General features: G+C 34.9%; 2 protein-coding genes, 1 non-coding gene and 4 pseudogenes across 3 annotated transcripts in view; 5 read left to right on the forward strand and 2 right to left on the reverse strand.

Moving 5' to 3' along the window:
• The window catches only part of LOC120201464 (probable ADP-ribosylation factor GTPase-activating protein AGD8), a 3,973-nt gene extending 3,961 nt beyond the window's left edge, over nt 1-12 (forward strand). Inside the window, exon 7 of the mRNA XM_039202071.1 lies at nt 1-12. This exon is cut by the window's left edge and continues 168 nt beyond it. The gene's annotated coding sequence lies outside the window, so the exon portion shown is untranslated.
• A 26,608-nt stretch (nt 13-26,620) lies between these two features.
• Nucleotides 26,621-26,694, forward strand: TRNAV-CAC. The gene has a single exon. It is a non-coding gene; the product is annotated as a tRNA-Val (tRNA).
• Nucleotides 26,695-28,750: 2,056 nt separating this feature from the next.
• LOC120201467 lies at nt 28,751-29,752 on the forward strand (annotated as a pseudogene).
• Nucleotides 29,753-32,698: 2,946 nt separating this feature from the next.
• LOC120201465 lies at nt 32,699-40,431 on the reverse strand (annotated as a pseudogene).
• Nucleotides 40,432-40,537: 106 nt separating this feature from the next.
• On the forward strand, nt 40,538-45,000 carry LOC120201466 (annotated as a pseudogene).
• Nucleotides 45,001-47,617: 2,617 nt separating this feature from the next.
• On the forward strand, nt 47,618-55,886 carry LOC120201469. Its single transcript, XM_039202073.1, has 5 exons — nt 47,618-47,736; nt 54,549-54,645; nt 54,755-55,121; nt 55,244-55,401; nt 55,544-55,886. The coding sequence occupies exons 2-5, from the start codon at nt 54,556-54,558 to the stop codon at nt 55,805-55,807; spliced, it is 879 nt and encodes a 292-aa protein (XP_039058004.1). The 5' UTR covers nt 47,618-47,736; nt 54,549-54,555; the 3' UTR covers nt 55,808-55,886.
• Nucleotides 55,887-55,964: 78 nt separating this feature from the next.
• On the reverse strand, nt 55,965-58,585 carry LOC120201468 (annotated as a pseudogene).
• Nucleotides 58,586-61,470: the final 2,885 nt, after the last annotated feature.

Consider the following 61,470-nt stretch of genomic DNA (forward strand, 5'->3'; position numbering starts at 1 on the left):
ATGCAAAGTGGTTTCATCATTTTTTTTTTTGCATTTTGCAATGACTTCTTTTTCGGGGGGTTTATTATAAATTTGGTTCACAGGGTCAAGTAAAAAAAAAACCCTCCAGACTAGTAAGGATGGTTTTCTTCATGCACTGGTTGGTGGTGTTGGGTTTTCATAGTATTATTATAAATATATCACTTTCACTTTATCCAAAAACCAAATTTGGACCTTACATAATCCAACTTCAAAGCTTCCGAAATGGCTTTTTATCTTTTCGAGGTAATGAATTCTATTAAAACAATAATATTATTTTTTCTAGTTATTATTTAAATTAAATTAAAATAAAAAACATTAAAATTCATTACGTCAAGGTGGCGAGTTTTATTAAAATAATATTTTTTAAATATATAGTTGTTTAGAAATATTTTAAAAGTAGTATTGGTAGTCGTTTAAAAATATTTGAAAAGTAGTTAATAGTAGTCGTTAAAACTCATAGGGTGCGTTTGGTTCATGGAATGTAAAATTACCAGTGGGAATAAAAGATTATCGAGAATAGGATTACTGGGAATGTTGTATTTTGTGTTTGGTTGGTTTAGCGGGAATGTAAGATTACCGTGTTTGGTTAAAGGAATAAAAGATTATTGGAATGTATATTTTATCAAATTGTCCTTATTATATATTTATTTTTTTAACAAGTTGGAAAATAATTATATATTTTCTTTAAAAATTTAAATTCATAAAATTTATATAATTTTTTTTACAAAATTGAAAATATAAAAAAGGTTTAATAAAATGGTAAAATTTTATTTTAACCCATGAACTTCATATAAAATTTTAATTATAGATTTTTTTGTAAATCTAAAATAGTTTAAGGATAAATTTGTAATTGAACTTTCGTAGAATTTTATTATTCAACGACAGAATAAGAATATTTTTGAAAGAAATATTTTTTTAAGGGCATTTTAGTCCAAAACGCTGGTAATCCAATATACCTAAGGAAAGGGAGGTAATGACATTCCGTTAATATACCCCAAAAATTCACTATTGGTAATGTAAGATTACCGGGAATAACATTCCCGGCCAACCAAACGGGAGAATATGTATTCAATTCCCATGAGAATCTTACATGTATTTTATTTTTCTTTGATAAATAAGACAGCAACCGTTGACGTTTTCCTAGAATTTTACGTAGACCTCTCTGAGATAAATGGTCTTTTTTGTGCAATTCCAAATGTGAATTAAGTCTTCGTATCTTATTGGTGAAACTAACTATTTGAAATTCAACGAACCCCCTGTTTTCTTCTTTTTTTTTCTTGAAAAATAACTGAGATGAATAATTTTTTACCATAAAACAAAATATTCTCTCCCTTTTTTTGAATGTGAATTTTACTGATCAGTAATAATAATACCAGTCATTTGATATACACAATGATTTTAAGTTCGTTATGAGCTTTCTAATTTGTTCAAAATTTGTTCAAATAAAATTAATCAATCCCGTTTTCAATTTGATTCGTACAGTGATACAAAAGAGTGATATATTTCTACAAAAGAGAAAATTTTAGAGTTCAAATAAGAGGATCTTAGTGATTCATTTGGCGATCTAATTAATATATATTGTAATATATTTGATATGTATGTCATTAAATTAGTATCATGTATCAGAATGAAATGTAAGACAATCCTTGTGCCCATCTATTTGTTTTCATAGACCCGGCACGGTACATACATAATATATGGGAAAATGTACCATTAACTAATTTTCAAACGCGGATACATATGTATCCTTACCATACTGAAACGACTGCCATTATTAGTATTAAACCAATAGCGATTCATACAAGCTAAATCTTCTAATCGATAATTGGGCCAAAGAAAGAACTTTAATTTAATTAGTTTCTTTTTATCACTATCAAGATGTTTGTTTTTAGTCAAAACTTGACCACAGTTTTTTACAGTATTTAAAAATACTGGATTTCTATGCATAGCATTTTTATCCCTTGAATTGAAAGAAATTAGAATTCGCAATTCTCGCCGGTGGTAAGGGGATAAAATATTTTCAGGAATAAACAAATCATAATGATTTTTGTCTTTATTTTCAGTCATTTTTTGATGTCTTGCAATAGATTCATCAAAATTCTTTTTATCAATATAGTTTTTTTCTTGGTATCTTTGATTAATTTGGTGTTTATCTTTATGAACCAACGAAATACTTATAGTTTGATATAGAATAAATTGGCCATCATTTTTTACCGACAGACGAACTGGCTCGATAATAAATATTCCTTTTTTCAGTAATTTTCTAAGAGTTAAATTCTTCTGAATCCGCAAAATATCCAGATTCATTTCTCCCCTTTGAATAGAGGATATAACAATTTCCTTTGGATTTATCAGTCTAAGCAGGAGACAATATACTTTGACATTATTGAGTATTCTTTGATTTAAAGAACCATCCCATCTCAATTGAAAACGCAAATACCTTTTTAGGAAAAAATCAAGCTCTGCTTCCGTGTTGCTCTTGTATTGCTTTTTCTTTCTACGTTTTTTTCTGTCTGATTTACCATAATCTTCTTCAACATCTTTTTCTTGGTTTGAGAGAACAGATTTAAAATTTCCTTGTTTTTGTGCATCTGATACAAGATCCCCTTCACCTATGAGTTCTTTTTCTTCTTGATTTCGATTCTCCAATCCAATCATTATTTTTTCGTTCGGTGCTATTTTTTCGTTCGGTGCTATAAGGGGTCCTTTTTTTTATTTTCAATAATATTTTTATTAATGTTCCCGTTTCCATTTAAATTTAAAAGAAGTAATTTTATTGGTATGATCCATGGTTTAACCTTATACGCATTGTATAGCAGCATATATTCTGGGAAGAACCAAAGCTCTAGATTCGATATAGGACGACTTAGTATTTCTTCATTCATTCCCATACAATCAAAAAGGAAGCCCTTTTGATTGGATGGGTTGTTTTCTTGATCTTGATAAATTGTGAAATAAAAAAGGTCCATTTTATCAATTATTTGATAATTATTAACCGTAGTCTTAATATTTTTGTTACTCTTGGTATTGATATCGACCCAGGACTCAATATCGGCCTTATTTCTAAGACAAAAATGAAGAATTCGCCAATTAAAAAACTTTCTATGCGGAAATTTCCCCATAGCATCTAAGATATCGTCTTCGCCTAGATAATTATGGATAGGGATATCCCTCAATGTATCAACCAATTTTCGTTTATCCGTGTTGTAATTATAAGAAATCTCTTCCCTCTTATTTACTTGGAATGGTGATCCATAAGCATACGAGTCCCTCTTATCTTGATAATTAATAGATTTATATGATAAAAAATCATATCCATAGTGTTTTTTCAAATTTGATTTTTTATATTTTTGTTCTTGATTCAGTTTATATTCTTGATTCAGTAATGAATTTGCTTGAAAATCATTTTTTTTTCGTAATGAATTAATCTTTCTTTTTCATCTGAATCCCATTTTGTTAAATCTTTATTTTGAGCCAGATAGCGTTGATTGGCTCCATTTCTCCATTGTGCTGGTACTAATCTAAGCCATCTACTTTGAACTAAATCGTATTGATAACGACTCCTTAACCAGTTTTTTCATTCATTCATTCCAAAATGCCAAAAGATTTTCTGTCTTAACCCATAATGATGTCTTAATCTGGAATGAGATACTCCCTGTTCTTCAAAATAATCTTTTATTTCATTTTTAAGAAAAAGAGATGTTCCATGATATTGAAGGATAGATTTTAATTTTAAAAAACTAATAACTTGGGTTTGGGATAATTTGTAAAATACATATGCTTGTGAGAAGGAGGATAAGTCACAAAAAGCTTTTTCATTTCTAATACTAACATTAGAAAGTGAAGAAAGTGAGTTTTTTATAGTTGAAATAAAATGAGTTGTATTTTAGTTGTTTTATTTATTCTTTCTTGATTTGTTTCATTATTGTGAATGAATTTCTCAATCATTTTTTTTGTTGATTCAGGAAAAAGTTGTGTATTGGTTCTTGGAATATTAATGATATATAGAAGAATATCTATGTATATCTTTTCAATGAAAATTTTTATAAAAAAATAGAATTTACGGATTAATCGAATATTTCTTCTTTTTAATATTTGCCAATTTTTTTTTGATGATTCTAATATTTTATCCCGATAACTTATTTTGTTAGAAATAATATTTATTTCTTGAGTTAGAAATTTGTTTTTCTTGTCTTTTATAATTCTAATTTTTTCTATTTGATTTTTGATTGTGTTTGTTCTCGTAGTATCCTTTATTTTTTTTTCTATTAATGAATAATTTGTTCGCTCCATAGATTGAATTTGAAGGGATGATTTGCGAATCATCTTATTACTGATTAGCGAATCCTTTTTAGTTTCGCCCAATTCATATATTTCTCTCAACCCAAAAAATGGAATTGGATTTATTTTTTAAAGTTCTTTTATTATTCCCTTTAGAAATAGAATACTTTGAGCGAACCCTTTTTTTGTTTCTTTTGAGACTTTTCGAAACAATTTTTTTTTTCTTTTAAAATTGTTAAAGCTATAAAACATTTCGTTTTCAATTTTTTATTTTTTTAGTTCTTTAAAAATAGGCTCAAAAAACGAACGCCGTTTTCGAGCAGAACCGAAAGGTAGTTCAGTTTCCATTCCCCAAACTGTTAAAAAGCAAAAATCATTCTTTTGACCTTTCTTTTTTTTTTCATTGGATCCTTATGAGAGGGTTGTAGTTTAACTCTATGCCAAGGTTTCAGGCAAAAAGGAAATAGGATCTTTATCTGAATACCGTATGTTAACCATTTTTTGGAAATTCGGTTTCGGATAATGGAACACCATTATAAGTGCATTTAACATGCATTTCGCGATTCCAATCCTTTAAATCCTCGGACCACTCAGGAAATTGAAATAATAACATACGGCAATGTTTTTAGCTATTATCAATGAATGTAATATAATAAATTTTCTAAGAATTGATTGGGTTATTAACGTGGAGCCCCTTATTATTTGAGCAACTACAATGCTGTCCCATCCCCCAACCAAACACACCTATAGAGTTATATGATAATCAAATCATGCATTTGTAGGAACAATATGTAGTCGTTAAGAGTTATTATTATTAATTCATTTATAATTTTTAAATTTCAGTTGGTTTAAAAAACCTTGATATCTCATTCATATTTTTTATTTTTAAATATTAAATAAGGATATATATATATAGTGATTTTTTAATATTGGTTGTTCAATTAAAAATTATTGCCAGAATATCAAATTATTATTATCAATAAATTTAATAAAAAAACTTATTTTTCTTTCTTAGATGTATACATACATACATACATACTCTTATTATAGTTGTAGACACTTGTTTTTGTCCAGGTTATTAGTCATTGTTTATTATTAATATTATTATTAATTATTAATGGTGTTTATTATTATTAGTCATTAATTATTTATTAATATTATTATCATTTAATATTACTATTTATTATTATTAGATAATATTACTAGTTATTCATATGATAATTAAATATTAAACTTTAAAACAAGGTTAATTTTAACTTTTTATTATTTGTGCAACCCAAGTATTACAAGGACCCAAACTACATACATCCAACTCATTTATAAATGAGACCCAACAATCCAACATAAGTTCATTCAGCAAGCCCACGTGAAGACCCAAAAACAATTAGGGTTTCCTTATTTTACCATCTAGCTGTGCACATGGAAGCCGTTGGATCTAACCAGATCTAACAATCTAGATTGAAGAATGACTAGGGTTTCACCCTAAACTTTTTACCTCAACAACCACCGACAGAAGTATCCTAACCATCCGATCGATTGCATGTAAGATGCACGTGTCCACTTGCTCTCATGCGTCTCATTAATCGCCAATGTCAGAATCATCATTGATTCGAACCAGAAATAAAAAAAGAAAAGAAAATTATAGCATTTTTAAAGAGATATTGTAACACCCTCAATTTCTATTTGTTTTTAAATTCAAATTTATTTAATTAATTAAGGGGCCAAATTAAAAGATTCTAAAGACCTTAGGCTAGTTTTGAAATTCTTATAAGTTTAGGGGACCCAAACTGGCATTTACCCCTCCTTTTCAGCCAAAGGAAAAATTTGGAAAAATTGAGATTTTTCTTAAATTTGTGGTTAAGGGGAATTAAACCCCTAACCATAAGAATGGTGTGTTGTGTCTTAACTATAAGGCTAAACTATCATTTAAAATGGATTTTAAATATCCAAAATCTATTTTCCTCACAATCAGACTCAAGCCAAATCCCTAAATTTCTAACCTTCCACCGCAATCCCTACCATTGTTTAAGCTTCGTCCGACAACCATGACGTACACTGCCAATAACAACATGATCATCATGACCTCACGACCAAAACCCTTTAACTCCTCACTGTAAAACATCGTTGTTCATCGTGAATCTGTCCTTGATCTCCAATCGGAGAACTACACTACTACCACATAATTTCTTTGATTTCGGCTAATTTAGTCACCGTTGCACTTCACTAGCATCATCCTTTCATTAATCTAAACAAAATCTGATCGGTTGATCTTCATCGTCTTCGTTTTTTTCATCGTCGTTGGTAACACCTCTGATATTTTCTCATTTATTTTAGTTGGTTTTTCGCTGGTTTACGAGTTGTTGTAGGCCGATTAAGGTAGATTAACGCATTGGGAGAAATCAGACGGTCACCGTTATTGATTCTGTCACCTCACGTGCCCTCACACACTGCCTTGGTGTGTGGGCTTCTCAACCGACCTGAATTGTTGAGAAATTGAGTCAACTCGTAATCGAGTTATATCAGACAGGTTTGAGTCTTAACTGAACCGTTGACTTTGAACAGTGTTAACTTTGACCAAAAAGTCAAAATTTTCAAAAAGTCATATTTTATGTTTTCGATATCCTGAGTCCAAACCAAATTCTAACTCGAAAGCCCCCGAATCGAATGTTAAACCCAAGCATGCATATGTATTTAATTAATTTACTTAAGTGCATTTATTTTAAGGTCAAGGACTTATTTATTATATTGATTTGTTGAAGGTACTCAAGACTCTCCAGACCGCTCATCAACTCAACCCAACTTCTCTCAATCCATTTGACCACGCGAGCTCGTGATTACTCGTGTATTTTTGTGAATCCTATAATTATTTATATTTAAATATTTCTTTAATAGTAACTTGAATTCATTATGATTTAGGTTCGAGTACTGTAGAACGTAGCGAGGTTGGTGATTAGTAGACCTTCCAAACTGATCCTTTTGAGTTGTGTTCCTTGTGTGCTATATAATTGTTTTATCTATTTTGAAAAGTGATGGGTTACTTGAATTGATTTATAAATGTTTTACCTGATCAATATCATGATTTCTCGATTTACTAGTCATGAACTATGTTTAACTGATACATGCTCTCTGTCATTTGTTTTTACTGGAAAATATAATATGCATGATTTATGGATCATGAAACTACTGTTACTACCTGAATTATTTTATTGGGATACTGTCTGGGTAGGATTCTAGATAATGGAGGTTCAACTCTGATCAAGCTGGCAAATCCTTACGGACCCAAGGGTAAGCCCTAAGGTACTCCTTTGGGTACACTCTAAGGTCCCAAGGTACTCTGATAACTCCGTAAAAGGCCACATTTTGGGACCTTTTCACTTAAGTTATTGAGTGTCTAATAGCTCATTTAGGAACATATAGATGCATTTAGAAGCATTTAGTTGCATGTGGTGGAATTCAGTTTGCAGCTGCATTTTATTTTTAAAGTGGTGTTGCTTTATGGGAAAGGTGCTTGTTTGATGATGTTCAGGAATTGAAAGCAAGGAGAAAAGGAAAGAAAATGTCGTGACATAAGGAGATTGTTGAGAAAAATGAAATTGCCAAGTTCGACTGGCATTTCAATAGCACTTAAAGTGCGAAATATTTTGAAGTCAGCTGTCTCCGACTTTCCGAGAGCTCTGCCTGAGAAATCTGCCTCGAAGATCCGCCTGGAGGGGTCGGCGCTGCTACAGCCGATCCTGCTGACCACGTCGCCTGCTCTGCAGATCCTGTTTGTCCTTGGGCGTCTGCAGCGGGATTATGTCGGGTACTCAGTCGGCAACCCAGACTTGATCATTGCTATGCTCTTCCCGATACCCATGTGATTTAAGTATGGTTTGGGGTTTTTTAGGAATTTTAACACCAAGTCATAGGGTTAATTTCCCCTATAAATAGAGGATAAAGCCACAATGTTAGAGACTTTGATTACACCCAGATTGAGCTTAAAAAGTTAGAGAGAGAATGTCTTATCTTTCTCCGTCAATCCTACTTGTCGTGGTATTTCTCCGTGATAAGCTTGAGGGAGTGGCATTCTAGACATCCGAGAGGAGCTAGTTCGATGGGGGCAGTTCGTGGTGGCCGAGGGAAGCTTCGGCAGTGCACGTCGAAGGCTTTTTCTCCTTCCCTTTGTTCTTTGCTTTAATATTTTATCACTTGGGTTATAAGGAATGGATAAAACTTGCTTTGTGCTTGTTTATTTTGAACCCCACCATGAACTAATCCTATTTGGTGGGAGTTCATTTTGGATGTTTAAGTTTCATTTCAATGAATGGTTATTTTTCTATGCTATAATCTGTTTTGTTTATGAAGCTTAGTGCCTTAAGGTTGTAGGAGCTACGAGAGTAGTCATTTCTTAGGAGATTCTTAGGGTTCGAGAGAATACCTAGGTAACACATCCTTAGTGTTCGAGAGAAACTAGGGAGGAACCACATAAACAAGGGGTTCTAGATAGTAACTAGGCCTAATCCACCTTAGAGATAAGGCTAGGATTTTATTCGACTAAAAAGAGTTGTGCATGAGCGATAGGTTAGATGTTAATACTGCCGCATAAAGGTATTACCGAGACATATCTTATTATCTAAACCAATAGGATCACTGCATGGGTTTACGCCAACCGGTTTTGTCAGGGTATCTTCAATTTGTCGAGTCCCTTACTAGAGATAGCATAGGGCACCTTAGTATACTCTGTCGGGCAGAAGAGACATAGAGATAAGATTGTTCGGAGAAGTAAACTTAGATTTTCCAGAGTGACTCCTATCACTCATTCCCATAGCAGCTTGTCGTGTGAGAAAGACAAAGTCCTATTAATTAACTCGTATATTTACAATTTATTTTGTCTTAACATTTCCATTTGTTTGCACTCAACACAATTCAATTTGCCACGACATATCCATCTGCTACCTTACTACCACCTTTCCATTTCTACAACATCCATCTTATTTTGCCACAGCATTATCAATTTCCATCTACAAGGCTTGGACTTGGGCAAAAATCACATGGAGATTTCGAGCTAGATTCTATGGATACGGTGTCCGCCTAACTTGCTGCTATCACCAATATGTTGAATAATTTGCAAAGGCCAAGTGAGGTGAGAGAAGTGAAGGCAACTAATTCAGCATGTTTATTATGCCATGACAATCACAATGAGAGCGAGTGTCCGACCAATCAGGAGTCCATCAACTATGTAGAGAACTACAATCGAGGTAACAACAACCCTTATTCTAATAATATTGGATGATGTCAGCGTTCAAACTTCTATTGGGAAAATCAAGGAACCAGCAGTGTTAGTCAGCCCACTAGGCAGCAGAACTTCAGTGACTCCCAGGGTTTTCAAACGAATATGCAATGGCATGATTCTAACGAGGGAGTACCATCTTCATCTAACACAAGCTCTTTGGAGGCCACGATGCAAGATTTTATCGCAACAACAAAGACCATGCTGCATGACCATGCAACCTCTATAAAAGGCCAAGAAGCTTTGCTTCAAAGTCACAACTCGTCTTTGAGGGCCTTGGAGGGTCAGGTTGGCCGAATTGCCACAACATTACATTTTTGCCCATATGGCAGTCTACCTAGTAATACTGAAGTCACTAAGGCTCAAGACATAGAGCATTATGGTATATTCACCTTAAGGAGTGACATCGAAATCTACAAAGATGCTAAGTTTGGGGGGAGACACTCGGAGAGCCCGGTAATGAGTTTGTGCACGAAGATCCGAAGGTTCAAGAAGATTTATATTTGCTGGACAACAACGATGAGGGTTCGAAGAGTGCAACCAATGAAGATAAGAAAAATTTTGCCACGGAAAAATAAAAGCTCCCATCAATAGGAGTTGATGACCAAAGGAAAGCTACATAATTTTACTGCAACAAATTTTTATGCAGTGATAATCACTTTGTTGAAAACATTTTGATATTTCGATATAACAAACTAAGTTTAAATGAATTTTAAGATTTTACAAATAATTTTCTAAAGTATATTCGATTCAAATATCAAATTATTACTCCAAGTCTTTCAAGATCATTTCAAACCTTATTAAATGTGTAAAATTTTGTTTTATACTTAAACTATTTTTGAAACATTTTTCACAAAGTATTTTGAACCAAAATTAAGCCTAAAATTAAATTTTCAAAGTGATGCATCGATGCACCAATCCATGCATCGATGCACCATGGAATTAATTGAACATCTAATGCATTTTATGCATCGATGCACTTAGTGCACTTGATGCATCGATGCACAAGACCATGCATCGATGCACTCAGGCTATTTCAAAACATTGAATGCATTTCATGCATCGATGCACTCTTAGTGCACCGATGCACTGAGAGTCCAACGGTCAAAATATTTGAATTTTACACTGATGCACCGATGCACCTAGGGTATGCATCGATGCACTGACGCTCCCAACTACTTTAATTAATTGTTTTCACACTTAAACGACTCTATTGACTCCACCTAATCATCCCCAACATTCAGAATCATTTGAAGGTGTATTTAAACAAGCTTATAAGCCATTAATCAATAACAAGAAACAACAATCAACAAAAATCAAGAGAGAATCAAAGAGAAAGCATCAAACCTCAAGTTTGAGCATTTCAAGCCTATTTTTCATTCAATATTCATTTTGCTTTCAAGAACACTACTTGTACTCAATTGTATTCATTTTTTAGTGTTCTTTTCTTTGTTCTAGAATTGTGCAAACATTCTACCTTGTGAGGATTTCCTTGTAAGTTTACAAATTTGTAATCTTCTCTTTGAGAAAGAGTGTTCTCAAGAATTGGGGTATATTCTTGAGGGAGTTGTAAGGTTATCTCTTTGGCCTCAAAAGAAAGAACAAATTAGTTAATTTGTTGGAAAATCCTTAGTGTGGATAGCTAAGGTATTGGACGTAGACTTTGGTTGAGAAAGTCAAACCACTCTAAATCGTTGTGCAATTTCTTTCAATTTTCTGCAAAAGCTTCCACCAATTTTTAAATTGCCAATTCACCCCTCTCTTGGCCGATTCCATCGATCGATTAACTCAACAATTGGTATCAGAGCCTAACTCATTTGAAGGTTTAATCACCTCTTGAGTCGATTCGGAAAGAGTTATATCGATAATCAAGTCATCAATGGCCTCCGCTTCAAACTTCGACTCTGGTCTCGATTCGATGCCCGTCAACAAGCCTCATTTCTTCAATGGGGCTAACTATGCCTATTGGAAAAATAGGATGATGTATTTCATTCAAGCTAGTGACATGGGAGCATGGAATGTTGTAGAAGACGAATATATCAAGCCTCTCACTCATCCAAGATTGTGGAGTGAAGAAGAGACAAGAATGTTCCAGCTCAACTCCAAAACCATCCATATCATATTTTGTGCTCTTGGACCAGATGAATATGGAAGAGTTTCATCTTGTACAACCGTCAAAGAAATATGGGATAAACTACAAGCCACTCATGAAGGCACCGACGAGGTAAAAGAATCTAAAATTAGTCTTATAACGCATAACTATGAAAATTTCAGGATGAAACCGGATGAAGATATCAAAGCTATGACGGATAGATTTTCAACGATTGTCAATGGTCTCAAATCATATGGAGAGATCATTCCAAACGTAAAGCTTGTGAGGAAGTTAGTTTACTCTCTTCCGAAATCATGGTAATCAAAGAAAACGACAATTATCGAGGCTAAGAACCTAAAATCCTTAACTCTTGAAGAGCTAATCGGTTCCCTCCCCACTCATGAAATGATGCTTGAAGATGAGGTGGACCTCGATAAGATTAACGAGACACCAAAGGAGAAGGAGAAGGAGGAGAAGAAAAACATTGGAGTTGCTCTCAAATCCACAAAGGATGAGACTGATTCGGATGAAGATGACGATGACGATGACGAAGAAATGGCATTATTTGCCAAACGATTCAGAAAATTGATGAGGCCCAACCGAGGAAGAAAATTCAAAAGCAATGAAGGCTTCAAAACTGAATCGAAGGAGAAAGACCCAGTCGTTTGCTACGAATGCAAAAAATCGGGGCATGTCAAATATGATTGCCCTCAATTGAAGAAGAAGGGTCAATCCAAGAAGAAACACAAGGCTCATGTAGCTACATGGAGTGATGAAAAAGGTTCTGATGAAGAAGGTTTCGATAAAGAGGAACAAGAAGTAGCTAACTTGTGTCTAATGGCCATCGAGGAAAATTCTCAGGTAACTTCTAACTCATTTGATTCAGATGAATTATCTTATGATGAGTTATTAGAAGATTATAATGGTTTGGCTTCGTATTATAAGACTATATTTTCAAAATATAAAAATGATATTTCAAAATTGAAAAATGAAAATAGTCTTATGTCCAAAACCAACAATGAGCTTGAAAGTAAGATTAAAGAATTGCAAATCAAAATTGATGATTTTGAAAAGAAAAATAATGATTTGCATAACTTACTTTCAAAAGTTCATGATGATCATCAAAAAGAAATTGATGATCTTAAAGCTTCTTGTAATAAAGTTGGATCAAAACATTTTGAAAAAGGTGAAAATTCAAAATCCAACTTTGTTAGAAAAAGTTTTAGAAACTACAATCATAGAGGTCCTCAACGAACCTTGAATGGTAAAATCGTTAGGAGTATATGGGTTCCTAAAGAACTCATTACTACTAAAGATAAAGATATCCTTCATAAATGGATACCAAAGGGGACAAGGATTTTAGAAACTAATGAATATGGACCCAAAAGAATTTGGGTACCAAAAATTAGAAATTAATCTATGTTTGTAGGAAAAGGAGCATTGCTACAAGGCACGAAAAACAAATTCAAATTCATAGTACCTTGATAGTGGATGCTCGAGACACATGACCGGAGACAAAAGTCGGTTCATTGAGCTTAACGCCAAAAATGGAGTAGAAGTGACTTTTGGTGATGATTCAAAAGGTCACATTGAAGGTATAGGTACTATAGGTAATACCTCTTCCATACAAATTAAAAATGTTTTATATGTCAATGGATTAAAGCATAATCTCTTGAGTATTAGTCAATTTTGTGATAAGGGATTCAATGTCATGTTTGAAACTAATGGTTGTAAAGTTATTGACATTGCATCTAATCAGATTATGCTTGTTGGTCATAGAATATGAAACATTCACATGGTGCATTTAGACTCTATCGTTATGACTAATTTATGCCTAGTTTCTAAAGATGAGCATGATAGTTGGTTATGTCATAGGAGACTAGGATATGCTAGTATGAGTGTTTTGCAACGATTAATTCAAGGAGACTTAGTAAGAGGGTTGCCTAAACTAAAATTTGATAATGATAAAATCTATGATGCTTGTGCTAAAGGAAAACAAAAATGAGTTTCTTTTAAATCCATTAATGACGTATCAACTAGTAGAGTATTACAATTGATCCATATATATCTTTTTGGGCCAACTAGAACTACTAGCTTGGGTGGAAAACAATATGCATTTGCCTTGGTAGATGACTATTCTAGATATACTTGGGGTTCTATTTTTAAGTAATAAAGATGAAGCATTAGAAAAATTCATCAAGTTTTCAAAAGTAATCCAAAATGAAAAAGGTTACTCTTGGATTTACTGATTTTTGTAATTCTAATGGTATTAGCCATAATTTTTCAGCACCTAGAACCCCTCAACAAAATGGAGCTGTTGAAAGGAAAAATTGAACTTTAGAAGAAATGGCTAAAACCATGCTTTGTGAAAATAATTTGCCAAAATATTTTTGGGTTGAAGCCACAAATACTGCTTGTTATGTTATTAATCGAGTAATGATTAGGCCTATTTTAAAGAAAACTCCATATGAACTTTTCAAAAATAAAAAGCCTAACATTAGCTATTTTCATCCTTTTGGATGTAAATTTTTTGTTTTAAACAACGGTAAAGACAATCTTGGCAAATTTGATGCTAAAAGTGATGAAGGAATTTTTTTGGGTTATTCCTTAAATTCTAAAGCTTATCGAGTATTTAATAATAGAAATTTAGTTGTAGAAGAGTCTATACATGTTGTTTTCAATGATAACCTCCTTCCGAGGAAGGATTATTGTGTGAATGATGATGTAGGTGTTATAAATACAAATGACGTTAGACATGACATTGAAGAACCATCATCAAAGGAAGAAACGAAAAATGAGGAAACTCATGATCCTCTCGAGAATCCAACCATTGAAGAAAGAGAAGTATCTTATCTAAGAGAGTATAACTATGTCAAGGATGGTGAAATCATAGGTGATCCATCTAAAGGGGTAACAACTTGATCTTCTCTTAGAAATATATGTAATTATGTTGCATTTATCTCATGCATTGAGCCTAAGAATATTAAAGAAGCATTAAATGATGAACATTGTATTATGGCTATGCAAGAAGAGTTAAATCAATTTGAGAGAAGTAAAGTATGGACACTAGTTGAAAGGCATAGACTATGATGAAACATACGCTCCCGTAGCTAGGATGGAAGCAATTAGAATGTTATTAGCATTTTCATGTTTTCATGAATTTAAATTATATCAAATGGATGTTAAAAGTGCATTTTTAAATGGTTTTATTAAAGAAGAATTGTATGTAGAACAACCTCTAGGTTTTGAAGATTCAAAATTTCCAAATCATGTTCTTAAATTGACAAAAGCACTTTATGGTTTAAAACAAGCTCCTAGAGTTTGGTATGAAAGATTGTCAAATTTTTTAATTGAAAAAGGTTTTTCAAAAGGGAAGGTTGACACTACATTGTTTTTAAAGCATAAAGGTAAAGATTTATTAGTAGTTCAAATTTATGTTGATGATATAATATTTGGTTCTACTAATGATATTCTTTGCCAAGAATTTTCTAAGCTAATACAAAGTGAATTCGAAATGAGCATGATGAGGGAGCTCTCATTTTTCTTGGGACTCCAAATCAAGCAAAGAAAAGATGGCATCTTCATCAATCAAGCTAAGTACGTCAAAGATATGCTCAAGAAGTTTTGACTGGAAAATGGCAAACCTCATGACACTCCAATGAGCTCTTCAACAAAGCTTGACTTAGATGAAGGAGGTAAATGTGTAGATGTTAAATTATATAGGTCAATGATTGGTTCTTTGCTTTATCTAACTGCAAGTAGACCAGAAATTACGTTTAGTGTTTGCTTATGTGCTAGATTTTAATCATGCCCTAAGGAATCACATTTACTAGATGTTAAGAGGATCTTTAGATACCTTAAGGAAACTCCTAGTTTAGGACTTTGGTATCCTAGAGACTCTAGCTTTAGCTTGCATGCATTCTCTGATGTGGATTATGGAGGATGCAAATTAGATAGGAAAAGCACCTCCGGTACTTGCCAATTCCTTGGAAATATGTTGATTTCTTGGTTTTCAAAGAAACAAAATTATGTTGCATTATCTACCACTAAAGCGGAATACATTTCAGCCGTTAGTTGTTGTGCACAAGTTTTATAGATGAAACAACAACTTTTTGATTATGGAATTGAAGTAGGTACTATTCCTATCAAGTGTGACAATACTAGTGTTATTTGTCTCACTAAAAATCCCATCCAACACTCTAGAACTAAGCATATTGAAATAAGACATCACTTCATTAGAGACCATGTCGCTAAGGAAGATGTAGTTCTAGAATTTGTTGATACTTTGCACCAATTAGCAGATATTTTTACAAATCCTTTAGATAAGGAAAGATTTTGGACACTTAGGAGAGAATTAGGTTTAACCAACCTATCTTCACTTAGTGTTTAAAATAATTTTTAGCACTTTTAAGAATAAATGAAAAATGCTTATAATAATAATTTTTTATTGCATTCTATGCTATTAGTTAGGGGGAGTTTATATTATTTGGTAAAAATTAATTTATGTTCAAATGTAGTTTAAAGAATAATTTGATTGATTGAACATGATTAATTTTCAATATATGAGTTGTCAATACCACTAGAGCTAATTAATTTAGCATTTTAAGTGTTTGAAATAGATTTTTGACATTTTTGTGCTTCATGCATCGATACACTTAACAGTGCATCGATGCATCCCTTTGAATGTGCATCGATTCATCTTGCTGATGCACTGATGCACGCGTTGAATGTGCATCGATGCACAAGGTCATGCATCGATGCATCCGTCGGGTTTTAGGTTAAAAAGGCTTATTTTCTCATTTGTTTCAAAACCTAAAACTAAACTCTCTTAGCCGTTTGCCTCCTGTCTCTTTCCTACTCTCAAAATTGCTCCAAATCCTTGGTTTTTGATCGGAATCTTCGAGCTTTTCAAATCCTAATCCTTCTTCAATCATTAATTCGTGCAAAACATCAATACATCTCTTTCAATCCGAAATTTCAAGGTAAACTTTTCTAAAAACTCATTTTATCAAATTTCGATCTTAGGGCTAGTCTTGATTAGTTCTAGGATGAAGATTATATCGGGCATTGGTTATATGATGATTCTAAACTAGATTTTACAACAAATTTCATCAAAAACACATAATTTTTCAAAATTTTCTTTGAAATTCGAAATTAAAAAAAATTATTTTCGAAAATCATTGATGTTTTTTGACTTCATTATATTGTTTTTATGAAAACTATATGAATTGCAATATTTCCAATGATATTTTCAAATAGTTTTCAAAACTTTGCCCATTAGGATTGTTTTAGAGAACCTTGATTATTGCGGACTCAATTGAGTTTTGGGATTGATTATTGTGCATACATGTTTTTCAATTTGCAGGTTATCTATTTCTTTTCTTTTTCCGATCTCTAAACCATGTCTAATCCCAAACGCCCTAGGACTTCGTCGAGTTGTTCTCATTCAAACCAACCTCCTAATCCCGTTCCTCCTCCACCTACATCTCTATTAGGATCTTGTTTTAACATGCCTGAGCGTCGTAGAGACGAATTGTACTCTAGCTACAAAAATTCTTTTCAAACTTATAGAATCTGGGAAGAGCGTATTCCTTCTCTTCAAGCTATGATATATAATTAACTTTGAATACCTTCCGATTCTTAAAGCTTGGAAGTTTGATAAATTGTTTCAGCTCAAACCTATCGTCTATCAACAATTAGTCCGCATTTTCTATTCCAATGCGGTATGTATTCAAAACGAAACTCAATGTGGAACTATAGCCATTAGATCTTACCTTTTAGGCCAATATATTAATATTGACCCCGAGACTATAGCTTTTCGTTTTGGGTTAGATGATGATGGGATATATAATGAGAATGAAACTGTAGATTATCCATATGTTCCATACGCTAGTGTTAGTACTTTATGATCTCATCACGATCGTTTTCTTCATCTGATGATCTCTTGGTGGTTTAGACAATCCGGAGGTAGGTACTCCACTCTTCGTATTAGGGATTTGTGGTGGATGCACTGTCTCAAGAATAAAATCAAAATCAATCTACCCCACATTTTCTTCAGTCAACTAGTTGATGTCATAAACATTGTTCCTTCAAAACATGTCGAAACATTAGTTTATGGATGTCTTCTTAGTAACCTCTTTATCAAACTTGGTCTAGATGTCTCTCTCGACAATCCTATCCCACTCTAAAACCAAATCAATCTTACTTCCTTGAAGAAAGCAGATTGGAAACAAGACGAGGTAACTGGTCAATGGGTTTTTAGACCCGGTAAGTAAACTTCGGGAGCTAGTTCCTCACGAGCTGCTCCTAGCTCCTCTCGTGCTCTTCCTCCTCCTCCTTCGACTCCGGCTACTGACAATGATCCTGAATTTCAACAGCTTATACAAGACATCGATGATCACGTACCCGATGACGAGCTTGCACCGGAACCAGCTCCACAAGAGGATCAAATGCCTCCATATTTTCGTTCGTTTTTAGAGACATTTAATCTACGGTATGCTTCCATCGAATCCCACTTGACTGCTACTCACAAAGCAGTAAATAAACGCTTAGACACTTTGGAAGCTCGTCAGATGGAGTTTCAAAGGGAGATGCTTGCACGCATGGATGCTCTCTCTCTTGAGATGCAAGCCCGATTTCCTCCTCCGCCTCCCGATCATTCTATGGATAACTAGACTTATTTTATTTTTATTGTATTTGGGATTAAAACTTAAAACTTGGATTGTTAAAACATTTTGCTGTTTTTGAATTGTTTAACTATTGTTGGATGTTTGAACTTTTTATTTATTTGGTTTGATCTTTATGAGCTTCATGTTTATTAATTTTTGCATTATTGACATCTTAGTTGCATTATGACCAATTTATCATTTCACATTTGATTTGAATATTGATTATGAACACTAATGGCTAACCTCTCTTTTGATCTTTGATCTTAGCAACTTAAGCTATATTCAATTAAAATGTTTAATCAATTGGCTATGTTTTTTTTCAAAGCCTTCTTTCACTCAATTTTTTTAGTCTTTTTGATTTAACAAAAAGGGGGAGAAGTGTTAAGTGTTAAAAGTTTTAAAGGGGAGAAGTGTTATAGTAAGGGTGAGTAATTTCAAAATTGATTTCAAAACTTATTTTCAAAGAAAATCTTAAAATTACACAAGAGTTTTGTTATATCAAAAAGGGGGAGATTGTTGAAAACATTTTGATATTTTGATATAACAAACTAAGTTTAAATGAATTTTAAGATTTTACAAATAATTTTCTAAAGTATATTCGATTCAATTAATCGAATATCAAATTATTACTCCAAGTCTTTCAAGATCATTTCAAACCTTATTAAATGTGTAAAATTGTGTTTTATACTTAAACTATTTTTGAAACAATTTTCACAAAGTATTTTGAACCAAAATCAAGCCTAAAATCAAATTTTCAAAGTGATGCACCGATGCACCAATCCATGCATCGATGCACCATGGAATTAATTGAACATCGGATGCATTTTATGCATCGATGCACATACCATGCATCGATGCACTTAGTGCATTTGATGCATCGATGAACAAGACCATGCATCGATGCACTCAGGCTATTTCAAAACATCGAATGCATTTCATGCATCGATACACTCTTATTGCACCGATGCACTGAGAGTCCAACGGTCAAAATATTTGAATTTTACACTGATGCACCGATGCACCTAGGGTATGCATCGATGCATTGACGCTCCCAACTACTTTAATTAATTGTTTTCACACTTAAACGACTCTATTGACTCCACTAATCATCCCCAACGTTCAAAATCATTTGAAGGTGTATTTAATTAAGCTTAGAAGCCATTGATCAATAACAAGAAACAACAATCAACAAGAATCAAGAGAGAATCAAAGAGAAAGCATCAAACCTCAAGTTTGAGCATTTCAAGCCTATTTTTCATTCAATATTCATTTTGCTTTCAAGAACACTACTTGTACTCAATTGTATTCATTTTTTAGTGTTCTTTTCTTTGTTCTAGAATTGTGCAAACATTCTACCTTGTGAGGATTTCCTTGTAAGTTTGCAAATTTGTAATCTTCTCTTTGAGAAAGAGTGTTCTCAAGAATTGGGGTATATTCTTGAGGGAGTTGTAAGGTTATCTCTTTGGCCTCAAAAGAAAGAACAAATTAGTGAATTTGTTGGAAAATCCTTAGTGTGGATAGCTAAGGTAGTGGACGTAGACTTTGGTTGAGAAAGTTGAAACACTCTAAATCGCTGTCCAATTTCTTTCAATTTTTTGCAAAAGCTTCCACCAATTTTTTTAAATTGCCAATTCACCCCCCCTCTTGGCCGATTCCGTCGATCGATTAACTCAACACACTTCAATCTTAATGAAGAAGATGAAGAGGAGCTCGAGGATATTCCAAAGGATATCAGTAAGTCTAGCTCACCCATAGCTAGATCGGGTATGAAATTTGAACCTTTGAATCCTATTGAATTTACTAATCCTAAACCCCAACAAGCTGCTCATTTTTCTAGGCTAGAAATTGTGAAAGAACTAAGGAATGAAATTGAGATTAAGAAAAAAATTCCCTAATGAGAAATTATTATTTGCCGCGACAATTTTATGGCTTGCTAACATTGTCAATTTTCTCGTCAGTGTTGTTTTGCTTCCTTATTTGACTAGCCTTGGAAAGAATAAGGTCATACATAATGATGGCTACTGGCATAGGGATGGCCTCGACCTCTCAAACGAATTTGGTGCCCAAATGATTTCAAGTTACTATAATAAAAAGGAGCAAAAAGTGATCTCATTCCACTACCATTCAGCTTCAGGAAAAGAGCACTTTGAAGAAGAGAGGACTAATGCAAAGGTCCTACAAATCATATGTGAAAGACACGAAATGCCAGGGCAAACTATTTTGAAGGCAGAACTATTATATATGTGGGCCATTTTGGTCTACACTGGTACTCCGGTCGAGCGCGACAAATCTACACTTCTCTTGCACGATGTCAAAACTAACTAAGCATGTTGAGGATGCCGTTACATTTGGGATTTACTCCTATGCATAAATAAATGTTTATTTCGTTATTTTTTTTATTCTGCTTCCTTTTAATTGACTATTTTGTTTTTCTTGACTATTTTGTTTTTCTTTGCAAGGTTAGGGTCCACACAACCTCCAGCTGCACCCGCACCTAACTCCGAACATTTCAGCCCCACCAAATTGAGAAAGCGCACTCACCGCGCGACCGCTGCACTACCACTCACTTAAAGACAATGTACCTTGCATTTTCTTTTCATTCATAGCATGTAGTTTCATTTTCCTTAGTTTTAGTAAGCATTGGGGACAATGCTTCTCTCAAGTTTGGGGGAAGTAGGGTTTCTTGCATCACTGCATGATAGTAATAGTAAAATAAATATGCCATGAAATTAGTAATTGTCTGAATAGTTTTCTGGAATTAGTTAAGGATGCCCGATGATGATGAATTTGATGGCTAGGATAGAATGTACATGACTGGTTGAGGATGATAGAACCAACTCTAGAACTTGCTTCTTTGAAACCATTGAATACACGATTGTATGTTTTCCATGCTTGAGAAACTAAGAAATTTTTTATGAGAGAATTCTTATATGTCGTGGCATAAAATTTTGAATGATGAAAACCCCACTAAAAATGAAAAAAAATGAAAAAAATTGAAAAAATGAAGTTGTGAATAAATGCCTCGACATATCTGTAGAGGGACACTCCGCTATGCCAGGGCATATGAGTGAATGAAAGTAGTCACGGTATGACTCTACCTGACTAGCTCAGGGTTGGAAGGTATGCTCTCTTTCACCTAGAGTGTGGGAGTAAAGAATTATTAAATGTCATGGAAAATTAAGAAAGCTTGCTTAGAAAATTTTTAAGTTTATTAAGCAGGGACTGGATACAAGCACGTACACACCCAAGAAAAGAATCTTACCCTAGGGGACAGTACTAGATTTCTCGAACTAGTCTAGTATGGTGAAGCCATATGTGCTGAGGGCTGAAATTTTATCCCATAAGACTATTCTGCTTCTTACCTTGTCATAGTATTTTTGTTTTGCTTATTACTATCCATTGCTTGAGGATAAGCAATAGCTTAAGTTTGGGGGTGTGATAACTCCGTAAAAGGTCATATTTTGGGACCTTTTAACTTAAGTTATTGAGTGTCTAATAGCTCATTTAGGAACATATAGATGCATTTAGAAGCATTTAGATGCATTTAGAAGCATTTAGTTGCATGCGGTGCTGCTTTATGGGAAAGGTGCTTGTTTGATGATGTGCAGGAATTAAAAGCAAGGAGAAAAGGAAAGAAAATACCGTGACATAAGGAGATTGCTGAGAAAAATGAAATTGCCAAGTTCGACTGGCATTTTGATAGTGCTTAAAGTGCGAGAAGATATTTTTGAAGCCAGCTGCCTCTGACTTTTCGAGAGCTCTGCCCAAGAAATCTTCCTCGAAGATCCGCCTGGATGGGTCGACACTGTTACAACCGATCATGCTGACCACGTCGTCTGCTCTGCAGATCTTGTCTGTCCTTGGGCATCTGTAGCGGGATTATGTCGGGTACTCAGTCGACAACCCAGACTTGATCACTGCTATGCTCTGCCCGATACCTATGTGATTTAAGCATGGTTTGGGGTTTACTAGGAATTTCAACACCAAGTCCTAGGGTTATTTTTCTCCTATAAATAGAGGATGAAGCCACAATGTTAGAGACTTTGGTTCCACCCATATTTGACCTTAAAAAGTTAGAGAGAGAATGTATCATCTTTCTCCGTCAATCCTACTTGCCGTGGCATTTCTCCGTGACAAGCTTGAGGGAGTGGCGTTCTAGACATCCGAGAGGAGCTAGTTCGCTGGGGCAGTTCATGGTGGCCGAGGGAAGCTCCGTCAGTGCACGTCGAAGGCTTTTTCTCATTCCCTTTATTCTTTGCTTTAATATTTTATCACTTGGGTTGTAAGGAACGGATAAAACTTGCTTTGTACTTGTGTATTTCGAACCCCACCATGAACTAATCCTATTTGGTGGGAGTTCATTTTGGATGTTTAAGTTTTATTTCAATGAATGGTTATTTTTCTATGCTATAATATGTTTTGTTTATGAAGCTTAGTGCCTTAAGGTTGTAGGAGCTACGAAAGTAGTTATTCCTTAGGAGATTCTTAGGGTTCGAGAGAATACCTAGGTAACACATCCTTAGTGTTCGAGAGAAACTAGGGAGGATAAGCAAGGGGTTCTAGATAGTAACTAGGCCTAATCCACCTTAGAGATAAGGCTAGGATTTCATTCGACTAAAAGGAGTTGTGCATGAGCGATAGGTTAGATGTTAATGCTGCCGGAAAAAAGGTATTGTCGAGACATATCATGTTATCTAAACCAATAGGATCACTGCAGGGGTTTACGCCAACAGGTTTTGCCAGGGCATCTTCAATTTGTCGAGTCCCTTACTAGAGATAGCATAGGGCACCTTAGTATACTTTGTTGGACAGAAGAGGCATAGAGATAAGATTGTTCGGAGAAGTAAACTTAGATTTTCCAGAGTGACTCCTATCACTCATTCCCATAGCAGCTTGTTATGTGAGAAAGACAAAGTCCTATTAATTAACTCGTATATTTACAATTTATTTTGTCTTGACATTTCCATTTGTTTGCACTCAACACAATTCAATTTTCCATGACATAACCATCTGCTACCATACTACCGCCATTCCATTTCCACAACATCCATCTCATTTTTCCACAGTATTATCATTTGTACATACCATCACTAACTTTACTTAGGTGACAAAGTAAAGCGCTTTGATAGAACTTATTCGACTTCCTCCAATCCCTGTGGAGACGATACTCACTTATCACTGTATTACTTGTTTGATTGTGTATACTTGCACATATATCCGCACTCATTTTATAGTACCCACAAGAGCGGACATACTCCCTTAGGTTGCCTCCTATGCCCAATGGGCCTACGATAAGTCCTTGTGGATATAGTTCTGGGTAATATCATATGGTGTTTAGTTAGAGGGTAACTAAATGTTTTTATTGAAAACTTTACTATCATTTTCATATTATGAAACTAAATTATTTTCTTAAACCTATATATATGTTCTTATGTTGCACTATTGGGACACACTAAGCTCCCTAGCTCACCCCTGAACTTTTCCCTTTAAGATACTTTTGGATAAGAACTCTAGATTAGGCACTTGGAGGATCGACACAGTTTGTACCGTACTTTTTGTTGTAATGTTACCATCTTCAGAACCGTCTTTATTTTGGTTGACGCCTTTTCGTACTGATTTTATGACACCTTTTCGTTGACTGTTGATGTATGGATATTTGATACTATTACATTTGATATTATATGTTATTCCGTTTTACTCATGACTTTATGTTTTATATTACTAGAGTTGATTTCGATAATATTATTTGAGGAGATATTTGATAGTATTTTCGATGTTGGAGGGAAATGCCTACTCCTAGTGGGAGTCTATAGTGAGCAGTGTTCTTGTTGACTTTCTGACTTGGGATTTCTTCAAGGAGCACTTTAAGAACTGTTTCCTTGGATAGTGATACCTAACTTAGAAACGATAACAATTTCAGGATTTGGTACAGGGCGATATGATAGTTTCTAAGTATGAGATGGAGTTTTTGAAGCTATTGAAGTATGGTGATAGTCTGGTTCCCATACCCCCATTTCTTCCCTATTAATCTTCTTGTATGTTTCCCTCATGTTCAACACCTACATTTCTTTATATTAACATGTCATTCAAGTCATCAGTAAAGACAACAACAATGATTATGTATATCAAAAGATGTTCCTCACGTTATCATATGTTTGGTTAATATGGATGTTTTTGCAGAATTCCTCCACTTTGGAATATTTCCTTTCACTTTCTACTTCGTAATTCCTGCCATGCAACACACAAATGTTTGACCAATGTTCACGTAATCAAATTCTCTTGTATTCTTCTTCCTTTTATATTACTAAAAATTCTCTTCTTCTACTTAAGGTTTTTTTCTTACGAGTTTTTTAATTTAAATTTTGGTGTTTATCTTATTGAGCGATCATTATACATATTGTTATCTTCTAACATTTACCTGAATGAGTATCCGAAAACATTGTTTTTAGGCACCGCAAATTCTTGATTTGATACCAATTTATTAGCATCAAGCTGCACCTTGTCCCCTTTGGCTTGAGTGACTGTAATGGTAGCCGTCATCCTCACTAAAATAACTAAGGTAATTAAACATTATTAATCAGAGAAATTAATAGGAGCCAAGGGAGGTTGGGTGAATTGAAGAGTGTTTAGGCTGAGAATTTATAGCAAATATTGAGTCCTTGAATGAAATTCTCACTTACTATTTGCTACAAAAATTTAACTAAAATCTTCTAATATTAGAAGAATGTTTCACAAGTAATCCAACTAAATTAGCCAAAGGTTTAGAAAAAATTGTGGCTTCTATATGGAGTTCTAACCAAAACTTTTATCTTTGGCGGATTCAAAGAAGGGATTGTTTGTTCATTAAGACCAATTTTAATGTGATGAGTCATAGTTCAACACCAAAATTTATGACAGTCCAATAGATAACAGTCAAGTAAAAAGAAAGCCTATTAATCTAAACCTAATTGATTAATGTGATTGATCTTAAAAGTTGGTATACAACAAATCAATTAACCTAATTAATCATACCATCATTTCTCAAAGTCGATATTTATCATTGTCATGATCAAGATATTGAGTCTGAGAATTTCATTAATTATCACTTAAAACTAAATATTGTCTATAGAATTTATATTTGAATCTTGTAGATAATAATATTATTAGAGAAACAATCTCAAATCCTGAATATGAATTCTAAAATAATCAAAAACAATTTAAATAATTAAACATTAAGAAACATGTTCACAAATTTAGTCCCTTTTTTTTATTAACACAAATTTAGTCCTATATCACAATAATTGTATTATTTTCTTAGAGAAGAATGAAAGGGGAAAAAACAATATTCAACAAGTTTATAATTCAATTCAGAATAAATTCTAAATTTTCTTTAAACACATAAAAAAAAGGTTGTTCTTTTAGCATCATTATCCACACAGAGTATGCAATATGTTAAGCTCTTTTAGCACATTTCTTTACATTTCAACAGAGTTTGGTAAATCTCTGGCCTTTATATTGCAGGGAACGAATGAATCTTCCTGCTTGGTCATAGCTCATATATATATATATATATAATCGTGGTTCTTTCGTAGTCATGTGGCCCTTTGCATTTATAGCGAAATCCAGTTTGAGTTAGGTTGCAGTGAGGGCAGGAAGAAATGAGGTGGTTGTGGCCATTAGAGCTGCATAAGTAAAGCTTTAATGCATCAAGGCCATAAAACTATTGTCTAGCCGTCAACTCTACCGGCCATGCTTGTACGGACGAAAGGTTTCTTATTTTTTAACGTTAGGCAATGGTGGGGTGCCTCTGTTTAGAATGCTATAATTATAGATCAAGAAGCGAACAAACAAGGGATGGGGTGATTATGTTAACCCATTTTAAAGCTTAAAAGTGATAATTTAATTCCCTTTATTTGATTGTGTACAATGATGAACCTTAGATTACAAGTGACCATAAATTCATCGCTGCAAATTGGCTAACGTCCATGCGGCCAATGAATGCTGAATTATGTGGCATCAACCATTTCGTTACTAAACTAGACTAAGTGATATTTATTTGTCGACATGTAAGTTATAATAATCTATAAATTAAGATATGATGAGGGTAAGAAAGAAAATAAATGTCATAACTAGACTAAGTGATAGTTTTATAAACTATATGCATGAAACCAAGATGAATTATTATGAAAGGTAAAATAAATATAAATGATTATAATAATTTATAAACTATATGCACCTAATATCACTTAACCTAGTTATAACAGACCAAGACATGTACATGAAAATAAATCACAGCTTGTGATCAAATCGGTCTGGGTGGTGTAGTTGGTTATCACGCTAGTCTCACACACTAGAGGTCCCCGGTTCGAACCCGGGCTCAGACATGTTTTTAGAATTTGTTTTTGGTTTTTTCAACCAATTCACAGACAGTTTTACTGTTTCTGAAACTGAAGAGGAAAGATTAAACTGCTAAGAAATGACAAAAGTATAGATTCTGCAAATATTATGGTTACATTGTTCATCACATTTTGGAAACTTTATCATATTAATACTTGTCCTGACAATATACAAATATAAAGATTATCAAATTTGCATAAGCAGGAACGTTTAAAAGAACGTCAACATAGTGGTTAATGATAACCGAGCAGGGTATATCCTGCATTGGATCTCCAATATACAAGCATTAAGCTCATTCTCGAATTGAAGAACGTTGTATGTAATGATTGGACAGAGAAGATACCAAGAACCATAATTTAATTAAGACATTTTTTAATATTATATTAGTCCCTCCAAATCAAAATTTTTGACTTTGCACCTCTACATCGGCTCCTTGGCTGCAAATCTGATGAGGAATGCACTTAATATCTTTCTAAAAAAATGCACTTAATATCACTTTTTACTATTTCGGTTGTGGAACATAATCATGATAAATATACTCTTTAAAAAGGTCATCTACATCCTACTTCAGTAATTAATCTGTTATTATTGATAGTGTTGTTCTTGCTACCATTTCAGGTTTATCAGAAACCATTTTAGCACATAATGATCTTATGCTTTTCATATGATTAGATTAAGCTACTTTTTCTCCTTGTTAATTGGGATCTTCTGCTACACATTATTAATTAATTTCAATTCCTTGCTGCTTCTTTTGCAGATTACTCATGCTTATACTTCAGTTAGCACTTTGCAGACATTCCATCTTTTCTTTGGTCCCCCAAGAGAATGATTTGAGCAATTATGACCTTCAAAGGCCAAAAATATTAAGAACAGTGAACCATTGCCTTATTTTCTCAAGAGAATGGTTTCATGGTCATCACACTTGGACTAAGGAACCTTCTTTATTGACTAGAGAAACAACCTAATTCATTGGCAAGATTTTACTCTACTTTCTTTTGGTTTCGACTACAACTTTACCTTGTAAAGAAAGTCATTTCATGTCTCATACAATGACCTGGAAAATAGTTGTTGTGAATTAAACATTCTTGGTGTTGCTTGAGTTCCTGCTTTCGTTTTACTTGCGCTTGATCTTGTAGTTAAGGGAATCAAAAACCCTTTGCTTCAATGGCAAGGAAAATGGTGGGAATCGGTTATGTACTCATCTAAAGTCAAATTTTCATTCCATTTTCTGAGCTCCCCCACTGCTACAATTTGATGAACTTAGAAGAGAGAATAGAGCACTTTAAGTTGGGTGAATTACAAAGTTCATCATTCAACTTTCTTATCATCGTCATTAAAGTTTAATTTTTTTTAATTTAATCATTACACTTTCGATTTACTCCTATTCTAATCACTTACTGCTAAATACTTCACAAAGTTGTGACTGGGTATTTTCTTTTAAAAATTATGAAATAACTCTAAAACTTTCTTCATTTTTTTTGTGTGAAAAACCCCTTAATTTCGAATTCCCTTTGACTTTTTGATGATGAAGATCTTCCGAATTTCAATGGTAGAGAGGTGGAGAAGGAGAAAGCGAGTTGAATATCTTAATTCTATGTTGATCGGATAGTTGGTATTATATCAAAGTGGTTTGGGATTTTATGAGTTTTAGGTTTAGGGTTGAGTTTTGTGAATTTTAAAGTGATTTTAGGTATAATCTAAATTGATAGAACAATAGGAGACAATGAGACGAATTCATTGATATTGAGTGGTCGAAAAAGAAGCTAGAGAATGATAATTACAATATCGACGTGAAACAATGTTGTTACTATAAAACTTTTATCTTTTAGAGGGATAAAATAAAACAAAAGGAAGAAAGAAGGGGAAAATGATATAGATGACACATGGATTTCATTTCAATAAAAAACAGCACACATCAACACATGTGGTTAGTTACCATGTCACCCTTCCATTTATTATTTAAAATTTGAGTGATGAAAATAGGAGTGACACATCTATATGATGTAAAGGGCTATTTCCAGTTCAATCGTTATTCATTTTTCTATGGGGTCTATTGGTAACCCAAGAACCTAGGTGCCATTACCATATATGAAAACCAAAGACTGTTCTCAGGGTTTTTGTAGCTTGTATTGTCCACAATGGTTCTACATCATCTTCCCTCCACCGCCTCCAATCGAATTCACCGATAGTGGTTCGGGCCGAAATTTCTCCCCTCTTGTGATAGACATTATTGCCATTTTAGCCACTGTTTTTCTTCTAGTAAGTTACTACATGATAGCATCTAAATATTGTGGGAACGGGGACTCCACTAGTAGAAGAGAGAGTAATCTTGAGACTGATGAAGTAATGGAAGACGCTCACGACCCTTCTGCAATATGAGCCGTGGAAGATTTCAACTACCGGATTGGATGAGGCTTTGAAAAAAATTCATCACGGCTTTCAGATACAAAAAGAGTGATGGTTTGGTCCTTGGATCGGATTGCTCGGTCTGCCTCAACGAATTCCCAGACGATGAGAGTTTAAGGCTGTTGCCTAAATGCAGCCATGCTTTCCATCTCCCCTGCATTGATACATGGCTCAGGTCTCACTCGAATTGCCCTTTGTGTCGAGCTAATATAGTCCTTATTACTGCTTCAGAAGAGCCTCCGGTGACCGAAACTCCTCCGGGGATCGAACAACCATCAGCAAATGAAAATCTAGCTGATGAACAAGATTCACGAAGACATGCTGAGTTTCCAAACTCAGTCGTCGCGTACTTTCAGCTATCTAAGAGAAGAAGGTTATGATCAACAGATGAGAAGATCAATCTCCGTGGGTCATTTCTGTCAAACCCAAGTATCAGTTAGGGATCAAGAGGGAGATAGAAGAGATGAAGAGTGCCGGTTCTCATCAGGTATTGCTGGTTCATCGAAACAACCAGATGAAGCCGGTAAGGTTAGCGATAGAATGAGTGTGTTGCAATGTGCAATGAAGAGATCCTTCTCCGGTGGTCGACTGTTTCTTGCTAGGCAAGGAAGAGTAAGAGATTTATCCATTACCATTTAGAATTCGTGAAAAAGATGACATAAATCAAACTCAATATAATCAAACTTAATTTTTACAATATTATCCAAATAATTGTCATCATTAATAAAATAATTTAGTTAAAATAGAGTTATTCTAATAAGGTAGTCATTTCATAAAATTTTACTAAATCTCATAGAAATAGATATGTAAAAGAATAACTAAACATTCATCAATCATGAGAAATTACGACAAAACTAATCATAAAAGAATAAATTTATAAAATTACAACTTATGCCAAACTAAGACAATATTAAAAAAATATTTTACATAGCATGAAGTATTTTAAGTGGTTAAGAGATTTGTTTTTATATTTTTTAATTAAAATTTTAATTATCAGTCATAATACGGCTCATGATTCACTAGTTAAACATAGTCACGGAAGGCCCACGATTTCTTTGCTTTTGTTTCAATTTTGGGATGATCTTTAACGACGAATGACATAAGACCCTATGAGAATTTAAAATTTGAAAGTATAACAAAAATATAAAAATTATTTAAATTATATAAAAATTTAAAAATTTCACATAATGATGATCTCCACCAACCCCTCAATCATTCCTAATCTTCAATGCATGCTCTCCCTCCCCCTCCCCCTCCCCCCTCTCTTTCTCTATTTTTTTTAAAGTGGTTGGTCAAATTTATTTTTCTAAAAATTCAAGGGTTTAGTCCATCTTTCCTGAGATAAACCCGGAGAAGCTAGGGAAGAAAAAAAGTATATTAAAAAAAGGGTAAATTATAACTTTATCCCTAAGTTACTTTGAATTTATAAAATAGTCCCTAATTAGTATTTTATCTAAAGTTTAGGGTTAAAGTAAAAATTAAACCCATTTACTAATGTGTCATGTCATAAAATCGTTAAAGGTATAACGGCCGTTTATGTTAAGTGGCAATGTCTTAATTAAAATGAAATAAAAGTGACAACGTCTTAATTAAATTGAAACAAAAGTGATCAAATATTAATTTTTTTTGATCAAGTGACCATACGTTTATAAAAATGAAACAAAAGTAACCAACTCTGTAGTTTACCTTTTTTATGAGAGGGTTAATTTACTCGATTTTAAAATTGATAGAAATTTAAAGGGTGTTTAAACCAAAATATTTAACAAAACTAACTATTAGGGGTGAGTATTAGATCAATACAAATTAGTTGAGTAAAAAAAATTCGAGTTGGTAAGTCATATTTTATGAAAATCAACATTTATTAGGACATGGATATTTAATTAAACCAATTCTTATGAGTGAGTATTTGATTAAGATGAATTAATAGAATAAAAAAATTTCGAATTAATCACGCTGACGAATGTTATTTTATAGTATTCAACATTTATTAGGACATAGATCAAAATAAATCTAAATAATGTGCACACATAAGAAAATTTACATTAGAATAAATTTCAAAATGATAACTCACACGTAATATTTATGTATAGTGTTTTAAGTACTCTCAATCATTTTATAATGAACATTCAATCACCCTTATAGTCACTGACGCTCGAATCTATGACCTCTAAGAACAACAATGAATCTTAAACTCTTAGCTTAACAAAAAAAATATTTACATTTAGTGAGACTTAAACATAATGCCTCAAAGTTCCCTAACATCAATAAAAAAACTCATCAATAATTAAATCATAATTATCGAAATTAAAGATTTGGCACTTTAATAATGTTTTAATCTTATATGACTGAAATTGTTTTCAAATATATGCTCTTTTTTTATCACTTGGTTGTAAGACATACGATTGACGAATTGTGAGATATAAAGGCATTAAATAGCAAGGGCTTTTCGTTTTTTTGAAAAATGGGTAGCGACATGTATAATCGACATCGGGAAAAGGATGGTGTTATGGGGGGTAGGGTACAGGGACAATGGGAGTTTAACATAGATAAATTGAAGGGTGTGGACGTGTGATTGTATTTTCTAGATGTATCTTAAATGGCTATTCAGTTTTGACAAGTGACAAAAGCAAGCCTTATCCCAACTTTCTCCATGTCTTAATGTTCTTTTTCAGAAGCATGACGACTCTCACAACATACTTTTACCGGATGAAACGTAAAACATTCTATTTATGGTTTCAAAAAGTGTTTGGTCGATGCAGGAAGCAGCAAATTTGCTAATTACGTTTTGGTTAAAATGACTAATTAACCAAAACGTTAACAAGTTCTGTTATATGCCTTTGCAACTCTGTGAGAAGCTTGTTCAGGGATGAGATAAGCCATTCCGATCAATTTCTCAAAGGTATATAAACAAGTTGGAAGTAATGGTGAAACAATATATAAAAGCAAGCCTGAAAGTATTGATTAGAGTTAAGTTAATTCTGCAAAGATTGAGATATTTCAGCTAAGCTTGGTTGCTTTTACCATATATCAGAGAAATAAAGGTGAGATGCCAAGGCCTTAGGTAATCCGAGATGTTTTGCTTTTGTGAGCAACATTTTTAATATAAAACTATAAAAAGAACCTCAAACGTGAGAAAGGTTATATTAGCATAAAAGTTCACATGAACTTAATGCACTTATAACATATATTTTTAATCAACATGCACAAAATCTTATTTAAAATTCAGGGATTATGTTTAAAATTTAAATGTTTTTACTAAGATTCGACGTCAGCAACAAAATAACTAGGGTTAAGGATCTAATGACCAAAGTAAGACTGATTGAAACCAAAAGTGACCACAACATAACTTCTTCAAAACCTAGGACCAAAATGAGACAAAACGAAAACAAAAAGGACCACCAGTAAAATTTATCCACAATTAAAAAATGAAAAGTAGAGTGCAGTACAAGGATAACAGTAAGCCATTCTGTTAATTGGTGGTCTTATTGTGGGGAGTGGAAGGATCCCTTTTTATTTGGTATAATTTAGGTGAAAAATAAATAACAAAACACAACCACCACCAGCATCAAACTTGGATACAGTATTATTACAAAACCATGTTTTTTTGAAACAATTTACAACAAATAAAAATGTGTCAAACCTATTTCCTTGCCACTACCCCTGACTGTGCTGTTTGCAGCCCTTGGGTCCGTAGTGTTGAGCGCTGCGCCTTACAATTTTCTTGCACAAGTAACAGCAGTGCATTCGGCATGCCCAACAGAATATGTGAATGTTGTTGCCTACCTGTTTAGTGCACCACAACTCAAACAATCAATCCATATATCTATTTTAAAAATCCAAAAAATCGGGTTTACCTATCGAACAAACTCGACTACAATACATATGGTTAACCTTAATTAGCCGGATAACGTAAAAGAAATCCTGGACATTACTAGTTTAAAGCTAAAAATATCATTTTTGTGGCATCTTACCTAGTTTTCACAATAGAAGATTAAAGGAAAGCATAGGAGAAAATTTCCTTCAAATCCTAAATATACTCTAACCTTTGCATTGAACTGACAACAATTGGGGCACGGCAGCCCACGGTTAGCGAATAGCTGAGCGTGAACTTGACCTAACACCTGCCATGCATTCATCCTTTCCTCCCAGTGCCGTATCATTTCTTGTGGAAACAATTCACATGCTCCATCCCTACAATATGAAAAGAGTCAAAACCTCATTAGCTAAATACTGACAGATCAACTATTCGAAAGTTGAACCAAGCCAATGATAAGACTTGATCTGTAAATAATGAATGTTGTGTACCTGAAATGATCATATCCATCAATAGCACTGTTACAGCGGTAACAGAAATACTGCCCGCAGTTCTCACATACCATCTTGTTACATCCCTCAGTTCTTGAGATTGCCATCTTACAAGACGGGCATTGTTAGGCATCGCACATTATTTCCTTCATGCTAAGAAGTTCATTGATCATCTCACGTTCCTTGCGCTTTTTCTCTTGATTCAATTGGGACGAGCTATGGCGCTCCTGTTATCAATATTAATTCCATAAATGATGGAGAAAAGTTTCAATAGTATACAAAGCAGATGACCACATGACAAGGAAAATGATAAAATGTATCCTGCAATGTCTACAAGCAGTGAGGGAAAATGAGCACAGCCAAGAAGAAGACTTTGACAAACGTTGTCCAAGCTAAAGTTATAAACAATAAAAGTAACCTTTTGACGACTCTAGCCAGAAGACACTCATGATCTCATTATTTTTAAATAGTGTTTTCTATGGTTATTTCCAATTTCTACAATTTACCAGGAAAATAAGAGCGATAGCTGAAGAAAAATTAGTTTAAAAGAAATTAGGAGCATGAAAACACCACTGAAGAAAATGACATAGCTAATACCTGGAGGACACGAAGCTTTATTTCAGGTGTCATACATGCTATGCCGACATGACGGCGCTCCCTACAAAGTGTACAAAAGCTAAAGAAGCACTTGGAGCATTGTGCATGTTGCTCTTCATCCTCTATACAAGGTGTTTGACATCTTGGGCAATATGCAACATCTGACATTGAATCAAGGGTTTTCTGTAGCATAAGGGATTCCCACCTTTCATACCCTTCATCACCAAGCAAACGTTTCAACAAACCAGGAGGGACCATACCTCCACAATTAGCTTCAGGACATTGCAGCTTGGTTATGGTAGCTTCAGAGAGATGCATATTGGAATAAGTTCCCATGCATTTCCAGCAGAAGAAATGCTGGAATGGCAGTCTGATAAGTTCAATACCTGGCTAAAAATATACAGAGGGCAAGATTCAACATAAGACCGAAAATGTCAGAATAGCATGTACAGTATTATATTCAGATTAAAAATTAAAATCATGATTTATTCTAATCTTTTACTAAATATGCATGGAACATATGCTTAATAGCTATCATATTCATATTCAAATCCAACCCCCCCCCCCAAACAAAAAAAGTCAATAGTTCCTAGATCCATAAAATATCATCCTAAACCCTTTAAGCAAAATTCTCTACCCTAATCCTAATAAATTTGATTTCTAATCAAACCCAAAGAACCCCTGGGTAATACAAATACATGCTTTGTAGCAGAGTTAATGCAAGTTCTCCAATATAATTGGAAAGTCATTAACTGAAATTTATATTACCGATACTCAGGATCCCACCATGTTAATCAACCTTAGCATAATATATAAACCATAACAATATATATATATCATACTTAAGAGAACACAACACAATAGAGCCTTAGCTTCTTTTCAAGTCACGTCCGTCATTCCTTATTATCTTCAGCTTATATGGTAAAGCAAAAAGGAGGAGCCCTAAAATGTTCACATGAAAAATGCTCACAATGGCAAAACTTTTACAATTGATATTGAGTTACCTGCGTGCTCACTAAGACAGATTGGACATTCATGCAAGTTTTTGAGGAAGTTCTCATGGAATTTCTTATCATTGTAACTCCTAATAAATGGAACATCAACATCTGGAGAAACACTTCCTGAAACTGCATGCCTATCTCTGGTGCTCTCAATAGCATAAGAACCAAGCATTATGTCATGATCATGAGAGATTCATTAATCGGAGAAGACGGAGGAGAATTAGGGAAATTGGAAATAGGGTTAGGGATTTCAATTAAGGGGAGGGGTGTTGCCTGCAGTGAAGGAAGTCATGCCAACAGCACCAACAACACCTGCAAGGGAATCTAACTGTTAGGACAGCTGTATTGCCAGCTGGTAAATGGGTTGTTACAATGTAAATATATAAGCAATGTACTAGGTAAGGCTTATGGTATGATTGGAATGAATGAAAACTCAGTCTTCTTGAAATCCCTTTCTCCTCTCCTTTAATCTCCCTTCCTCTATTTCCTTCGATTGTTCTTCTTCTTTCGTAGGGTCATAACAATTGGTATACAGAGCCACAACTCCTGGCAAAGCAATGGCTGCATACTCTGTTTTCTCTGCGATTCAACAACAGATTGAAGACTTATCAAAGTTAGTGAAGCAAGATCAATACTTGGAGACAAGGATTGCAATGAATAAGGATCGTTTGGAACACATTTTACAGTTGTTGACTGGTAAAGAGTGTGAGCAAAAACATGATGATTCTCAGGTGTTCGATAAATTGCCAACATCAAAGATTCAAATTACTGCTTCTTCTCGTGGATCTGGAAAACATTCTCAGCTCATACCATCAACTCCAAAATGGGCTGTTGTAAATGGTGTTGGTGTCATTTTAAGTGTATGTGATGAAGAGGTTGCACACTATGAGACTGCTAGTTTAACGGCTGCTGCAGTCCCTGCTCTTCTAGTTCCTCCTCCAACAACAGCCTTGGATGAGCATCCAGTTGCTGGGTTACCAGCTCTTGAACCATATGCACGTTTGTTTCATCGGTATTATTATATTGCAATTCCACGTGCCACACAAAGACTTCTTCTTGGACTTTTAGAAGCACCACCATGGTGGGCTACGGATGCAATTGATGCTATCGTGCAGTTTCTGGAACTCCTTCAGGCTGCTGAAGATTATACAACTGGTATAAGGCTTCCTCGAAATTGGATGCTTTTGCATTTTTTGCGGGCAATTGGGACTGCAATGTCTATAAGAGCAGGTATTGCTGCTGTTACTGCTGCAGCTTTATTTTTTCGCATACTTTCACAGCCTGCATTGTTTTTTCCTCCAATAAGACAAGTTGACGGAGTAGAAGTTCAACATGATCCTTCTGGTGGTTCTATATCGTGCTTTAGAAAGAAGATTGAGGTCCCTGCGGCTGAAGCAACTATATATACTCTATTAACAGAAGCTTTTACCGTCCCAAAGCTTGTTTTAGCAGGGCAGTTGCCTGCCCAACAAAATGCTACTATTAATCTTGATCCAAGCATGAGGAACATACAAGAGCTGAAGTCATGGCCTGAGTTCCACAATGTTGTTGCTGCCGGTTTAAGACTGGCCCCACTTCAGGAAAAAGTGTCTAGAACATGGATAATATATAACAAGCCTGAGGAACCTAATGCACTTCATGCTGGACTTCTCCTTGCTCTTGGATTACACGAATTTCTGCGTGTTTTACGGATTACGGACATATACCAATACTTTTCACAGGAACATGAAAGCACAACTGCAGGTTTAATGTTGGGTCTGGCAACTTCTTATAGAGGGACTATGCAACCTTCAATAGCAAAGTGCCTTTATGTGCATATACCTGCTCACCATCCATCTTCCTATCCAGAGTTAGAGTTACCAACACTGCTGCAGACTGCAGCACTAATATCACTCGGGCTTCTTTTTGAAGGATCAACACACCCTCAAACAATGCAAAGATTACTGAGTGAAATAGGCCGAAGAAGTGGAGGCGACAATGTCCTTGAAAGGGAGGGTTATGTTGTTTCTGCAGGCTTTTCATTGGGTCTTGTTGCATTAGGCCGAGGAGAAGACACATTGGGATTCATGGATACACTGGTTGATTGGCTATTTCATTATAGTGGTGGAAAGGAAATTCGAAATGAAAGGTTCCCCCTGCTTTCTACATCAATGGATGAACATAACCGGGGCACTGGGCAGATGATGGATGGGACCTCTGTCAATGTTGATGTCACTGCACCTGGGGCTATGATAGCTCTTGCTTTAATGTTTTTAAAGAGTGAATCAGAGGTGATTGTCTCTAGGCTCACAATCCCCCAAACACATTTCGATTTGCAATACGTAAGACATGATTTTATAATGTTTCGTGTCATTGCTCGGAATTTGATCATGTGAGGCAGGATTCATCCCACTAAAGACTGGATTCAGTCCCAGATTCCTGAAATTGTAGAAAATGGTGTCAATAGCCTTGGAGATGATACTATGGATATTGATGAAATGGATGCAGAAACTACTGTACAGGCATATGTCAATATAGTAGCCGGGGCATGTATTTCTCTTGGGTTGAGATTTGCTGGCACAAAGGATGGAAATGCACAGGAGTTGCTTTATGAATATGATGTCTACTTTCTGAATGAGATCAAGCTTGTTTCCACTACAAATAGGAATGACCCATTTCACTCTGGTATTCTCCATGTCAAACGAAAGGTTGAATCGTGTTCATATGTGGATGATCCCCTAGGGTGTCAGTCACTGCTTTCACGAGCAATGCACAAGGTCTTTAATTCGACAAGTCAAATAGCAGTCAATGATGGACCTACTGCTGTTACTGTTGATCAACTTGTCATCCCTTTCTCTTCTGATCCAAGTTTAATTGTTTTTGCACAACTCTTCTGTGACCTTTCCTGGAATAGCAAATCTGATGTTGACTTCCAGGTGTTTTGCTTACAAGTATTATTTGAGTGTATAAGCAAGGATAGACCAGCTCTTCTGCAGGTCTATTTATCCTTGTACACCACCATTGGCACATTGGCAGAGCAAGTCTCCAGCAGTGATATTCTTGTTGGCGACTCATTATCTCTCTCTAGTTTAAAGTTTGCACTGTCCTATAATGAGGTTGTCTTGACTGGAAGGTTGACCACTTCAAATGGCAGCATTTTTCAGTCTGTGTTTCTAGGATCATTTCAAGGGAAAGGGAATGTCATAACTATATGGGAAGTCAACAAAGAAAGCAGCAGGAATCAGTTACTTAAACAACAACTTTTGAATCTGAAAATTTTTCAGAAGACTCAAGCAAGGTTGAAATTTTTTGCTAAAATAAAATTGACAGACAATGGCAGAGGACAAAATTTACCTGAAGTTTCGATCTTACCATCAAACCTCACTTGCTCTTCGAAAAGGATTAAGGCTAGCAGCAAGGGTCTATGGTACCTACATTGTTTTACAACATGGGGTAAACTATATTGAGCTTAAGGCACAATTATTAGGATTTGATCCTTGGGGACAAGGATCCTTTCATGGAAGGGGTATTGTCATGATCATGAGAGATTCATTAATCGGAGAAGACGGAGGAGAATTAGGGAAATTGGAAATAGGGTTAGGGATTTCAATTAAGGGGAGGAGTGTTGCCAGCAGTGAAGGAAGTCATGCCAACAACACCAACAACACCTGCAAGGGAATCTAACTGTTAGGACAGCTGTATTGCCAGCTGGTAAATGGGTTGTTACAATGTAAATATATAAGCAATGTACTAGGTAAGGCTTATGGTATGATTGGAATGAATGAAAACTCAGTCTTCTTGAAATCCCTTTCTCCTCTCCTTTAATCTCCCTTCCTCTATTTCCTTCGATTGTTCTTCTTCTTTCGTAGGGTCATAACACATTATTTCTTAATCGAACCCAAGATAAGAAAGAGAGAAGTTCTGCAGCCATTCTGCCCATTGGTATATAACTTCCTGCCCTTCTTGCCCCTTCCATATTGAGTCAGGCTGACTGCAAAGCTCGGGAATTCTAGCAGGACGCAACCACTGAACAGAGAGTGTAAAATAAGGAGGAAGATGGCTGGGGTAAGATCTAGGCAGTAAACAAGTCAAGAATCGGTGGAAGATGTTGGACTTTGAAAGAGTATGAAAAGTCATCTGATGTCTCGCTTTTTACATCCACATTAGAGGTATTTAGCTTTGTTGTTATAATAGTCTCACCACTGCCTTCAAGATGAATATGAACCTGTAAAATAACACAAAGGTTTAAGCTTACTCACTTGATTGTAGCTACTAGCTAAAAACAGTAACTTATAGAGAAAAAACCTTACCGTCAAGGATCGTAAGCCCGTCTGCTCGTCGAGGATGGAGACATTTTCTCCATAAATAAACTGTATCACAAGCAACTACCAAAAACAAGAAAAAGGATCAGATATGGAAATTGAATATAGATTGAAAAAAGAAAAAGAGAAACCTTTACTGATGTCCAGAAAGTCCTGAGAAAAAACCCTTTTATCATCATAACGTTCCTTTGACATAGAATTCAGTTTTCTTATTAGGACAACAATAACACACAACACTGTTTTCAAGCATATGTTTTTCAAGAAGCTAAGCTAAACTCAGAATCATCCTTATTCGTTGACCAAAAATTATAATTCCTTAGATTACAATGATAATAAAATACAAGCAATGGAAACATAATTGACACATAATAGATAAAAAAAAAAGACGGAAGTCATAACAATCAAAATTCGAGGAATTACCTCGTCCTCCTGCAACTGCTTATTGATTCTCAGCTGTTCCTCAAGCAACTCAGGTTCTTCCCCGCTTAACCGCAGCTCCTCCAACCTACTCATTACATAATCCGCACCGCTATGTGATTCATCTCCGTTAATGTTCTCTCCATCTCTTCAATCTTTGACTCCAAAGATTCTCTTCTTTATTTACATCTTGGTCTACATTCACTTCTTCGACTGCACACAAACGCGCTTTATTATCCTCAGAACTAAGCTCAGGTTCCGAAGAAGAAAGCTCGGATTTTTAACGAACTGGGTTTTTACACCAGGGCCACGACGGTATTTCCGGCTGGGATTTCGATTACCTCTATGGGGTTTTTGGGCAGAATCGTGGAAGTGTTGTTCATTAGAAGTAGATGAGGTCGAATGAGAATTAAGGGTCGATTCTTCTTGCTGTTGTTGGGGATCGAGTGGCGGTTGCTGAGGAGTACGGCGAAGAGGATTGACGGACCAGGTGTCTTCGTTTCGGTGGTTGTGGTAGCCTTGCTTTGATGATCATCTTCTTGTTCTTCTCATGGCGGAGGCTGAAGTTTCCGCGGGGCGTGTTGTGGCGGTGTTTTCTTGGAGAGGATACACAACTGTTATATACTGGCTCTTTTGAACGTAACGTAATATTTCGGATCAAACTCCATTGCTGTCTTTGGAACTTTTGAATTTAGACTAGTCTATTATGGCCCAAAACAAAATGATTATATTTTTTAGCATAATAGAGTGATCCAATAAAATTATGACAAAAAATTGAAGCAACACACACACAAAAAAATTGGGGGGCGGGGGGTGGTGGCAAAATCAAGTATTTTAGTCGTCACGCTGCCACCAAAAAGCCAACTCACGAGAATCGCCTGGTGCAGTGCAGTCTTACCATCATCGGCTTCTTCCCTTTAAACGCCGCTTTCTGTCTTCTGTTCTCAAATCCCAGATCCCTGAGAATCCGCAATTGTCTAATGGCGATAATGAACCCTCCCTCAAATCCTAGTCCCTAAAACGGTAAAACCCCTCTTTCCTTTTCTTTTTGGGTTTTCTTAGATATCTTTTATTATTTCTTTCGTTTTAAGAATTTGATTCATGAAGTGGAATGGATGGAGTGAGTAGCGGTAGCACCATCCAAAACGATGCATCGACGAGCGGCGGAGGAACCCAAACGACAACGCAACCTCCACCAACGCCCCAGCCGGTGGTGATGCAGAGTGCGAACGCGCCCCCGCCTTTCCTGAGCAAGACTTACGATATGGTAGATGATCCCGCCACGGATGCCATCGTTTCTTGGAGCCCAACCAACAATAGCTTCGTTGTTTGGAACCCGCCAGAGTTCGCTCGGGATCTTCTACCCAAGTATTTTAAGCACAACAACTTCTCGAGCTTTGTCAGGCAATTAAACACCTATGTACGCAGGTTTTCTTGTTTGTTATTTACTTTACCTGTCGCTCTATTGTTTTAACTTTTATAGTTTTCTCGAGCGTTGTCTATTTTAGATTGACTTTTGAAATATTCGATTTCCTTCTCGATGATAAGGTTTGATTGTGGATTTGAAATTGTTCCCAATCGAGTTAAATACATTGGAAGTGTTTGGCTCCAATCCATTGAAGTCATTGCTGAGAAGGCTTAGGAAAACAACTATCATAGAGGATAACTTTTAGAAATCTTTTATATCAAATTAAATTTAGGATTATTGGTAGTTGGCGGCAAATGACTGTTCTAACTTGGCCTCTAGGCCAGGGATTCAGCCAGCTAGGATTTTGAAGTAAACAGTTTGTGAAGAACTAAGGAACATGTATGCTAAGCTATATTATTATTTTAGTTGCTTTGGTTTCCGAAAACAGGATTAGGATCCTGTCTGAACTAACTATGATGTTTGTACTGGGGATTTGATAGATGTCATTGTCTCCCATGTCATGAAATTGTGTGTTTTGCGGGTTTTAACTGTGCTTCTTCTTGGATTTTCTCAGCAACTAAATGAAGCACAAAGGGGAAATTGGGAAAAGAAAGCAGATCAATGTTGTTCATGACGTGGTTACAAGGTTGTCAATGGATAGTTACTTCTATTTCAATTTGTCTGTTGCTACTAGTTTAAATGACCCTTAGCTAAAGGTAAATTAGTATTATGTGTAAAGAGACTGATGCATAAAACGTGTCACTTAGACAAACTAACCAGTTCAGATCCGATAATCCAACATAAGATTGGATATGACCATCAATGTTGGGTGAAAAACTTACTGACGGAAGACATATTGACTCTACTTGTTATGGATGATGGAAAATTTGTTAATATAATGGTTAAGCACTAAAGTAGGAAAGTTGTTATGAATATTAATCATTTGATTAACAAATTTTCCATCCTTCATACCAAGTAGAGCAATAATGCAAATATTCAGACTTGTCCCTTATATTTGTTTGAGCTTGACAGATTTTGGGAAATCTGGTTTCTGGGCTTTTCTCAGGGATTAGGCTTTGAGTAATGTGGATTTAGGTCTCAAAATGTAGTGGTAGAGTTTCCGTCTTTTATACTGAAATGGAATCTAATTTGTTCATACTGAGGTCAATAAATGACCAAAAATAATGGATATGTTGCAGGTAAGAAGAACTAAGCGGTAAGATATTTGTATTTGTGATGTGAGGGAAAGATTTTAAATAAGCATTGGTATTTTTTGCATTGTTCTTGTTAGATAAATTGTTCAATTGAGGAATCTTAAGTGTAGTTCAGGGGAAAGTTGTGGGATTGGATAATAGTTCACTCTTGATCAATAATCATAAACTCATGCTGGTACTCTAATCCGGTACTCACTTGACTGAGGCTAGCATGTAGTACTTGCAAAAGACATCTATTTGTAGTGTGGCAATTTAATATTCTAAGATCTTAGTTAAAATCCTTTCATTGATTGTTCTTCCATAAGTCTTAAAAGTTGAAGAACTAGGCAATAAGTGAAATCTTTATTACTACTAAATATGCAATTCTCAAACTGTATTCGTATTTTTTATGTACTTTGCATGCATATTCACTTGCATTTTATGTCCATGTGCGTCATAGATACTCTGCACACACATGATCCTAGGTGTGTGACTTGATTGTCATTTTATCAAAATGTTTGTGTCGAATCTTTATAGTATTGTCTGGATTTGATTGTATTTTATGCCGACTCCACAAATTTCCTTGGGAGTGGGATAATTATCACTTTGGCATGATCCTACCATGGACATTGCATTATGTTTATTGCATTATCCTTCACGGATGTCCTTTCGACTGAGATATATGTTACTTTTGGCATCTTCAATTGGGCATTGCATTTAATCACTTCCTTATGTTCAATATGGTTGAAATTAGTTGACTCCAGCTGCCACCTTCTACTTGAGCTTCATTGTATTAGTTTCTATTTAGGTGTACTCTAGTTGAGTCAACTTTAACCAGCATAAGGCAGTGTGCATTTTCCCCAATATTTGCTCCATTTACCAGAATAAGTTCAAAGAATAGGGCTTCAGCTTCTTTATTAATCTCGTTCCTAAAGTAGAGAATACCTATTGCTGCCACCTTCTTCCATCATTCCTTGGGAATTGGGGAAAATGTACACTGCGGCAAAGAAAACTTTTTCTACGCCGTCTCTTCTTGAATTTCTATTATGCAGTGTACATTTTCCCCAACCTTGCCCCATTTACCAGAAAAAGTTCAAAGAATATGGCTTTAGCTTATTTGTTTAAACTAGTTCCTAAATTATCAAGCCACTGCTGGAACAGATGGATGTCTGTACCCTTCTTCCATCGTTCGTTGGGACCAGTATTTATGTATTTCTTTTATTCAGCGACAGTTCTGCTGATTTTTATGATTTCTTCATATATTCTGTGCTTGTGTTTTAACAGGGTTTCCGAAAGGTTGATCCAGACCGTTGGGAATTTGCAAATGAGGGGTTTTTAAGAGGACAGAAACACCTGCTTCGGAACATAAGCCGGCGAAAGCCTGCCCATGGCCATGGTAATCAGCAGACACAGCAATCACAAGGACAGAATTCATCTGTGAATGCCTGTGTTGAGGTTGGGAAATTTGGGCTCGAGGAAGAGGTAGAGAGGCTTAAGAGAGACAAGAAGTGCTTATGCAAGAACTTGTTAGGTTAAGGCAGCAGCATCAGGCTACTGATAACCAGATGCAGAACATGTTGCAACGTCTTCAGGGGATGGAGCAAAGGCAGCAGCAGATGATGTCATTTTTGGCGAAGGCTATGCAGAGCCCTGGTTTTTTTGCTCAATTTGTGCAGCAGCAAAATGAGAGCAATAGGCACATAACTGAAGCCAACAAGAAAAGGAGGCTAAAGCAAGATGGTAACACTTCCACGGCCTCTGATGGGCAGATTGTTAAATATCAACCTTTGATGAATGAGGCAAAAGCAATGCTCATGCAGATAATGAAAGGGGATGCTTCTCCCATACTGGATTCCTTCAACAACAATAATGAACATATCATGTTAGGCGACGGTTCATCATCGTCTAGTGGATTGGACGGTAGTGGGAACAATTCAACCTGTGTATCAGGGTTGTCTCTTCAAGAGGTGCCACCAACCTCAGGTCAGTCAACATTTGTACCGTCAACTTCAGGTATTTCAGGGCATCATCCCTCGGCTGCCATATCTGAAATACAATCCTCCCCATGTACAACATCCTCTGAAAAGATCACAACAGCATCATTTCTAGATGTGATTGCACTGGTCGGAGCAGAAAAGCCACCATCAACGTCCACTAAGACAGATATAATTATGCCTGAGCTTGGTCAAATACCAGAAATGGTTGATATTCCTACTGAAACTGGCACTGATGGATTGGTTGATCCCACTGCTTTGGCTGGAAATGGTCTGGTACCCTTAGAACTCGATGACATTGTTTCTGATCCAGACATAGATGCCTTGCTAGATGGCACTACATTTTGGGACGACTTTTTGCGAAGTCCAGATCCTGAGGATATTGAATCAACCTCAATAGAGGGTAAAAGCAAGGAAGATGAAGAAGGGCAACCGATGGACGATGGATGGGACAAAACTCAGAATATGGATGAGCTTACAGGACAGATGGGTCTTCTTAGATCAGATAACAAGAGGGTCTAATCTTTTGTTGCATTTCATTAATTGGAGTTAAACGTGGAAGTTATATATATATTTTGACATGATCCTTAAATTGTGGGCATTGGAAAACGATGAATCCCTTAATGATCTGTATTGTTCTCTCACACGTATAGACATTGTTTTCGGTTTTTGTTCCTTTCACTTTAGCTTTTGCCAGTCAAATTTGGTAATCGGTGAGTTATTGAACATTATTGATATCAACTGGTTTAGGGCACGAGTAGGATGATTCAAAACCTCCTATTTCCTCGCATTTCGCAATGAACTCTTAATTTTAGAGGCACACTTTTAATTAACGATTAACTTCACAAAATATGGTGTTTTGTTACCTGCATGCTGAATAAATCACTCTAAGACACGTGGCAGTATTTGACACTACAGGAGAAGACCTCTGTTTTGTTATGGAGCAGAATATGTTGTTAAATCCGTGTGAGTGCAAATGTTCCTGAACATGCTATTTCCGGGATTGCGGCAAGCGTTGTACGAGGTTTGCAGTATCTGCATGGAATGCAAATCGTTCATGTCGATATAAAACCGTCGAATCTGTTGATAAACGGGAAAGGAAACGTGAAGAATGCTGATTTTGGAGTGAGTAAGATCGTTGTTGGTTCGCGTAATGCATGTGAGATGTGCTTACATGAGTCCTGAAAGGGTCTGGAGAAAGAGGGGGACGGTGGATGAGCTTCTTGATCACCCTTTTGTGAGCTTTTGAAGGATTCATGGAGTCTCTTCTTCAATTTTGCTAGGAAAACAGAAAAAAAAAATATATATTGTTTTCAAGTTTTGGTTTTTCTCCTCCGTAATTAAACCTTTCTGAGTTTTCAAATATCCGGAGCATGAAACTGAACTCGGTGTTGGATAAGTTGCAGTGAAGTAAAAGCTTATTTCAAAGAACTGCCATTTCCAACCTGCAAGGAACTATGTCCTCATGACGAATAATAATAATGGTTACCGGAGCTCTAAAAACAAGACCTTTCCGGTTTCTTCAAAGCCGGTGAGAACAAATAAAGAAACCAGAGGAGAAATAGAAGAACGACAGATAGAGAATTAAGAGGAAGATTGCCATTTTAGAACTGCAATGTAAAAGGAAAACAATGAGAGCTTAGTCTATGACCTCTGTCTGTGCTTATGTAGGGAGGACAGATAGATATAATACACAAGAAAGCAGAATGAAGAAGGAATTTAAGAAAAGTTAATACTAAAAACTATCTAATAAGTTCTCAAAAGTTTACAAACATAAACTTTGAACATGGAACAAAAATTCTCTCTCTCTCCTATATTTGTTCCACCAATAATTTAGTGTGTTAATGAAAACTTAATGGAAGTTGACTGTCAATTCATCTATACTGGAAAAAGTCTTTAATAATGTTCTTCAAATCGTTGTTTTTGTTTTAGTTCATGATGGAATTGCCACTACATACCCTCTTTGATTGAAAACATACATTCCGACGGATTTAAGCTTCTTTTTCGATAAAGGCTTTCATCTGCAATGACTTTCACCACCATGTTTTCTCATCCTAAATCAAGTGCCACCACTTGCGGTCTTGGATAGGGATGGGCATGGATCGGGTTGGGTCGGATTTTTAGTCCACCCGACCCGAGAACAAAGAATCCTCCACCCGAGATTCAACCGACCCGGCCAAAACAAAATTTCACCGAACCGAACCAAACCCGATATATAACTTAAAAACCCGATCCAACCCAAAATAATAAAAAAATCTTTTTTATTCAATAAAAACAATGACTTAATTGAAAAAAATAATATATAAAGGGATATTATTGTAATTATACCTAAATATATAAGGTAATATTATATTTTTAGGATTGGGTCGGGTCGGGTATTTTTCACCCTAAACTCAACCCGACCCGAACATCAAATTAAAAACCCCGATCTGACCCAAACCCAATTTTTTTAAAAAAAAACCCGATCTGATCTGGTCGAGGTCGAGTCCCATGCCCATCCCTAGTCTTGGATAGATATAAGATCATAAGGGAAATGGAAATCCTCCAGAGTAGCATTTATAATGTTATAATTTAAATTTAATCTATTGATTATTAAATTTAATTATAGATATTTATAATGTTATAAATTTATAATTTAAATGATTTTTTACTATTATATATAATACATATTATATATATATCACGTAGAGAAAGACTCAACTCGAACTTAAAAATTAATCTATTAATTATTAAAAAAATTAAATTATTCTAATTATTGGAGTCTTAATTTATAACTCATTTCTTAAAATTGAATCGAACTTATGAATTTAAGAGTTGAACTAAATAAAAAAAATCATTTTTTTCTATTCGAAAGTGTTTGTTTGGGTCTTTGATCTGAGAAGCAAGATCTTAAAATGGTAAACTGGATTTTGGGTAAATTATGAATTTAATATTGAAATTATCAGTTTTGATCCGTTTTAGTATCTAAACTTTTAAATTTTCAAAACCATACCTAATGTTTAGTTTTTGTACCCATATTCAAAATTTAACATTAAATTTTGAAAAAAACTGAAAGTTTAGGTATTAAAATGGACCAAAACTGATAATTTAAGTACTAAATACGTTAAGTTTTTAGTAGTGTGTATTAAAATGAAACAAAAAGTAAAAATTAGATATGATTTTGAAAACATTGAAAGTTTAGATACTAAAACTAATAATTTAGGTACTAAATGCATAGTTAACCCTTGTATTTTTCCTGCATTTATGGGTTATGGACAATGGAGCATCTGGGCCTTATTTACTCCCAAATCTCTGTTGTCTTCTAATCGGAGTTGCTCTTCCTCTTCAAAAATTGATTTGGTTCAGTCACAAACATTAAGACCTTGGCAATTGATTGCTTCTGCTAGAAACTAAAAAGGAAAATTAAGGTCAGCTCTTTCTTTTTCTCTCTCAATTTTTTTTTCATGAATAATCTGATTGTATGCTTTGCGACTGCATCTGCATCTTCTTTCTATGTAACTGAAATCTCTCTGCGCAAGTTTTGATAAGCTCTGGGTTGGATTGATATTGACAATTTGGATCATTATTCTTGTTGATAATGGAATTGTTCATGTTGTTTCCTGGGTTAAAAGTTTGCTTTTGGACCCTGGAATCTCTTCAATTTCACTAGGAAAAAAACATTGTTTTCAAGTTTTGGGTGTTCTCCATAATTAAACCTTTCTGGGTATTCAAATTAAACCTTTCTGGTTTTCAAATATTCGGAAGTACGAAGCTAAATTCGTTGTTGGATAAGTGCAGTGAACTAAAAGCTTATTCCAAAGAACTAGTGGCATTGTGACTGCACATTTCCAACCTGCTAGTAACTATGCGCATGGCGAATAATAATGGCTAGCTGAGCTCCAAAAGTAAGACCTTTCTTCAAAGCCGGAGAGAACAAATAAAGAAACTTGGGAGAAATAGAGATAGAACAGAATAATGAAGAATGACATTTTAGAACTGCGATGTAAAACAATAAGAGCTTTGTCTATGACATCTGGTCATGTAAGGAGGACAAATAGATAAAACAAACAAGTAGAAAAGCAGAAAGATTAAGGAATTTAAGAATTCTCTCGTCACAACTCATTTCGTTGTCCTAGGTCTTAGCAAAGAAAATTTAAGACTAAAAACTCACACCTGAAAACAATCTAATAAGTTCTCTAAAGAAGTTTACAAACATAAACCAAATAAATCAACCCTTTGAATATGGTGGCTGTAAGAATAATGGAAACCAAAGGGAAATTGAAGAAAGAAACAAACCAAACATGTCCTCGTCCTTGCAGTCTTGGATAGATATAAGATCAGAAGGGAAATAGAAATCTAATCCTCTTTCAAAATTGATTTGGTTCAGTCACAAACATTAAGAGCTTGGTGCTTGATTGCTTTTTCTAGAAAATAAAAAGGAAAATTAAGGTCAGCTCTTTCTTTTTCTCTCTCAAATTTGTCTTTTTTTATGAATAATCTGATTGTATGCTTTGTGACCGCATCTGCATCTCCTTCTTATGTAACTGAAATCTCTCTCTGTAAGTTTTGATAAGCTATGGATTGGGTTGTTGATAATTTTTTTTTGAAAGGATGCTATTGATAATTTGAATCATAATTCTTGTTGATAATGGAATTGCTCATGTTGTTGCCTGGGTTAAAAGTTGTAAAAAATAAGTGAAGAGAACATTTTAAATTATGGAAAGTGGTCCTTATATATTGCAAGATTGATAGATCCTATTTGTAACACCCCAAATAATCCCCAATTTGAAAATCCTAAAATTTGGGGAAAATCATTAAATCCCTTATTTTTGTTTGGTGGCTAAATCGTAATAATTAAACTTTGGAGTTAATTGTAGAAACCTTAGAAAATTTTAGAACCAACTAGGTGATTAACCCCCTTTTTTTTATTAAAACACAAATCCTTCCCTCCCTGGTAAGAATCGCGCGGTGCCTTCGTAGGGATGGAAAACGGTTACAATTTCGTGGATTCCGCACCGTACCCGCTCCAATTGGGGCGGGATTGGTATAACTTTTGTGGGTAGTGGGCGGGTGTGGATTCAGAAAGTGGTACCCGTTGCGGGTAGTGGGCGGGTGATGGGTTTGAGATCTTACCCGCCCTGCATCCGCCCGCCCACTAAATATCCATTAAATTTTGGACCATTATGAATTTAGGTATAATTTTAGAGACTAATTTATAAATCTTAATATTGTATAAGATATAACTTATAATTTAACCAGATATTAGGGATAAGTTTATGAATCAATTTTTTTTAAACCTCTCGTGCTTTGTTTGCTAGTTACTGCGCCGATATTCTGGTAGTTCTTCTTCTCTAAGTTTCAAACTCTGGTCTCTAGTTCATTCAGGTACGCCTTCTTCTTTCTTCTTTACTCTGGTCTCCTCTGCGGGTAGTAGAGTTGTATGTCACCTTATACACATATCCAAAACCACCTTCCCCAATCTTGTTTGCTGCATCGAAGTTGTTTGTGGCCGCTTTAATTTGTCATAAGGTGAATACTCCGGTTTTCAGATGTAATCCTCTTAGTTCTGTTCAAGATACAAGGTCAGTAGTCATTACTCCGTTATTTTGATTTTGATATTCTGTTGAATCTAAGAGCATTCGTATATTGATTTTGATTTTTAAGGAACACTTTATATGTACGTATATTGAATTATCGATTTTGGTATTCTTCTGAATTTAAGTGCATTCAAACATTCTGCTGATTTTGAAAATTATGAATAATTTATGCATTATAATTTGTATAATCATGCATTGAAAAACAAAAACATCTTAAAAAAATCCCAAAACCAATGCAATTTAGATTTGATCTTCTTTTTCTGGATTGGGATAATGCAAAGGTAAAGATCTATACTCCGGGATATATTTTACGCATCCTGGATCATTTGTTTAGATTTGTATAAGCTTTTTTTGGTTGTTGGTGTGAGAAAAGAAATGAAATCATGTTTTAATTTTGGGCAAGTGAAACTTTATTATAATTAGAAACAGGTGCATCAACAAACAAAGAGTAGCTGATTAAATAACTCATAGAGAGTTGTGTCCATAATATTTTTACAACTTAAAGAATGAATTTGTTTAGGTGTCTATCTAGTATTTGTAATTCTTATCGCCTTAAACTCCTTTTTTTTAAGATAATAATAATTCAATAGAGTCTTTTAACCGTCATTAAACTCCTTTTTCGTTGTAAATTCGTAACCTTAATTTAGGGTTGTACGAACTAGTAAGGCGTGCCCACGCCTTAACTGCAGACTTCTTCTACGATAGCTCAGGATGAATAAGCCGTGTCCACTCCTTATGCGAAAACCTCTTCTGGTCTTCGAATATAGCCCAAATTTTTTTTCGGGTTTTCGGATAATCCGAACATGGTTTTTTATCAATCCATACCCGATCCTATAATCCGTAAAAAATTTCGGATACCCGATCCGAACTATCCGAAAATTGAAAAACGGATCGGATATCTGAATTTTTGGATTTGATAAACGGATCGGATTTTTTTGCACACCCATAGCTGTCAGACGGGTCTAGCCGGTTACGTCTCCAGTTGAGTTGTGGGTGTTGGGATAGATTTGAGAATAAACCCGAGGGGCGGGTGTGGATTTAAAAAATTTTACCCATCATGGGTGGTGAATTGTAAAATATTAAGTGGTTATGGGGAGGGGAGGGGGTATCCGTACACGATCCACCCGTTTGCCATTCCTTACGTCTCTTTTTTCTTCTTTTTAAAAAAACCTAACAGTGCTGCGCATCAACTTCTTGCCGTTCAACCGTCGCTTCGTCGAACCTTGGTCGCCGGTAAGTCCTTTCGTCGTGACCTTTCGCCTTCTCCACGCTGTGACATTGTTTGAGTCAAGTAATGAAAAAAGGAAGTGAACCGGAGCTTTCCTCTTCGCCGTTTGTAGCCATAGCTTTCTCCGGTCGTTTGGGTGCTCGGTTGGTCATATCTCCGCCGGTGAAGTCCTTTTCGGCCTGGTTTCGTGACCGACCAGCCTTGGCAGGCTGTAAGAACCCATTTCATCAACTCCGTACTTCACTGTGTGGCAGTGTGGACACCTTCCCTGGCTGTGGTTTCTGCCACAAGTTCCTTTGCCGGCCTACCGTGAGAGCAGTAGCTCCGGCAGCATTATTCCCAAACTGGCAGTCCCTTTTCATCGATCCGACAGTCTCTTAATTCGAACCAAAGGCAGCTGCCGGTCTCCTAAACGAATCAGAAATTAATTAGTCGTTGCAAATTATTATTCTAATATGAGATTAGTTTATTGGGGTCTGAAATTGATTGATGTAATTTTTACAAGAGAAATCGAACCGGAACCGAGTTACCGTCTCCTCCGTCATTACCCCCGAATTTCGAACTGAATCATATTTCTCGTGTCGAGCGAAAGTGATAGTTGTTATTTATAGTAGTTGGGAATTGTCGGTTATTTAGATTATTTATTTATTAAATTATTTTGTAGGTTTGATTTGGGTCGATCCATTGTTCGTGTTGATCGTGATAAACGTTATGACCGTCGTTACCTATTTGATCAAGGCGTGTCTCTGTTCGATGCTATTATTTTGTTTGGTTATTTATTTGTTGTTTGGTTTAAATTAATTGAAAGCATGTTTAGTGTGAGCATGATTGTGATAAATTGACAAGCGTCGAATTTGTCAAATAAAAATAATTTTTAATTTTCAAATAAATAAAGTATAATAGAGAAATAGTGTCGATCCACATACTAAAGAAGTTGATAATGTTATTTCAGATTGAATCAACTGCAAGAAAATAAAAAGGGGATTTGAAAATAAATAAATACTGAATAAAAATAATAATGAGAAAATAAATAAAGTAGAAAAATTCAATAAAGATGATATAACCTCTGGTTTTGCTTAGTCTCAATTTTGATCGATCATCGAAATAAAATTTTCCCTTTGTGATGTGTGTCAGTTACAATCAACACGGCACAACCCCTGCAGCTAATTCCTCTCTCCAGTTAATAGAAATTTCAAGTCTATCTCTGAAATATGATTTTTGTTGGTCTAGTCACGTCAATCGTCGTTAGATCCAAAATAACTTTAAATTCTAGAAAGGCCCGATTCGAGTTATAGCGTCTCATCGAGAATCGAACTCGATCTTGATTTCCCTTAACGGATCGCTACTAAGTTTGTTCATAGGAAGCCAAATTACGACCAAACGATTCGACTTCCAAACTTCGAGCAAAACATTCTTCAAATCAACATGCACCTTTTGAGTGAATACGATCTGAAGGTATGAAGATCAAGATTCAATTCTCACGAATGAAATTGAGTTTCACAAAAACCTTTGACTAAGTAGAAGCTTAACCAAGAAAATAATTAATCATGTTTAGCATTGTGAAAAGAAAATAATGAAAGAAAATAAACAAATATGGAGATGAAAGAAAAGTAAAATTTCAATAAATAACCAAGGAAAATAAATTTCAATCTCTGTTTTAACTGTTGAACCTAAAAGGTATTTATAACCCGTGAGTTCTAAATAAATAAAATAACTAATTACTAAAATAATCAAACTAAAAATTCTAATAAGAGTTTTAATAAAATAACTAATTAAATAAAATAATAATAGAATAATCAAACAAAAAATCCTAAATTAAAAAGATTTATCACAAAAGATAAATAATTAAGTCTTTTGGTTGAATTCTTCTTTATCTTATCGATAACATTGTCCCAGGTAAATTCCAAATTAAATATTCAAGGAAGCTTTGCTTATCTTCTATAACATGTTGAATGGACCGTCGAAATTTACTAGTTTTTAGGCTAATTAATCAAGTGAAGTTCATGTCCAAAATAAATTCAAAATAAAGATAAATTAGTAATATCCAAGCGATAAATGAGAGGTAAATAATAATAAAAATATGTAATATTAAACTCTCATCATAAATATAAAAATGTCATGTGATACATGTTGAACTGTTAGAATCAAATATCGTTGTGCTTAATTAATATGTGAATATGATGAATTATCGAATCAAATATATGCTTCAGAACATCTGTTCATGTAATATTGTTACTCAGATCGGATCGGACATCGGATACGAATGACATTTGCATGTCATATTGGGGCGAATTTTGATAGGGGAAGTAAGCAGACCTATTTCATTAAAAAAATTATTAGATCTGGGAGGCTAAAGAAAAAGTGATAAAAAAATGATGAAAAGTTTTCTATTTTTATAACTAGTTTTCTAGTTAGAATTGATATTGTTCGTACCTATTGAACAATCTAATATGAATAACTCGCTATTCAGTCGAGTTATCGGCCATAATAATTATGTAGGAGTTCAAGGCGTAACATAGGAACTGCCACGTAGACTTTTGTTTACTGGGGGTTCGAATCTCTCTTTCTGCATCTTCACCTAATTCGCCAATGTAACTGACTACATTGATTACAATTTATCAAATCAAATAACTTTATCAAATCAAATAACTTGATGGGGGTGAATGACACTTTCGCATGCAGGGGCCTCTGCTTTGTGTGAACCCGACTTCATATAGTGTGTTATGGGAAACCCACTCTTCGGATATTGTGATAGGAGTACGGGTGGGTGCATAAGCATTTGCATAACATTCAGATTTATGACTATCACTATTTGATGCGGACTATGATTATTATTGATTGATTCGAATTATGTTATGATTTGTGTTGGTTTGCATTTTAGAGACACAGTAAACTTAATAGCTTATGCCCCTACAATTTTTATTTTAGATACTAGGTGAACCGGTACTTGGATGGTTTCGTCATTTATTTTCAGAAAATTATTATTTTATGAATTTTTATTTAGATTTTATTTTTAATTTTATTTTGGGATTATTATTATTATTTATGTAATTTGGGACTTTCGAAATTACAATTATTTTTGGAATGTTCATGCATGACTTTACGAATATTTATCATTTATGTCGAGTTTTCTTCGGACAATTATTTTTAATAAGATACTTGAAGTTTGAACCGGTGGAATTTTTCCATAATTTTGAAAACTAATTTTTAAGTTTTAGATCAAATACGAATTTAGTGAGAGACAAGTTTGAATCTAGACTCTCTAGATTCGATCTAATTTCTTCTAGGTTCAGTTCATGGATTACACTATTAAATTCTGCTTAAATATTTTCAGGATTCTTGTTTTCTTTGCAGAAAGTGTTCTTCCATGTGATTGCTAAGTAATTTCTCGCCCCATTTCGTTTCTTCCATTCAGTTACTCAATGTCAACCCAACAATGTAAATTATGCCTGCATCGGAAACTGGCAATCTTGTGGATTTTCTTTTCTGGTGCCATCGTTTCTTCAAGTGTGGTTAGTCGGCATCATCTATGTTATTAAACTCTCTATTTCTGCTGCAATTTTCTCCGACACTTGAGCCAAGGAGCTGAGTTTCAATGAGTTTGGCATTCTTAATTTTCAGGTCAAAACAAGCGGGCAATCCGATTTCCAGAACTCAGATGACGGGACATATATAATGAGATCTTATTTTGACAACTATGAGAACCTGGATGATTCTAGTTTTGAAAATTTTATGGCACATGAACTTTCTTCCGGTTTGTGTCGAATAACTCCCGAAAACCAGAATCGTGGTGTGAGGCTATCGGCGCTAGAGCTCTTTCTTGTTGGAGAAGGTTCTCATCGACAATTATCTGTCTATCAGATTGCAGACTGGGGAAGATCCATTCCTGAATTACCTTCTCATATATGTGAAGTTATAGTTATACAAAGACTACCCCTTGGAGTATTTGCTGACCCGTTTGAGCTTCAAAATCTTCAAAAGCCGATGGGTAAACCAGCAATTGATTTTCCTTATCATAGAAAACAAACAATTCATTATGTTAAAACTAGGCTTGCTTCATCTTCTGTTTTTCGATGTTGATTTGTGCGTTCTACTTGTTGCAGGATTTAGAAATAGCTGTTTTCGGAGACACAAAATTAGAATTACCTTCATTTCGGTCCAATCGGTCTGTTGTTGAAGTCCACATTGATGTCGCATCTGACATCTTGTTTATGCAGAACAATGGAATGGAAATCAACATACTGCTTCCACTACATGCACGATATCAAGTAAGTAAAAGAAAAGCACGTTTAAATTACTTTGTGATCGATGCAACTGTCACTAGAGGCAAAATGCACTTGAATAGGGGTGTTGATTGTCGAATGAAGGTATTAGGTGAAAGTTCAGACATTTTTTTTCATGTGTTTGCAGCCCCTTAATGAAAGTGGCTATTCTATTGTCGAAATCGGTGAACCTGATATGTTTATGAGATGCAGCATGGAAGGAAAGCAGAGTTGTTTGTTGATGTCACTCGAGGACAGTGCTAAATCCAGAATCAGTACTGTCAAATGGAAAATACCTGCTGGAATCAAGGCACATACTGGATTTGTACCCGTTGGAACCTTTATTACAGCTTCTTTATCGACTGTGTTAATTGTATACGCGTCTATGTTTTGGTCGGGCACCAAAACATGAAACAACCTTAGCCAACATCAATTTCTCAATTTTAAGTTGTCATTATGAGACAGACTCCACATCTGTTTCTTAAAGATTTTGACCTCGTTTCGTCTGAGTTATTTCTTCCTATCAATGGTGTTTATGGTAGTCATGGTATGTTATGGTTCGCTGAAATGGAATGTAGTATATTTCTTTATACCCTCGACAAGATACTAATCAAATGCATCACCAAAAAGATCACCCTCTTGTTCTTCAAAGATCTCTAGATTTTTTCTATGTTCGAATCGGACGAGCTTCTTATCAGGTTGCAAGGACTGTGACCACGATCAAAATCACAATTGCAAATGTCACCAGGAGTAAGCAAGTCTGCGCAAAAAGGGTGGCGACATTAATTCCCAGACCCGCAAAGAAGCCCCAAATCAAATTCCACTATCCCAATTAAGAGGGTATAAAGAGATTGTATCTTTGTCGAGGTGGGACTTCACATCCGGTGCATAACAGTATATGATAAGTAAAATTAAAACAGAAGAATCGGAACATTATACATTACCAGAGAAGAATTTGATCTCTGAGTCTTTGCAGCCTTCACAAGATGGGATTTTGCCTGTACAGTGGCAGCCCGTGAATTTTCAATATGGGTACCAATGTCATCTGCAGCATAGATTACCTTTCCTTTTCAACATGTCCCAGAAGATCAGAACAATAAAAATGAACTCAATACAAGAGATGAAATTCTTACCAATCATTGTTCCTTGCTCATGAACTAGCACAGCTAGGTCTTTGAAGATCTCATTGACCTCACCAATTTGCTGCTGAATTTCTTGAATTCCTTATTCTCTTTCTTCAATGATGGCCTCATTAAATGCAATCTCATTATCCAACAGCAGGACCTCCTGTCTGCAAAGAAAAAAGACGCGTGTTAAAAGGCTGTAGTTTGATAACCATTTCTTAAAATCAACAATAAGATAATTTGAATACACACACAGTATTGATGTATGGGAAAGAATGTGGTCAATCAACCTCCATAAGTATTTACTATTTAGAATCTAAAATTGTGTAGTACTAGGTACTAGGGAACTTTTTATTTATGATACTCCAATCTAAGAGTATACACAAATACAAAAACAGGCAAGCATGCATGTAAACACAGAACACAGAGAAAATACCAGGAAAACTGGCATAGAGTTTCATATAATCCAGAATCTATTTGGTAAACATGTACAAGCTGCCTAACGAACATGAACTATAGAGAGGAATAATGAGAAAAAAATTTCAAAATCCATGTCCAAATTCCAGAAGTGATCACCATATGAAAGGGATAACAATTCTTAAAGAATAACTTACCTTCTTGATTCCACAAGAAGGGCTCGCTGTTTGGCACTTTTATCTGATCCTACGTCTACCTCACCAGCTGTGTAGCTGCATAAAACAGGAAGAACCTCTAGTGAGAATAATGGTAACATGAAAAAGTTCAAGTCAGTTCGAAGTATAACACAAGGATAACCATCAAACAATTTGCAATTACGACGAGTACATGGAAGAAAATTCAGAAATCAATATGGATGTTTTATGAAGGATTTTCAGAACCATCTTGCCACTGACTCCATTTGCATGTATGCCATGAACACAAAAGCATTCAAATCACTTATACATCTCGGTACACGTAAACTCTCAGATGATAAATACCTTGAAGGAAGAGCTGTTTGGGGAACAAAAGGAGTGTAGGCTGTTTCTTTTTCAGCTGCAAGCCGTTGAGCTTTCTGAAATTCTTTCAAAACTGCTTGAAAGTCTTTTGCAAGTTTGGCATCAGTTACCTTCTTGCTTGCCTACAATTACACGGATAAAGGGCATCAAGTAATTCCAGAGGGGAAACGGGTTAGAGAGAGAGAGGAGGGATCGAGTGGTTATAAAAATAAGTTCAATAACCCATGTACGAATTACCATGAGTTCGAAATATAGAACAAGAGAAATCATGAACAACAGACAGTACAGTCATATGTCCTCTTTGTTGACTTTATAAGTAAAAGAGAAGGCTGCATCGGCGAAACCAAAATCATAACCAGAAAACAAGCTAACGCTAACTTCAGCACGATGATCTGTTTCACTAGCTTGTTTAAGTTTAGCCGAAGTGTCCTTCACTAATTGCCCAATATGTAGCCTCGTTTTATGCATGCCGAGTGAGATTTGTTAGGACTCATAATCTAATTACCATATAGTCAAAATCAATCAAGAATGTGAAAGATAGCAACTCGTTGCCCATGCAATACAATGATGAGACCACTGAGTGAGCAAGAAAATACAAAATCCAACATTATATATATAAAAAAAACATATACACTTATTCAGAGAATTCTGACATTCATCCAAACGACAATGATAATTCGCTGAGCTTTCTTAAAAGTACAGTCAAATTGAACTTGACAAAAGGTATTATTTGACATATCTAATTAAAAAAACCCAAAAAAGGAAGATGTAATATACAATTAAACCAACAATGTTATGTACTTCGATTCAAAATCACAACAGGATTATATTTATATCCCGTGATCGGTTAAAATTGCGATCTAAACAGATGAAATTGGGCAAAGACTCACAGCTTTTCTCGGAGTTCAGGCGTGTCCTTAGGAGTGCCGAGGGTATTGACGAGTCGCTGGAAGGTAGAGACGGCGTTTTTAATCAGGAAAATGCCCGAAGCCACTGCTTGGGTGGCATCTTGGTTGCCGTTGTTCAGATTTGGCGCGTCGAAAAAGGCCGTCCAGCTTCCATATCTTGAAACCTCATGATCCCTACTTCTCTATAAGTATTTTGATATAACCCCTAACTCTCTCGCGAAATAAATTTTCTTGAGTAAATTAGTGGGAAAATGACAATAACATGCGAAGCGAGCAGCTGTTTGGCTACAGTTGGAGTAGATAAAAAACACAGAATCTGATAACAGGGACCGTGACAGATAGAACATTATTTTTGACGTCTTTAAAGGAATATATAAAGGGATAGTCCTTGAACTTTAAAATTCTTACAATTTGATTCTTGATTCTTTTGTCCGCCTTGATCTCATAACTTTAAAACTTTTTTAGTTTAGTCCTCGTATTTAAATTTCGTTAATATAAGATAGAGTGGCTCTTTGATACTATGTCATAGCATGACCTAAAGAATAAAAGTATACGTAAAATAATACTCTTTTTATTTTTAAATAATGATGTAACATATCAAAAAATAGTGTGCCATACTATGAAGGAATTTAAATTTAATCATCAAATTGGAAAAAGATATAAAGTTATAATATTAATGTGAACCAATAAATATTATAGGGAATAAATTAAAAAAATATTAATTTTAAAGATTAAATGATATGTATCCTTAATAATAATAATTTGACAAATATGAATTATAGTTAGTAAGCATTCGATCGAGTCGAGTCAAAAATTGTGAGTTATTCGAGTGGACGAGTTGTTTTTTACACTCACACTTGACTTGAATTTTTTGAGTTGAGTCGAGTTATTCAAATTTCTATACTAATTTTATTATAATTATTTATAGTATTATGACAAGGATTTATTCTAAAATTTTGACTTTCTTTAACCATATATATATTATTCTTTTTACATTATAATGTTATTTAATATATAAAAAATAATCTAAAATTATAAAATATATCAATAATATTATATTTTAAAAAATATTTTGAGAGTATAAATAAGTCAAATTTGGTAAAAAAATTTACTTAAAATGAAGGAGAAATTGAACAAATAATGAAATCATGGACTAAATCATAAAATTGTCAAAATACTTAGTCAAATTTTCAGTTTTTCGAGTAACTTGAAATTTCAAAATTTCAACTCAAATCGAACTTGAAAACTGAATTAATAATTTGAGTTGACTCGAATAACTCGAAATTGAAAAAAAAATCAATATTTTGAGTCGATTTGAGTTTTGCTCACCCCTAGTTAGTATTGTACGTAAAAGAATGGGTTAAGGGTCACCTTTGTCCTTATAGTAGACCCAATTTGTAATTTTTGCCCCTATCGTATTTTCGCATCAATTTAGCCCTCAAGGTTGTTTAATTACATCATCATATATCTTACTCCTAACTTAAAACCCTAAATTATAAACTCTAAGATAGGGTTTAGGATTAGGGTTTATGGGTTAGAGATTATGGTATTATGATTTAGGGTTTAAGATTTATAGTTTAGGGTTTAAATTATAGGTAGCGTATAAAATGATACAATTGAGTAATTTTGAGGGCAAAATTGATGTGAAAATACGATTGGGAAAAAGGTGATAAATTGGGTCTACTATAGGGGCAAAAGTTACATTTTTACCTAAAAGAATTGAATTTGTACTTATATAGTCTTGTTAATGTTTGTTTGTTTAGTTTTCAAAATATTCATGTTTTGTTCATATTTGTTTAAATTTTTTTATCATGATCATCAGTGGTGGAGCTAGAAAAATTATTATAGAGTGTAAAATTTAGAAATTGTATGACAAAATTTAACTAAATGAAAATAAATAATGAGTGTCAATTATTGTTTAAGGTTGTCAATATTCTTTTAAAAATATATAATCTTCAACCATTTGACATTGAATACTCACATTAATATTCCTAGTGCTCGAACTCAGAGACCTCAAGGAATACAACAATTATTTACCATTAAGATCACTTAGTTCATACATGGTTTACTTCCTTCAGCCGGTAGCTACACCGGTTGGTTTCACAGTCGATTCTTAGCTGGAACGGCCAGCTTCTCCTACTGATTTGTCTAACCAACAACATGCTAAAAAGGGATGTCATAGCCCTGAATCAGAATGATCTTATGATCTCTTCCTCTCCAATGGAGGAAGATGTTGCACCAACTGATCCCGCTTTCCAAATGAATCTGGACACCGCTCAACCAGTGAAGTCTTATGCTGAGACGATAGCAGGTTCATCTGGACTTCCACAATCTGTCATCCCGATTTTTGGTGATAATGATGTTAAAATTCAGGAAGGCGACTTTACTGTGAATCGTAGTGGTCCCTATCCAATTGTCAATTTTTCTGATCATGTGCATGATTAACCCTGAATCAGAATGATCTTATGATCTCTTCCTCTCCAATGGAGGAAGATGTTGCACCAACTGATCCCGCTTTCCAAATGAATCTAGACACCGCTCAACCAGTGAAGTCTTATGCTGAGACGATAGCAGGTTCATCTGGACTTCCACAATCTGTCATCCCGATTTTTGGTGATAATGATGTTACAATTCAGGAAGGCGACTTTACTGTGAATCGTAGTGGTTCCTATCCAATTGTCAATTTTTCTGATCATGTGCATGATTAATCCATTGACCATAACATGCGACAAACAGTGATAGTTCGACTCTTGAGAAAAGTTATTGCGTATAGACGGCTCTATCGAATAAAACAGTCATGACAGTCACAGGGGTAATTTCAATTAGTGGATCTTGATAATGAGTATTATCACATTCGGTTTGCGTGTGTAACCGATTACATCAAAGTCTTATTTAAGGGTCCATGGATGGTTTTGGCAGTTATCTTATAGTACAATCGTGGAGTCGGAGCTTCTCAACGTCAGACACTCACCTGTCTCAAGTGATTGTTTGGGTTCGTCTTCTCGGACTATAATACCAAAACTGATTATAATACCAATACGAGAGAATAGGGTAAGTTTGCCCGATTAG

The sequence above is a fragment of the Hibiscus syriacus genome, unplaced genomic scaffold (assembly GCF_006381635.1).
Source record: "Hibiscus syriacus cultivar Baekdansim isolate YM2019G1 unplaced genomic scaffold, ASM638163v2 tig00007361_pilon, whole genome shotgun sequence".
Classification (NCBI taxonomy): Eukaryota; Viridiplantae; Streptophyta; class Magnoliopsida; order Malvales; family Malvaceae; genus Hibiscus; species Hibiscus syriacus.

Coding starts and splice junctions, on each gene's coding strand:
- LOC120201469 (XM_039202073.1), top strand. CDS start 54,556: ATGTCAACCCAACAATGTAAATTATGCCTGCATCGGAAACTGGCAATC. Junction 54,646..54,754: donor CCATCGTTTCTTCAAGTGTG/GTTAGTCGGCAT, acceptor CTTAATTTTCAG/GTCAAAACAAGCGGGCAATC. Junction 55,122..55,243: donor AAATCTTCAAAAGCCGATGG/GTAAACCAGCAA, acceptor TGCAGGATTTAG/AAATAGCTGTTTTCGGAGAC.